Source organism: Patiria miniata, unplaced genomic scaffold (assembly GCF_015706575.1).
Source record: "Patiria miniata isolate m_02_andy unplaced genomic scaffold, ASM1570657v1 HiC_scaffold_7, whole genome shotgun sequence".
NCBI lineage: Eukaryota > Metazoa > Echinodermata > Asteroidea > Valvatida > Asterinidae > Patiria > Patiria miniata.
Genome location: NW_024037074.1, coordinates 30,488,993 through 30,548,700, shown reverse-complemented (window position 1 = coordinate 30,548,700; position 59,708 = coordinate 30,488,993). Strand labels below are relative to the sequence as shown.

The following is a 59,708-nucleotide window of genomic DNA, read 5'->3' as shown; positions in this document are numbered from 1 at the left end:
AGGACCGCTTTTAGTTTCCCTAGATTAATTTTTTTTAGTTTTGAGAGGGCGCTGTAACCAGTCAATTTTTTTTAGTATAGTGCCTGATCCACTGATCTCTATTATAAAGACGGGTACTGTGGAGTACCGAAGTGTGACGTCATTTAGAACCAGAAATGCAGTGCAAACAAATGAAGTACGCGCGCGTGTAGGTTCTCGGGCTGAATCACGCGCTAATGTCTTTTACACCAGCCTCGACTCCAGGGGCGCGTGCTCGTTCCTTACACTAACCCCTGGCTGTGATGATGACGTAAATGACGCTGAATGGCTATTCGAAGATTGCACGCCGGGCGCGCCCATAATGCGCTCGCGCTCGCGTGCTTAGCTTTGCACGTAACGTCACGTACGAAAAAAAAATATGATTCAAAAGTCGCGATGCCTGTACGATATGGATTATGTCAGCCGCGTTTTTCGCTAAAAAAACCCCCTGTATCTGTGGTTTTAAAGGCACGAAAGGGGTACGTACATTTAATACAAATCTTTGCTAATTAACACAACGTCCAAACGTTGTGTTTGAAAGGATTGATTCTTCAAAATCACAACTTTTAACATTTTAAAGATGGCGTCGGCACGTAAAACGGATAAACTGCAGCCCTAATTATAATATACCGTATTTTGGTATAGTTAAATTACACAATTCCAGGGGTTACGATCGCGCAAGGCATGATGGGAAACAACATGGCGCTGCAAGATCGTACCCACGGGGCACGAGCACTGATCTCTATATAAAGACTGGATAGCGGATATGCATACAACATTCACACAATACATTTTGCATATTGACCAATTCGCCCCCGGTCTCACGAAGATGGCCGCGTATAATACGAACGTTCTACGCGTAAATACGCGCGCGTTGTATCAACAGTTGACGCGCAGTTTGGTCACGTACACATAATTATGATGTTCTAAAAGAGACACATTTCCGTAGTGATTATTATTTCAAAAACGCCGAAAAAGTGATCTGCGGCATTATAAAAGTAACCACGACGTTAGAAAAATTGTAGTTAACCTTGGTCAGTGGTGGTGGTCACAATATAAGTCAAGTGAACCGCGACGTTACAAAAGAAATCATGCTGTCTATAAAGACGACAACTTGTCCTTTGTAGATCACCAGCCGGTCTCACCAATATGGCGTCAAATTCATTCATTTGTGCGGTTCTTTATGAGCTATCCAGTCTTTATATAGAGATCAGTGGGCACGAGGTTGGGATAGCGGATATTCATACACCAGTCACAAAGTCGACTTTGCGTATTGACCAATTCGCCCCCGGTCTCACGAAGATGGCCGCGTATATTACAAATGTTCTACGCGTATATATCGCGCGCGCTGTATGAAGAGTTGACGCGCATTTTTGTCACGTACACCATAGATATAGAATTCTATATCTATGACGTACACGTATAATGATGTTCTAAAGTGGACACATTTCCGCAGTGACTATTATTTCCAAAACGCCGAAAAAGGAACTGCGGCATTAAAAAAAAAGTAAACCACGACATAAGAAAAATTGTAAACCGTGGTCAGTGGTGGTGGTCAAAATGTAAATAAAGTGAACTGCGATGTTACAAAAGTATTCATGATGCCTATAAAGAAGGCAACTTGTTCTTCGTAGATCAACAGCCGCGGTCTCACATTCATTCATTGTGCCGCTCTCTATCCGCTATGCAGTATCAGTGCTCCATACTCCGGAAATTTCGCGCGCGCGATGTCTTGACGCGCGTCTCGTTCACGCTGACGCAAATTTCATGTACTAGCCTATAATAGTGAACCACACGTGACCGCGTTTAAGCCAACCAGAATAAAGAACCGCAAGAGGTGTGTTATAATGAGGTGTGTATAATACTATCGCTCGCCTAAGCGTCCCACTGCATTGGCCATTACCCATTGTTATACCTCTGTCTTAAACACTGTATTTTCATTGGCCTAGAACGATCACGTGTTAAGTTATAAACAGTCATGGCACACTCCCTGTGGCATATCACGTACGTGATATCCCACTGGGAGTGTGCAATGACTTTGTACGTACGGTACGCATGTTGTGAAAAGTTGGTACCCACGCTATTTTCATCCGCAGGTTTTCACACATGAGTGGGAGCAGTGAACTCTACTAGCAAATGTGAGTTGGCGTTCGATTGTCATGTTTGTTGTGTTTACTGCTACTTGTTGTGTTTTTTTTACATCAAAATCCAAAGAATCCAAGACAGAGGTATGACAAATACGGGTTGTTTTGGCAAACAACATTTGCCAGTAAAACTAGTTGTAATCTTCAAGCTGATATGCGCCACATGAAAAAAGGATGTGACATACCTGTAGGCGGGTCATTGGTGCAGTTATTAGCGGTACTGCGGGAAGAAAGAAATAATGTTAATTGAATGAAGATGTAACAACATGGGCGTCGAGTTTTAAATGGCTGGTGATTTTCCCCTTCGGTTCTGGTGAGTGCTTTGCCCCTTTTTAGGAAGTACTAGGTACAATGCATGCATATGATAATAAATTGAGTTTGAACCTCCAGATCGCCGTTCCGGTGCTCTACCAACAGAGCTATCCATCTATACCCACTGATTTATATTGTAACGGACAGCCTTATGCACACTTTTGTTGTCATTGCTTTCTAGCACTAGTGCTCCGGCGGAGGGGCTCCGGCGGCGCGCACCTGACCTGGTTTTGGGTCTTGCTGGCGCGCGCTCCGGAAATAGGCTCTACAAATAGGTTGGCTAAGTGGGGTTCTTTTGTTCAATTGCGCGGGAAGAACTTGGCTGGATTCCAGGGTTGGGTAAAGTTGTAACATTGTAATACATTTTGTGAAACTGTGCATGTATATGCTGGGAATTGATCAGTTGCAGTTCTGGTAGCGGTGCGGCAAGTTGCCCGCAGACTCCGCTTGGCGAAATAAATGAGATCTTCCTTCAGAGTTAGAAATCCCGTCTGTGTGTCCCCTTTTCTTGCGTTTGGCCGGATTTGGCGGACAAGAGCCCAGTAGGATCCCGCTACAAATGGTGGCAGCGGTGGGATATTGACGGGATTTTTGACTAATCACTGGAAATGACGGAAAGCCGAACCGTAGTTGAGATCGTGGACGCCATCAACGATGTCATCATTGACGTTCGGAAGGTGGGAGACTCCTTGGAGCGGCAGATTTGTGGATCAGCCCATTCCTCGGACAGACGTAATCCACAGGCAACTGGTTCAGCGGTAGGTGTGTTGCAGAGGATTAATAAAATGATCGCCGAATTGGAAGCGATGTACAGCTCCGATGATTCTACCAGTGCGGATCAGGATGAAGATGAACGACGAGCAAGCCTGTTCAGCGGTCCGGGGGCAGAAGTTGATGTTAGGCCGGGTTGTCGCGTGAATGGGGAGACCACGAGTAGGGAGGCCGCTGCGAGCGATGATAGCCCTGCTGTTGACGTGGAGCCCCGTCCCGTGATACTGGCGAGCATGACGGCTGTCCATCGGATCGAGGTTCGTGGATGCACTGACTTTTCCAGTCCTGATCCAACTGCTGCGGAGGACTTTAGCTGCACATCGATAGCTCCATCGTTGCGGACATCTCCATCGATGCACACAGATCCACCGTTGTGGACGGCTCCGCTGGTGCATGCCGATCAGCCGGAGCACGCTGAACTCATCGACCGCCGTGCTGCCGGGACAGCAACTCAGACCACGGACAATCGACCACAAGACACTGACCTTCATGTTCAGGTGACGGCAACCGAGCCGGAGCGGCACTATCCCCCGGCGAAAGCAGCCACGCTGGAGCAAGCAACGACATTGACTTTCAGACCGCAGGTGCAGGTGACAGGGACAAGAACGGTAAGCCAACAGACTGCGGATCCGGCGATGCAGGACGCATCAAAGAAGACGAGGCCGAAGGTACAGGGAGTACCACAGAAGACAGGATACCCGTTGATGCAGGGAGCATCAAAGGCTGGGAATCCGCCGGTGCAGGGTGCACCACAGAAGATGAGGCCGCCGAAGAAGACCGGGAATCCGCCGGTGCGGGGTGCACCACAGAAGACAAGGCTGCCGGAGAAGACAACAGTGCGTGGACAGACACCACGGAAGACAACGGGGCCAAAGCAAGGTTGGGGAGTCAACGACCAGGTGGCAGGAGTACAGCGATGTGACCTGTGTACTTGGCTGAAGACACTAAAGCTTGCGAAGTGCAACACAGACAGAGACTGGAGAGAAGTTCTGTCTTGGATGGACATTGTTTGGTGAAACAGTGAGGACATAAAGAACAGTTTCCATGTGAACTGGAAAAGACAAAAAGACTGTAAAAGAATGTGTTGAAATTGTTGTAATAAGGTAGTCATCACGGTTTGTTGTATCATTGTTTGATTCTGTGCACCAGTCTGGGGACTCGAATCAACGCTGATCAACTTCCATTGAGGACACCCATTGATAAACAAAGTAAAGTGTCTGATTTCTCATGTTGTTTCTAAAATGTTTCCCTGTTGAAGAGGTTGTCATCATGGATTGCTGGATTAATGTTTGATCTTGCAGTAACCATTTTGGGGACCAGATCAACGTTGCTCCACATCCTTTGAGGACACCCAATGTTGGGTTAAAGAACAAAAAAATCATGTAAAATGTGTTGTATATGTGCCCCTATTCAGGAGAATAGGCCCAATTTAAGGAGGGGGTAGTGTAACGGACAGTCTTATGCACACTTTTGTTGTCATTGCTTTCTAGCACTAGTGCTCCGGCGGAGGGGCTCCGGCGGCGCGCACCTGACCTGGTTTTGGGTCTTGCTGGCGCGCGCTCCGGAAATAGGCTCTACAAATAGGTTGGCTAAGTGGGGTTCTTTTGTTCAATTGCGCGGGAAGAACTTGGCTGGATTCCAGGGTTGGGTAAAGTTGTAACATTGTAATACATTTTGTGAAACTGTGCATGTATATGCTGGGAATTGATCAGTTGCAGTTCTGGTAGCGGTGCGGCAAGTTGCCCGCAGACTCCGCTTGGCGAAATAAATGAGATCTTCTTTCAGAGTTAGAAATCCCGTCTGTGTGTCCCCTTTCTTGCGTTTTGCTGGAATTGGCGGACAAGAGCCCAGTAGGATCCCGCTACAATATTATACTGACTGTATGGATAGCGCTTCGGGTCGGCCGTGGGGGATGAAGTCACTGGACGCCATTTTGAAGCTCCTTTCGGCCACGTAAAAGTATATGCAAATATATATTTATCGAAAAATAAAATTAAATATTTGAACAAATATTAACATGAATAAAATAAAACTGTGGGGGAATATGAATAAATAAAACGTGTTTGATGATCCAAAATCGCTTCCTAAACTATTGTAAATCTGTGTGTTTTATATACGGATCTGTGCGTTGTGGGGCTTTTTAGGGAGCTTCAAAATGGCTGCCGCGTGTGTGCAAGGGTAACACGGTTTTGTGTACACGCATAGGTCGAAGTGCTATCCAGTCAGTGTAATAGAGATTTCTACCTTATATTTTAGGGGTTCCCGAAAATCCTTGTTCTGGGGGCACTATAGTTGGAACCCATTAACTCATAAAGGCCATGTAGCTAGGGATCACGCACAGGTAGTCACGATGCTAACAACATTAGGAACATTACTTGGACACTGGCAATAATAGGCTTGGGTAGTTCAGTTTCTAGTGCGCCAGTATGGTGATTATGGAAGATGACTGTAAATAGCTGATGTGGAGCACTTACCATGAGCATCCGGCTTCAGTGAAGTTACAGTAAGGGTACCTGAGCGCACACTCCGATTCATCTCGTGCTGATTGGCATTTGGTGTTCAAGGGCCATTCAATGGAGGCTTGGACATCGGATGTACCCACCAGGAAAGTGGCAGCAGAATCCGCACTCCTCAACAATTCCAGCCCATTTATGGGACCGTTGGCATTCTTCAGGGAAAAAAAATCAATTTCTTATTTCCATCTTCTTCCACCCCCCTGTCTTATTCACATATTCTTCAACCCCCCCCCCCAAAAAAAAAAGAAACAAAGAAACAAAGTCCTCAAACTTGTAAGGGTAAAATGTATAGGTAATTATACTGGCTACATTTTTTAATAAAACTAGTAAAACAGAGTTCCCAGCACTTTATGAAAACACAGTTTTGAGACTTTTCCCATAATGTTTCCTTTGGAGAAGTATTCCAAAGTGCCATGAGGAATATTTTCACTTAAATGAAGTTGCTGTGAAATCAAGAGGAGGTGTAACATTCCATCCAATTGTTATTGTCTGGAGAGTTGACCAATATCCACACTTTATCAATTAAAAAAATGCCGCCACAGCCAGTCAATCAATGGATCGATGCAACTTGGATACATGGTACAAGACACACAGACGCCAAACTGGCCAAAAAAAGAGAAGAAAAAAACAACAAAAACGTTCCCCTCAGGGTTACCGTCAATTGCCTAAGCTATCCTAGATTTTCGGTGTTTTCAAAATTCCCCGTTGTATGTGATTTTCAGAAATTCCCGGAGTTTCTTTTGACTGGATAACGAAACCACCATCAAGGTTTCTCTGATTTGCATAGTGGCTGGGAACCCTGTTTCCCGGAAAAAAGTAAGTTCCCTTAGATATAGTAGGCCAGCTAAATGTGGAAAAGTTCTCTGGAAAATGATTTTACGCCATTTTTTGGTAATAGCTGGCATCCATAATAGATCGATTTTTTGAATCATAACAAACAAGATATGGGTGGATGCCATCGTTAATTTCGACCCTAAATATACCTAATGTGCATAAATCGGTAAATTAATACCTGCCGTGAGTATTTTTCCCCCTATATTGGGGTATATTTTTAATTGTTTTTCTTTTTTTTTGAAAATGTTATCTTGATGATTCTACTGATACATCCTCACTTTATAATAACTTTTTCTAAAACATATACAATGCTTATGAGACCATAGTAACAATCCAAAATGGCTACTATACCCAGAAATTGCGCGCATTTTTGCAAGACCTGAACAAGTTCAAGGAAATTCCCAAAATTATTGCAAAGAAAATTAAAAGAAAGAAAACATTTCACCATAAACACAATTATTGCAAGCATTTTTTGGGGGGGGGGGGGCCTTGAACCTTTTCAAGTATCCCACATTAGGCGTTAGTGCCTAATGTAAGCCCAGTTTACGGACAGCCAGCTCATTCCCCCATTTTTGTTTGCTGAGCTAAATATCACAATGTTATTACTGTTTACATGATCTGCCACAAGGTTTTAATAGGGTAACTGTGCCATTAAACAACTTGATATAATAGATATAATAATAGCCATTTAGGATCGTAACCATGTCCTCATAATTATTCAGTCACTTACATGTATACACGTTTAAGAAAATGTTATTTTAGTAAAGGCGTGCAAGTAGAATCACCAAAATAAACTTTTCAAAAAATAAAAAATTAAGAAAAAACCCTAATATGGGAATAAATATATTACACGGTAGGGATTAACAATTTATGCAAATTTGGTATTCTTGGTCCAAAATTAAAGGCGGCATCCACCTACATATTCTTCTCCATCCTTTGAGTGTTGATCTGACATAGTTGCCCGCTATTACCAAAACCATGCCGCCAAAAAAGTGTTATATTTTACTTTGACTGGTCCGTTAATAGAAATACTTACGAATCCTTCAAGTACAACACTTTTTATTGTGCTATCTCCGTTGCATATGCATACCTCTGTCGTAAATTTGATCACACTTCCAGCACCTGTTGAGTAAAGAGGGGACAAGGGCAAGAGAAGTATGATTTCTTGCATTTGTTGCTAAAAATTTAGGCAAAAAGAAAACCTATATAATACTCTTATTCGCTGATAGGTATTGGGAGCTATAGTAAGGTATAGATATTGTGGCGTGATGGGGTGGGCCGACACCAGTCTAATTCCCCTTATTTGGTAGTGTTTACTTGTAATTTCTTGGCAAGGAAGTCAGGTCGTGTCAGCGGACAATGTCTCGTGGTTTTGGCGGGAGTGGCCGCCAATCGGAGCGCGCTCGCTGTTGCTGGGCGGGGCGAGGCAGGCCGTGACCGCACTTGCGATCTGTGTTTCCCGTATCCGCGTATGCGTGATTAGTGTTACCGGGCAGAGGTGAAGGGTTGGCGGCCAATCACGGCGTGATTGGGCGTGGCCCCGCTACCCTTGCCGTGGTACTTGAGCGCATGGTCGGCCGGGCGTGAATCAGTTCAGTTGAGTTCAGTTGGTTCAGTTGGTTCAGTTGCGTGAGTTGCGTAAGTTGTTCCTCAGTTCTGTGAATGGAGCGGGTTCAGTAGTAGTGTACAAGTGAAATTGCCATTGTCCGTGACGAAGCTAGCGTTTGCTTTGGCGAGGCCGTGTGTGGTGCAGTGTACCGGTGTTGACGCTGTTTCGGCCTGACTTCTCGTACCGTGGTTGAGCGATTGTACGGAGCGCAGAGCCCCGTGGTGTGACCCAGTTAGCCTGGTAGGACCGAATTGCTTTATCGTGTAATTCAGTGCATGTTTGCGCAATTGTTGCAGTTGAGTGTTTGACTTACAGAGTAGGGTGACTAAGTACAGGCATAAGGATTGTTGTCGTGGGTTCACAGAGACGTGCGATAACATAGAGGGTCGACCCAGAGGTTGACATAGAGGCCTGGGAGGAATAGTCACAGGTAGTCAATAACTGTACTCGGTCAAGTTTATTGTCACACGGGTTTTGTCGTATACTGATCAGCTAAGGCGCTCAAACTTATACAATCATAACAATCCAACGATAATAACCTTATAAATCAAAGAGTTCCCAATCAAGTCAGAATTGTCCGTGATTAAATAAACCAATCATTTCCTTTCCACAAAGAGAATTGTGTATCCCAGTGTCCAATATTTCTGCAGTTTCTTCGTCTGTTTGTTCTGTTCTGTACTAGAGTAACAGGGCCTGGTAATCAGTATCCAACTGGGCGGTAGATTTCCACCAAAACGAGCTTGCATCCCTGGGCCTAGAGGCTGCTCGAAAACTTCCCTAGGTTCGAGGCAGAAAACATAGTTTGAGGTTAGGGGAACTTTCACCTCAGTCGGTGATTGCCTTCCCTGACCTCTGGTTTCAATTGACCTCGGGAGATTCCGCCACAAATGGTGTCAGAAGTGGGATAGTTGGTGCTGATTAAAGAGTTGGCCAGTAGAAACAAATTGCGTCTTGTTCTAGAAATCAAGCAGGATTTATAGTACAGTGATTTCTGTGGTTGAAGAGTAATCATAGAAAGAGACAAACATGAGTCAAGAGAATACTTCGAGTATTGAGAGTGAACTGCAGAAGCTGAGATTAGATGCTCAATTTTTGCAATGGGAGAAAGAGTTGATGGCTAAGAAATTAGAAGCCATGAGAGCCAATTATGAGGAACCTTCCCCGGTGGGAAGTATAGACAAAAAGAGCCAAGAACAGGGGCTAGTGCGGATCGATTCGGAAATCGAGTTCCAGATGCCAAGAGAGAGTTCTGGTTATTTTTCCCAGGGAGGGGCGAGTCCCTCGGTGACCGCACGGTCGCCTGAAGTTGAACTTGGACCGAGGATGGGAAAAAGAGTGAAGTTTGGGGAAAGTACACCCCTTAAGAGTAGTGGTGTAGGAAGTACCCGACCAGAGATTTTAACGGGGAGCAGTGCAATAGAGGAGCTCCAGTCCTTTCTGTTGAGCACGGATAGCACTGTAGAGAACCCGAGTAGGGGAGAAACAGTTTCTCCTGAGAAAGTAAATAGAGATTTGCTGAGTTTCGCCCCGAGTTCAGTGGGCACAGGTGCCAACAGTTTGGCAGGTAGTTTAAAGACCTCAGCAGGGCCCTTAACGCCGACAAGTGAGCCCAAAGTAGTGGCAGAGAAAGAGAGGAGTGTCGAGCGGCCAATTAGTAGACGGCCAAATATCACTCCTGATAGATACAATGGCAAGGTGCTATGGAAAGAGTATTTCAGGCACTTCGAGTCTTGCCGGTTGGTGAATCAGTGGAGCGAAGAGCAAGCGGCTAAATATTTGGTAGCTAGTTTGCAAGGCAATGCCCTAAGATTGTTGGGTGACGTTCCCACTGAAAAGACACAGTCCTACAGTGGTCTGTTGAAGTTGTTAGAACAGAGATTTGGCTCAGGCCGCCAGAGTGAAAATTACCTTGTCGAGTTGAGGCATCGCCGACAAGGCCCAAAAGAGTCATTGCAAGAGTTAGGCCAAGCCATACAAGAGTTGACGGTTAAAGCGTACCCTGACATACAGGAAGAGTCACGTGACCGGTTGGCTAAGAACCATTTTCTAGATGCGGTCGAAAGTAGGTCAACTCGGGAGGGCATAAACAGGGCTCGTCCTGAAAATTTAGATGAGGCCATTCGAGCTGCAATAGAAACAGAGAATTTCGAAAAAGTCGAGCAACAGAGAATGCTCGATGGAAAGCCTCCGAGGTTGGCTAGAGTGTTAGATACCGGGGTGGAACAGAGGATCCACGAATTGGAGAATGGAATGAAAAGTTTGGCTGGACTGTTAACAGAGTTAACGAAACAAATCCAGGAAAAGAGTGACCTAGTGGGGAAACCTGCTGATCAGAAGTCACAAAGGAGTGAGCAAAGTGTTAGGAAATGCTTCAATTGTGGGGAGCGAGGTCACTTTGCGCGAGAGTGCAAGAAACCAAAGAAGAGTAGTCCAAAGCGTGATGGCTGGAAGTGTTTCAATTGCGGAGAGCACGGCCACATTGCCAGAGACTGTAACAGACCCTCAGGGGGAGAGCCTGGGGCAGGAAAAGTCGAGCCAGCTGCTCGAGGGGCCCGTAGGCACCTCGGAAGTGCTAGAGGGGCAAAGAGACGATGGAGAGATTGCAAGGGGGCCATAGGAGAGAAGCGGCGAAAGTATGAGGAGGGAAAGGTAATTACGTTACCGAACCCAAAGAGTGATGCCCGCTTTGGTTTGTTTGTAGAGGGTGTAGTGAGAAAAACCAAGTGCCAATTTTTGGTTGACACTGGTGCCACAGATACATTAATTAGTAGCACAGTGTATTATGAGATACCCAAGGAACAGAGACCAGTCTTAGAGTCAGACAATGTGAAAGTGAAACAGGTGGATGGAAGTTCCCTGTCGGTGTTAGGAGTCGCCTGGGTCGAAGTTCAAGTTGGACGAACAACGCACCCAGTCAGGGCGATTTTTACAGAGATGAAGTATCCCGGAATTCTGGGGATGGATTTCTTGTTGCCCACAGGGGGTAACTTGGATTTCCACACCAAAGAGTGGAGAATAAATGGCGAGAGAATTAAATGCACTAGTAGTGCTGGAGAGCCATTTGTTGGGAGAGTGGTAATTGCTGAAGCAACCGTGATTCCATCTGGTTCTGAGGCAGTAGTGCCTGGCACTATTGCTCACAGAGGAAAAGAGTGGGCTGGCCCAGCCATAGTGGAACCGCTAGAGGGGGGCGGAGATTTAGCCCAGAAAGGCTTGGTGTTAGCCAGGTCACTAGTGGAGTCAGGGAACCAAATTGTTCCGTTGCGGCTGTTCAACCCAGGAAAAGAGAAAAGAGTGGCGCGAAAAGGGACCACTGTGGGATTAATTTCCACCGTGGACCCTGAGACAATAAGAGGTGAGGCACATGAGTCTGAAGAAGCAAAGGAGGGCTTGCCCCCATATTTGCAAGACTTGTATGCAAGGAGTAGAAACCATGTAGAGACCAACTATCATGGTCAAGTTAAGGAGTGCTTGATAGAGTTTCAGGATGTTTTCTCCAGCAGTGAGCAGGATATTGGTGCAACTGATGCCGTGAGGCATCACATTGATACTGGAGAAGCGAGACCAATAAAAGAGAGACCGAGACGACACCCCGACTGTGTCCAGAGAGAGATACAGAGACAGGTCATTGACCTGGAGGAAAGAGGTGTGATAGAACCCTCGGATAGTCCGTGGGCAGCAAATGTAGTGTTGGTAAACAAGAAAGATGGTACCAAGCGTTTCTGTATCGACTACAGAAAGTTAAACGCGGTAACCATCAAAGACGCGTATCCGGTACCTCGCATTGACGAGACTCTCGATGCGTTAGGAGGTGCCAAGTGGTTTTCAACACTTGATTTGGCCTCTGGATATTGGCAGGTCGCCTTGGATGACGACGCCAGCCAGAAGTCATCATTTGTTGTTAGAAATGGTTTGTACAGATGGAAATGTATGCCATTTGGGCTCTGTAATGCCCCGGCTACATTTGAAAGACTAATGGAGAAGGTGATGGCAGGACTCCAATGGGAAATCCTGTTGATCTACCTGGATGACATTATTGTCTATGGTAGAACAGTCGCAGAGATGATAGATAGGCTCAGGCTTGTGTTCAATAGATTGAGGAATGCAGGACTGAAGTTAAAGCCAAGCAAATGCCATTTGTTTGAAGAGTCAGTGGCCTATTTAGGGCACATAGTGTCATCCGAAGGCGTGGCCACGGATCCAAAGAAAGTTGAGGCGGTAGCCAAGTGGCCTGTTCCCAAGAGCGTGAAGGATGTAAGGAGCTTTCTTGGCCTTGCATCCTATTACAGAAAGTTCATTCAAGGTTTTGCAGAGATAGCCAGTCCTTTGCATGCCTTGACAGAGAAGTCAAGGGAGTTTGAGTGGAGCGAATCATGCCAAAGTGCGTTTGATGACCTCAAGAGTAGACTTCAAAGAGCCCCCATTTTGTCCTACCCCATTCCAGAGGGAGACTTCATCCTCGATACTGACGCAAGTGGCGACGGTATCGGAGCGGTGTTGTCCCAAATACAAGAGGGAGAAGAGAAAGTGTTGGCGTATGCCAGCCGTAAGTTAACCAGACCAGAGCGAAACTACTGCGTCACACGCAGGGAGTTATTGGCAGTAGTGGTGTACTTAAAGAACTTCAAACAGTTCTTGTACGGTAGGAAAGTCACTGTCAGAACCGACCATAGTGCGTTGAGATGGATCCTTAATTTTAAGAATCCGGAAGGACAGATGGCGAGATGGCTTGAGGTGATTTCAGAGTATGACATAGAAGTACAGCATAGAGCTGGAAAGAAGCACGGCAACGCGGACGGGTTGTCTAGGCAACCCTGTAGACAATGTGGTCGAGAGGAAGTGACGTCACAAGAGGACAAGACATTGGTTAGAGGCATAGAGGCCAAACCAAGTGTCCCACTAGAGGCTGTAAGGAAAGCCCAGTTAGAAGATGAGACGATACGTTGGGCCTTAGAGGCCAAGGAAGAGAGCAAAGATCGCCCGGAGTGGGTAGAGATTTCCCATTTGACGGCGGCCCATAAGACGTATTGGTCCTACTGGGACCAGTTGAGTGTGAGAGAGAAGTTGTTGCATAAAAGGTGGGAGTCTGATGACGGTAGAGTCGTGATATGGTTACTAGTGTTGCCACATAGTTTGAGGAAAGAAACCCTGAGGGAGGTGCACGGTGGACTGCTTAGTGGTCATTTGGGCATAAAGAAAACCCTTGCCAAAGTAAAGAGAAGATACTTTTGGCCAGGTATGTCCGCAGATGTTCGCTCCTTCATAAGGGGTTGTGACCTCTGTGCAAGAAGAAAGTCCCCTGCGAAGAAAGGGATTGCACCCTTGCAACAATATAGAGTGGGAGTGCCTGTAGAGAGAGTGGCCATAGATTTGCTCGGGCCACTACCCAAAACGGAGAGTGGGAACCAGTGGATTCTCGTAGTGGGTGATTACTGTACAAAATGGATGGAGGCCTATCCATTGCCTGACGCAACGGCGGGTACAGTAGCACTCAAACTGGTGCAAGAGTTCGTGTGTAGATTTGGAGTACCACAAGAACTCCATTCTGATCAGGGCACCAATTTTGAGTCAGAAGTCTTCACAGAAATGTGCAAGGTCTTAGGAATCACAAAGACAAGAACGACAGCATACAATCCTAAATCGGATGGTATGGTCGAACGGTTTAACAAGACACTAGTAAACATGGTGGCTGTGCTGATTGACCCACAGAAGAGGCATAGAGACTGGGATAGATTCCTCCCTTATGCAACCTTTGCGTATAGATGCACCCCACAAGATTCCACAGGGGAGTCCCCCAATATAATGATGTTGGGGCGAGAAGTCAGTATACCAGTTGACCTGGTCACCGGTAGTCCAGAGACAGGGTTTGACACTCGGACAGACTTTGCAGAAGAGTTGCGAAGAAATTTGCAGAGTGCACATCAGAGGGCTAGAGACTGTCTAGGGAAAAACTCCGAAAGACAGAAGAGAAACTATGACAGAAGAGCCACCCATAAAGGGTTGAAAGAAGGAGAGTTTGCCTGGCTACACAACCCGGCTAAGAAGAAACAGTTGTCCCCTAAATTGCAGTTGAGATGGGAGGGACCGTGACTGATAGTTAGGAGATTGTCAGATGTGACCTTCCGAATACAGATACGGAAAGGGGGAAAAATGAAAGTGGTGCATTCTGACAGACTGAAGCCATACCAGGGTGAGAAACTGGTACCCTGGAGTCACTCTCCAAAAGCATGTGAAGAAGCTCCTCAGATTGATAGAGCAGGAGAAAACCCTCGAGTCGAAGTGACAGAAGAGACTCCTCATGTTGAGGAAACAGAGAAAACAGAGATAACAGAGCAAATAGAGCAAGAAGAACCGGAAATAGAAGCTCCGGTAGAAAATGGAGATGTTCAGATAGAGGTTGACCCCATCAGAGTGCCAGAGAGGACCAGTATGTCTCGGAGGAACCCGAGGAGAGAGCACCGCCTGCCTGTAAGATACCGGTAGAGTGGCAGACTTTGACTCATCTATGCCACCCCTAGAAGAGATGACCCCCTCCCCCTCCCGAAGTGGTCGTGACTCACCTCCGTTGAAGATAAGGAGACTCATCACAATCCGAGTAAGGACGACCACCGAAGTGATGTACCGCAACAGGGTCGTTAAGAGAAACGACGAGGTCATCGAGCATCTGCAAGAGACAGAGCTGGACGCTGCACTGGATGATCCTCAGGAAGACGGGACCCAACTAGCAAGTCCTTAGGGCCAGTTAAAGTTTATCTAGTGTTAGTAGTTGTTTTTAGTTTTAACAGTTGAAAGAAGTTTTGTTAGTGTTATTTAGTGTGTAAAAGAGAAGTTATTTTATCTTTACAGTTTTAAAATCAGTGATTATTGCCTTCATCTTGTTTGAAAAGAAATCCGTCCATTGGTTAAAATGATTCCCAGTTAATTTTGGATACTATTCGAGTTTAAGTGTGATTTTCCATCTGTCTTATCCCTAAAATTATCTGCATAAATTGTAATCTGTTGATACAAAACATTTCCTTGTATAAAAAGAAAAACAATCAGGAAAAGTGCTTTTATCTTTGCCGAGGATTCATGATTTCTAAATAAATTGTGTGGTTCAAATTCATTGTAAGGAAAACTTTACCATGTATAAGCTAAGTTTTGTATAAAGAAAAACAAAGACTTAGTTTTGTGTAAAGAAAAACATAACATTAGTTTTGTGTAAAGGAAAACATAAGATTAATGCTGTATAAAGGAAAACATAAGCTTCATTCTGTGCCAAAGAAACACATAGTTTGGTTTTTGTGTAACTGAAAAACATTAAGTTTATTTTTGTATAAAGGAACACATAAGTTTGGTTTTGTATAAAGAGAAATCATAAGTTTAGTTTTCTATAACGAAAAACATAAGAGTGAATTTTACGTGAAGTTTAAAAAGCTTGTGCATATTTAATTAGCTAGACTGGTGCCGGTCACCCATCTCGTGACTGGGTTCGAGCTGGTTTGGACTGGGACAGTCCAAGCTCTGCTCGGGCCTGTGTGGCGTGATGGGGTGGGCCGACACCAGTCTAATTCCCCTTATTTGGTAGTGTTTACTTGTAATTTCTTGGCAAGGAAGTCAGGTCGTGTCAGCGGACAATGTCTCGTGGTTTTGGCGGGAGTGGCCGCCAATCGGAGCGCGCTCGCTGTTGCTGGGCGGGGCGAGGCAGGCCGTGACCGCACTTGCGATCTGTGTTTCCCGTATCCGCGTATGCGTGATTGGTGTTACCGGGCAGAGGTGAAGGGTTGGCGGCCAATCACGGCGTGATTGGGCGTGGCCCCGCTACCCTTGCCGTGGTACTTGAGCGCATGGTCGGCCGGGCGTGAATCAGTTCAGTTGAGTTCAGTTGGTTCAGTTGGTTCAGTTGCGTGAGTTGCGTAAGTTGTTCCTCAGTTCTGTGAATGGAGCGGGTTCAGTAGTAGTGTACAAGTGAAATTGCCATTGTCCGTGACGAAGCTAGCGTTTGCTTTGGCGAGGCCGTGTGTGGTGCAGTGTACCGGTGTTGACGCTGTTTCGGCCTGACTTCTCGTACCGTGGTTGAGCGATTGTACGGAGCGCAGAGCCCCGTGGTGTGACCCAGTTAGCCTGGTAGGACCGAATTGCTTTATCGTGTAATTCAGTGCATGTTTGCGCAATTGTTGCAGTTGAGTGTTTGACTTACAGAGTAGGGTGACTAAGTACAGGCATAAGGATTGTTGTCGTGGGTTCACAGAGACGTGCGATAACATAGAGGGTCGACCCAGAGGTTGACATAGAGGCCTGGGAGGAATAGTCACAGGTAGTCAATAACTGTACTCGGTCAAGTTTATTGTCACACGGGTTTTGTCGTATACTGATCAGCTAAGGCGCTCAAACTTATACAATCATAACAATCCAACGATAATAACCTTATAAATCAAAGAGTTCCCAATCAAGTCAGAATTGTCCGTGATTAAATAAACCAATCATTTCCTTTCCACAAAGAGAATTGTGTATCCCAGTGTCCAATATTTCTGCAGTTTCTTCGTCTGTTTGTTCTGTTCTGTACTAGAGTAACAGGGCCTGGTAATCAGTATCCAACTGGGCGGTAGATTTCCACCAAAACGAGCTTGCATCCCTGGGCCTAGAGGCTGCTCGAAAACTTCCCTAGGTTCGAGGCAGAAAACATAGTTTGAGGTTAGGGGAACTTTCACCTCAGTCGGTGATTGCCTTCCCTGACCTCTGGTTTCAATTGACCTCGGGAGATTCCGCCACAATATGTCATGAGAAATTTGCCTATTTAGATTTGAGTATTTTTCTGAACTTGGATAATCTCAGAACTCTGCTCCCATTTTTGAAAGGTTTTCATGGGAAGGTCCTTAGGTTGTAGGGCTTTAGGTCTTTGGTGCTAGCATTGGAATCTACTTCAGTCTAATAACGATGCGAGTGCTACATGCCCCCGCTGAAGAGACTTTTTCTTCTGTTTTCAAGTTCGTGTACTATGAAAAAGCATCAGTTTGAAGACTTCCCAATTTCGGACAAAAATTTGAACCAAATCAAGAACCCAATCTGTAACCCAATTTGAAATGCATTCGACGCTATATCTTGACGCTTATTACAGGTACGTACTTGTTCCAACGAAGTACACCGCAGAAGAGTCGACAGCCAAGTCGACAGCCAGGCTGGTGAAACGAACATCGTCCACATAAAGTATGGGCGGATCTGATTTGTGAAAATTGGATGGTGGTGCAACTTGAGTTCCTCCAGTTTGTTCCTTGGCATTATAGCTGGGCACCGACTTATCTAGCAGCGGAGGATAGTCAGTGGTGTGGACTTCATAACACTGACAGGTAAACAACAAAATAAACAATATGCATTATAAATATAGGCTTACATCTGCATAAGAAACTACAAATAGTTTAGCAATGAGATGTGCTCAAAGTAAAATGTACAAGACAACGCAAGGCTGTAGTTGTCACCAGAATAAACATAATTCCATTACATCGACTCAGCATACAAATATCGAGCGACTCAGAGTGGAATGGGAGGAACATTATCGTAAGGTAATATCTAAACTTTTGGGGGGAAAGTCAATAAAAATAAAAATAGAATATTACCGTGCGATGATATTCCTCCACTATTTTTTTTTTTTATACATTACTGATTTATAGATCCTTGTCATTTGATTTACACTGAACATTCTATTTCAATACAAACTTGGTGGGAAAAGTTCCCCTTGTATGACTTTACCCACGAAGAAAGGTTCTGACGAAGGTAATAATAAGATCTATGTAAGTAGTACCAGTGGCTTAGTACGGTCACTTTTATTGAGGGGGGGGGGGGTAAAATTGAAAAAAAAGTTCTCCGGACACTTGGCCTCCGTAAAACAAATAGGGGAGGGGGGGGGGGGGTGGGGGGGGGGGGGGGGGGTGGGGGGGTAGGGGTGGGGGGGGGGGGGGCTGGTACCCTCTGTGGATCGGGGCGTTGTTCAAAACCGACGATATTGCATTATATATGGTGCTTTTAATGCGCGGCATTCAAGATAGGCACCCGTAACGGCCGATGAAACAAAAAGGGGAACGATTACATTATTTTACAAGGCACTTCTTCGGGAAAAAAAGGGCACTTTTTTCGGAAAAAAGGGCATTTATTTAGTAAAAAAGTGCACTCTTTAAAAATATTGGGGGGGGGGTAAGCGCTGGTAAAAAAAAGGCATTTGAATGGAAAAGGCCAGTGTTTTCAAATTGTCGGGGGGGGGGGGGGGGAGACCTCCTTACCTTCCCCCGCCCCGCTGGCTACGCCTATGAGTACCCTACAATTTAATACGACTGATGTGTGTTCTCATTAAACGTGACAGTGCAATCTGCAGCTTCTGCACACAGCGTCTTTTAAATTAGCATGCACAGTGATGGACATACCGTCCCAGGTCTTTGTGGCAGTTGCGTAGTCACTTCATTCCACACAACGTTGACATCGCCACCAGTCTGTTGCCGGAAATTACCGTAATCGAACAGATTCATGATATCCTCCATCCTGTACTGGCAAAGGGCTGACGACACGGGGCCATTTCTGAAATGGTGATCATGTCCATGAACTATAAGTCCTTGCACAAAAAACCCACCAAATTTTTAATTTTAAAGAAAAGTAGACGTTCTAAACAGTAGCCCTACTGAACAAGTGGGACCAATACCTGCGACTGCCTTCAAGAACAATTTAAAAGAGGCCCCACATTCTCCATTTGTACTCTGGATATGGACAGGTCAAAAATTAAAAACAATAAACAGATAATTATACAACACAGTGTTGGCTTTAACAAAAAAAAGTGAAAGAAACTGGGACAAGTAGTTTTTTCAAAACCCCCCAGAAGTATCCCTGTATTTCATTATAGACTCCCTCCTAGTGAAATCATGAACAAAGGTACATTTCTGGCCCATTGCATTGCGCATTGCATTGCGCATTGCATTGCGCATTGCATTGCGCATTGCATTGCGCATTGCATTGCGCATTGCATTGCGCATTGCATTGCGCATTGCGCATTGCATTGCGCATTGCATTGCGCATTGCATTGCGCATTGCATTGCGCATTGCATTGCGCAATGCATTGCGCATTGCATTGCGCATTGCATTGCGCATTGCATTGCGCAGTGCAGTGCAGTGCAGTGCGCAGTGCAGTGCAGTGCAGTGCAGTGCAGTGCAGTGCAGTGCGCAGTGCAGTGCAGTGCAGTGCAGTGCACAATACAATGCAATGCGCAATGCAATGCGCAATGCAATGCGCATTGCATTGCGCATTGCATTGCGCATTGCATTGCGCATTGCATTGCGCATTGCATTGCGCATTGCAATGCAATGCAATTCAATTCAATTCAATTCAATTCAATTCAATTCAATTCAATTCAATGCAATTCAATACAATACAATACAATACAGTAATATATAAAGCTCTCTCACACCAAGATGGTTTTACAGTGCTGAACAATAGCAAGAAAGTAACGGAAACCCCAATCCATTATAAAATGAATAATCAATCGCCAAAAAAAAAATTTGCTGAACATTAACAAGAAATTTATGAAAACATGAATCTCTAATCACTATTTTGTTCTATTACACTCCTTTCTTTGAAAAAAATTAGATTGTCTCTCTTCATTTGTATTTAGGTTTCTCTTCCTTGTCTTTTCTTGTTGATTTATGGATAAAAGGAGTAATATATACACGAGATAGTTTGAACTTACTCTTGATTTGTAAATACTGCATACACGTTCTGATTAGTGGCATCCCAGACAGCATCCTCTATCAATTTAAATTGAACAAGCACATATTTAATATTTCCTAGATTTGAACTTAATAACACGAGACATACTATGTCAGAAACTTATCGCTTAGCATAGCCATTCATGATTCGATGAAGATCTTCAGCAAACCAGAAAGAATGGCTTTTTAAATATAATGTTCAACCACGAATCATATTTATAAAACCATTCCAGCCATTTAAGTTCACGATGAGAAACTGATCTGCAATATGTGCTTTGCATTTAACTCAAGGGCCCCTTCTATCTTGTAAAATGAGAACCATCACTGAGTTTATGTGCTGGAACTGATATTACTGGGAAATTACAGAACCAATTCCGTCGGTCAGTTTGAAATAACATTATCTGAGATTTTAGTATTCGTAAGGAACCTCATTGATCAAGCTATGGTATTAAACTTTGGAATATCTGTGTTCAACGAAAGACATGTTCTCAACTAAGCAGTGAAATGTTTCCAGTCATTTACTGTTGTTGTTGCCTTTGACAAAGAGACGGTCTCCAGAGGCATTATACAGATCTCTTATGTGCAATAAAATTAAGTTCTTTCCGACTCACATCACCCATTACATGCCAATTACTTCCAAACCAACTACAAAAGTATAACTCCTTTTTTACAATGAAGGATCAGGACACAGCGATACGGCATTTCAATCGTTCCAGCAGCTATCAAATGGTACAATGAGCAACTGGAACGAAGACAATAAAGTAAGTTTGATATTGGACATTGGACATTCACATTCGTTTGTACAGGGAATGTCCATGTTGCTGTTTGGATATTGCACATTGGATATGCACATTGGTTTGTATATTGAATGTCCATATTTTATTTGGATATTGGACATTGGACATTCACATTCGTTTGTACAGGGAATGTCCATCTTGCTGTTTGGACATTGGACATTGGCTATGCACATTGGTTTGTATATTGAATGTCAATATTTTATTTGGATATTGGACATTGGACATTCACATAGGTTTGTACAGCGAATGTCCAAATTTTTATACTCCGAGAGAAGGCGTTATTGAGATTCCCCTCCCCCTGCTGTGAATCGCACTGTCGGATCCCACCAGACACCCTGCTCACATTGGGACATTGGAAATGCCCTTGTCTTTGTATGGCGAATGTCCATGTTTTACTTGGATACTGGACATTGGACAGTCCAATAGGTTTGTATAGCGAATGTCCACATTTTAAAGTCCATAAAAAGGCGTCATTGTTATGACCACCCTGCTGTAAATCGCGCCGGCCAAGGATTTCCACAATACGCGCTGCTAAGTTTGTCTTGTAATACATGGACATTTGAAATGCCCATATGTTTGTACAGCAAATGTCCATAATTTTTTAACTCCGGGAGGAGGCGTAATTGAGATGCCCCCTGCCGTGAATCGCACCGTCGGATCCCACCAGACACCCTGCTCCGTTTGTCTGGTAATAAAGGGACATTGGAAATGCCCATGTTTTTGTATGGCGAATGTCCATGTTTTACTTGGATACTGGACATTGGACAGTGCAATAGGTTTGTATAGCGAATGTCCACATTTTCAAAGTCCATAAAAAGGCGTCATTGTGATGCCCCCTGGCTGCCTTAAATCGCGTCGACGACTCCAACAAGAGGCGCTGCTAAGTTTGTCTGGTAATACACGGACATTTGAAATGCCCATATGTTTGTACAGCAAATGTCCATATTTTTGTTTAACTCCTAGAGGAGGCGTAATTGAGATGCCCCCTGCCGTGAATCGCACCATCGGATCTCACCAGCCGCCCTGCTCCGTTTGTCTGGTGATACACAGACATTGGAAATACCTATGGTTTTGTATGACGAATGTCCATGTTTTACATGGATATTGGACATTGGATAGCCCAATAGGTTTGTATACCGAATGTCCACATTTTTAAAGTCCGGGAGGAGCAGCGGCGACGGAAGGGTTTTCAAAAAGGGGGGGAGGGGGCATCACCAAAAGGGGCACTTGCTCAGTAAAATGCATCTTTTGTCGGTGAGGCATTGTATATATCCAGCATTATATTTTTGGCACATCCGTGCTGAAATGTCAACTTTTTTTTAAAACTGGACACTTGGCCTCCGTAAAATCAAATAGTGCGGGGGGGGGGGGGGAACTGGTACCCATAAAACATTCGCTGTATACACCCTTGTGATGTTCCAATCTCCAAATAACATATGGACATTCGCTGAAGAAACCTACGTGCATATTCAATGGCCAATATCCAAATAAAATATGGACTTTCGCTGTAGAAACGTATGGGCATTTTCAATGTCCGTGTATATATCACCAGACAAACAGAGAAGAGCGTCTGGTGGGATCCAACAGTGCGATTCACGGCGGGGGGGGGGGGGGGCATCTCAATTTCGCCTCCTCCTGGAGTTTAAAAAATATGGACATTCCCTGCGTACAAACGAATGTGAATGTCCAATATCCAAATAAAATATGGACATTCACTATACAAATCAATGTGCATATCCAATATCCAAACAGCAACATGGACATTCCCTGTACAAACGAATGTGAATGTCCAATGCCCAATATCCAAATAAAATATGGACATTCACTACACTAACCAATGTGCATATCCAATGTGCAATACCCAAACAGCAACATGAACATTCCCTGTAGAAACGAATGTGAATGTCCAATGTCCAATATCCAAATAAAATATGGACATTCAATAAGCAAAGCAATATGCATATCCAATGTCCAATATCCAAACAGCAACATGGACACTCCCTGTATAAACGAATGTGAATGTCCAATGCCCAATATCCAAATAAAATATGGACATTCAATATGCAAACCAATGTGCATATCCAATGTGCAATATCCAAACAGCAACATGGACATGCCCTGTATAAACGAATGTGAATGTCCAATGTCCAATATCCAAATAAAATATGGACATTCACTACACTAACCAATGTGCATATCCAATGTGCAATACCCAAACAGCAACATGAACATTCCCTGTAGAAACGAATGTGAATGTCCAATGTCCAATATCCAAATAAAATATGGACATTCAATAAGCAAAGCAATATGCATATCCAATGTCCAATATCCAAACAGCAACATGGACACTCCCTGTATAAACGAATGTGAATGTCCAATGCCCAATATCCAAATAAAATATGGACATTCAATATGCAAACCAATGTGCATATCCAATGTGCAATATCCAAACAGCAACATGGACATGCCCTGTATAAACGAATGTGAATGTCCAATGTCCAATATCCAAATAAAATATGGACATTCAATATGCAAAGCAATGTGCATATCCAATGTCCAATATCCAAACAGCAACATGGATACTCATCAACGTCATGAAATATGTGTATATATGTAGTAGTGTAGTAGTTTATAACCCGTTTCTCTGTCAAGGCCATTTTAATTTCCCTCGTGAGGGATAATAACGTTTAATCTAATCTACTCTCATAAAATCTGATAGTTTTGTTTGCGTTTCTTTTTAAGTTATAGCTAATAGAAAGCAAGGTATCGTTCTCTGGAACTAATAAGAAATGAGATTATTAATGTGAATACAACTACAAAATATTATAAATGGGCGACAGGTTTTGCTAATCGCGTCTGCTTTAGGGCGACAGGCCTTATTGGGGTGACAAATTGGTGTCGCCCTATTTTTAAAACGACCCTAAGGACAAGGAATTTCACTTTTGCAAACCGTCTAGATCGATTCCTCGTGTTCCAAAACATTTCGTGGAGGCAGGATAAGGTAAATGTGGGTTAGGTGACATTTTAAGTTTGTGCACAAGTCTATGGGAAAGTCGCCCTATTATAGCATTGGTAATAAGTATGACTTACGAATATAATCATATTCAAATGCCGGCTCATCACCATGGGGCACGGAGCATTCCAAACGAGCCTTGATGAAGGTGACAAACTTCTTTGTGTTGACGGTGCCTCCTGTATCATTCTATACGTGGTGAAACATGCAAGTGGACAAGGTGGGAATTGGGGAATAATTCCCAACTGAAGCTTTTGGCTGACCTTTTTCCCCGTTTTTTCCCCCGATGTCACAGTTAGCATATGAAAAGATTTAGGAATAAAAAGATGTTTAAATACCACGGACCATGATTCAATAACAATTAACGACTATTGAAATATTACGAATGTTTCACTTGGAATACGTCCAGCTTCTATTCGCAACGCCTGCTGTTCTCCATAACAAACGCCATAGAAAACTTGATGTTCAAATTTAGTGACTATTTTATCAAAGCTTCATCAAGAAAACCAAGACACCAACTATATCAACTGAAAGAGTAACATCACACATATTGCTTGTTATTCTAGGAAATGTGCTTGCCATTCCATATGAAGATTTAATCAGAAACTGGAACCCATTTTTTTTGGGGGGGGGGGCACGCCTAAGACGCGGTAAATACAACTTTAGTTTAAGTGCAGGCAGGCTGAAAATAAACTTGAAGGAAATAATATAGTCTTACATGTAGCTGACAATTGACAGGCAATTTGTGAACCATGGCATATTCCAAGCTTATTTTTGTCGCCCATATATTTCTGGGATTATTTGGGACAGCAGATAGGAAATATGGGGTTTACTCACCCCCCCCCCGCAAGTAGGGGGACTTGTTGCCCGATTTCGGTTTGGGACTAATGATCTGAGGATAAGGACTTTGAACCCCAGTGCTGGTCATAATCGTGTCCTTGGGCAGGCCACTTCAAACCCACTTCCCTCTAAATTCGTATCAGCATTAACTGAGGACTTACGGGAGATGGACTAGCATCCCATCGAGGGGAAATATATGTTATCCGTCAGTTCATGCTAAGATACCATAGATGGGCACGACATTGGCTCCAGCTGTTTGTCTCTCATTATAAAAGTACGTACCTTGCACACTCTGGCTATACGTGGGTACACTTTGGGTCCAGCGGTATACTCAAGTGCAGTTTCACGGTAGATCAGGAACACGTACTCGTTACCATCAACGTGTGTGTAATCAAAGGGTCTCCCTATAAAGGTTGGTTCTGTCAGCGTACGAGGAAAAAACACAGATATAAAATTAATGTAGAGCAAAAAAAGAAGAGAAACTGAATGCTTTGGTGACTCTTGTATTGGGCAAAGACATGATCGTAAGTGGGTACCACATAAATGCGACAAAAATGGCCATGTTTCAGGACATAGTTTCTGGAACACATACAGAAGTCATTATCATATGGTGCTCTTATCCTGAAAATTTCCCCTTGTTTAAATATCGTTAGGGATCCATGAAATCATGTCATTAGTGAGGTTGTTGAAGCGGGTGATGTAAAACACAGCAGAGGGCATACCAGTTTAAACCTAGGAAACATGCAAGCACTGCATATAAATGAAAACCGCATAATGAGCAGGCAACTTTATTAAAACAAATTATGTAAAATAGAACTTGGTGTTGTCAATGAGTAATTGTACACTTTGCATCAATACCTTGTACTGGGCAATTGGTTTTTGTACATGCATCTATTTTACTGATGTCGTTTGTGCATGGGTACAAAACTTCATCTGTGTCTGTCCAACTTACCCTTGATAAACCCTTCTCCGACAGTGACTGTATCTAGCTCAAAATTGATGGGATTAGTGGCGCTTAAATCTGCGTTTACAGAAAATCTGCTGAAGGTGTTTTCTGCTGCACCCCCACCATAGAGCATATCCCCACTGCCACTCTCTGAAATAAAACAAAACAAAACTATGGTGGAAAACCATGCCAACAAGTAGTTGGTGCAGTTAATTGTACGTATTGCTGCTTTTGATAGTAATTCCGATAAACGTCAGCTACAGCAAGTCAGTCTTCTTGTTTCTCGTGGAAATCACTCATATTAGGTTCAGTACAATACATATCTTTAAACTAGAAGATTTCACTGTTAGTAATTTTGCTTTTTGCTTAGTGTTTTTTTCAGCGATACCTGTACCATCAGTTAAAATGAGGGATACTTACTGAATATAGCTGCCGCTGCATTAATATTGTATTGTTGAGGAACCACAGCCAGTGTTGTATAATTTGTAGTTAATTGAGTGCACTCAGCTAGAGCGGCGTTTGGGCACTGTGAAAAAAAACCCAAAACAAAGTAAAACAAAACATAAAAATCTAATCTAACTAATCAGTACCACATAAGTTTGGTGTGCAAATCCTCAGCCTGTCCGGGTATGTTCAAAGCAACCTGTAAACAGTGTGCAGAAATGTCACTCTGATCATAACTGATAGCATCAAAAACACATTAGTCCAAACAAAAGTCTCCGGTTTCTGATATGGAGCTTGCCCAAAAAGTGGTGCGGCGACACGGCTTTTTTTTGACCTGTTTTGTTTTGCTTCAAATGTCGGCTGATGTCTGCAAATGGTGCCCAACTAAACTTAGTGCAAATATATGGGAGTCCAGAGAAGCCACATAAAGCTTATTCTCGATCATAACCCCATCTAAAACACGTTAAAATTGTGCAGCAGCAGGATTCCAGTCAAACCAGTGAGTTTGGCGGTTTTGAGACATCATCTTTTAGTGAAAAAAAACCCAACTTTCTCTTTTTGCCGACGCGCATGGCTGATTTTAAAAGTGCTACATGCAGAGCTTCAATAAAACAATAGTCCCGACATTTGGGTTGTTTTTTTTTTTTTACTCACCCTGTATAGCATACTGCTTGAAGGATAAGACGTAGTAATCTGAGACTTCTACTGACGGACTTGCCTGGTCCCATTATCCCTAACATGTAATTGTGCGCTTTCTGAAATTAATACATTCTGCCCCAAACTGGAACTGACAAATTAGCCCCAAACGTTTAAAAAGATGTGGTGTCATTGAAACAAAGTTTGTAGTTCCCATTCCCGACGGGGCGGGAGGCCCTACTTAAACAGTGTATTCCAAAGGGATGATATAAATCACGATACCTACCCGGTAACACAGCCTACTTTCTGCATTAGTGCCACACACCAGGAGATCACCGGAACTAGTTTGTTCTGCAATACGTATGAAGTTCCTACAGACAATCTGTATAGGTTTGCGAATAAATGAATGTAAGAATTGGAGCAAAGCCTTGAAATTTCTTCCTTGCTTTTCCTTGTAATTATTGGTCTGATTAGACCGACAATGCCTTGTATTTGTTTGTGTCATATGGAAGAAATGAATACAAAGCTTGTAAAATAAAATACTTATACTAGGGATGTTCATTTCAAATATTTCAGTATTTTATTTTCCAACTTGAACTTGATCGAACTGGATCTGATAATTACACTCTTAAAAAGTCCCGGGTCGGATTTGACCCGAAAAAGGGTCATGTGGGGCCTGATCCTTTTCCGGGTCAAAAATGACCCATTTCCCGGTCAAAATAACCCGAAAACGAGTCACCAAGAAAGATGTCATTTTTGACCCGAAAAAGGGCCAGGCCTCACATGACCCTTTTCCGGGTCAATTCTGACCCGGGACTTTTTAGAGTGTAAAATGGACTGATATGGCACTCTCTAAAACTTGCTGCATGGGATTTTACATGCACCTCTATGCGCTTATCGCAAATTAATAAAGATATTCAAAACAAGAGGTAGTTGGTGGTTGACATTTGTCCTACTCAGTGGCTTGCCTTTAAAGTGTGGCATTCCACAAACGATAAACCTACGCAACTTATGCATTTTTACATTATCTCCACGAGACCATTACTTTTTTTCATATTATATTCGAAATCAGAAAACCCCCCAACTATTTAGACATTTTGTTGCTTATCGAATATTTGAATATATTTTGCTCACTGAGCCCTAACTTAGTTTCAGCTCACCTCTTGAGTAGTTGGATTTTTCGTTGCGCAGGTTATGATAAGGTCTGGGGGTTCCATTGTTGCCAGCGTATCAATCTAAGTGGGAAAAGAAATGAGAGTATTTAGACAAGAAACAAACCAATCCATTGTTTCGTCTTATTCCATTGTCCAAACCTGACCCATTAGCAGCAACCCATAGTTAGTACTCGCCTTGAGTCTATTTTAAAGGAACCAATTAATGATTTGTCTTCATTACTACACTCCTTTGTTTCACTTCCTGTACCCTTACTAATGTTGATCACATTCTGAAACTTTTTTCATGAAAAAAACACATTTCTTGCTATCAGGGCAGACAATATAAACCTAATGAAAATATCCTACCTTCTCCATTGCCACTTTGTTGTTTGCAAGGAAAACCCTTCTGAGTGTTTCATTGCCCCCGATGTAGACGTTCTCATCAATCTTATTGAGGATACGGTAGGCTGGCTGGCCAGATGGGGTACTGGCCTCACTTGTGGCATCCAAAACTGATTGGGAAATTGACAAAAAAAATATGACATTATTTCAAACCAGACTTGCACAAGTTGATGCATTCAGGCCAATGAACTCAATGCCCCTACAGAAAGAGATGTAAACAGATTGAATTTCGTTTAGGCAAAAAGCACATAATCATTATTTGTTTTTCTATTCATTAATAATTCCCTATTTTGTAATAGATCAACAGGCTGATCACCACATGCATGATGTTGTCAATCACACTGAAAGGAAGTCCTCACTTTCTCATAGTGTTTTCTATATAGCACTCCACATTTTGAATACTTTTACATAATAAAACAATAGCAAGTAGTAACGATATATTTTCAATAAAACTTTTGCCACCATTTAACTGGATGTTCAGGGCATTGGTATGGTGCGTGCAATAGTGAGTGGTGTGCCCAGCATTTCTCAATATACAGCGTGTGTCAATAAAAACGCAGGATTAGAAACAAAAATATTAAGAATATAAACCACCCCTATTCATCATAATGTTAACCCTCTTTTCAAAGTACCTTTCCTTTCTCTTCACTATGCTTTTTATCCCATCTCATTTGGACAATCCTGTCTAGAGATAGAGTACATTGAAGAAGGGTTATAAATTCCAAGCTGGTCTGATTTGTGAAATCACACATACCTAATGAAAGGTTTGAATTCAGTACAGGTGAAAGTATTTGTGGATCACAAAGAAGGACATGTGTGGCAGGATTAGGCTTACATAATCCTTTAGTCCACAATCAATGTTATTAGTCAATAATTCATGATGCTTTGAAACAATGATAGTCCAGTTATTAAATTTAAGTGATACTTATCATCAGTTGTTTCAAAGAAAGTTTTGTTCTGCTTTAATTGTCTTCAATGCATACCTGCATTGAACTGGTCGTGTTAAGGTCATTGAATCAGACCAACCCGCTTCAGAAGGGCTTCACAAAACTTGTCATAACTTTTGAACCAAAAGTCCAAATTCCACCAAACAAAAATCTTGTCAAAGATGAAATTATGGACAATCAAATCCTTAACAAATTAGGCACACCAGTAGCATAATTTTCTCAGAAAAAAAATCGCTTTGAATCCTGCGTTTTTATTGACACACGCTGTACATATCAGTGATTCTCAAGCAAGTAATAGTCGGCGTGAGAAGCACGGTATTGTTACTGCGCGCATGTTTATGTGTTCTATAAACTTCAGGCAGATTATAACCAGCCACGTGATTGGTTATTGACCAAAATGAATAATTAAACTTTTCTTACAACGAATATTGCTAGTCTCCCAGCAGCTGCTCGTTCTGTCAAGCTTGACTGCTGCTGCATGTTGGAAGTCGCTGAAGAAGACAGCCAGGTACAAAAGTGCCAACAACACAGCTGAACGGGAACACAAAAGTAGCCTGGAATTGGGAAAATTAAAAAAACCATCAGAATAACCCTATTTACTTAGTAATGAGTTGTAATTACTTGATTCTAGGTAATTGAATTTCTCAAAGATTTACTGGACTGTGTTTTGACTAATCTGGCATATTAACCTAAATTAACCGCCCGAAACCTTCTAAATCCTCTTTGCCAAAGTGGAGGAATTTGAAGGATTGCTCCATGGCAAAAGTGCGTCTCTGATTTCATAGGATGCACTTCGTCAAGGTCTTGGGCTTTGGACTAGTCGGTTACAATATTTTCCAAATGTGGACTTAAGCCACGTGACTACAACCTATAACGCTAACGTAAAACATGCTTCGACAGATCATGTACTTTTTCCTGTTGGGTGTGTTTTGCAACATATTTTTATCATACATGCAGGCCCGCACAGAGAAAAACCGATCACGAAACGTCATGCAAGTCATGCTATTTTCGTTGCGCACTGCCACTGATGCATGCCCGACCATCTATACTACAATTCAAGGAATCTCTGTCTGTCTGTCTGTCTGTCCGTCTGTCTGTCTGTCTGTCCGTCGATTATCTCCAGAACCGGGCACCGTATGGAGTTGAAAATCGGCGGGTGCATTGCTCGGGACAGCAGAATGTGCAGTGCCGAGTTTGAAGTGGTTTGGACGAGCGGTTGTTGAAAAAGCTGCAAAAAAGCAGTATTTTCTGAGGTCTAGCGCGCCAGAATATAGCCTAGAACACTGCGCGCACTGCTGTTCTTTTCAATTGATTACGTCATGTTAGAGCAAGAGCGCGCGTGCTCAATATGAAGCAAACAATGGAAAAAGGACGGGCACGCGCACGTGCATTGTAGGGCGATACCATTGTCCAGTATGGGTGAATAGCACTGCGTACCATATGTTTCCGTACGTGATGACTGCACGGGCACATGCATTTTGCAGTCGATTGAACCACTATTGTAGGCGGTGGATTGAGCAACCTTACTCACGTAGGTGAGTAGCTGCACGGGCGTATGGGTGAATATCAGTGCCGGGGATGGCCTGGCGACATGTACAAAGTGCGCTCAACCTATGAGTGTGAGTTTAACCTGTGAAAACAACACAATTGAATCGTGTGCGTTGTTTGCATGATATGAGCATTTTGAAATTGCCCCTAACGAACAGGTGCATTTTTGGACGGGCCCTGCAAAAAGGACGGGCACATTGTAGGGCGATAGCACTGCACACCATGTCTTCGTACGTACATATACGTGAGTGGCATGCACGGGCACATGCATTTTGTACTCAACTGAGCAACCATCACTGCACAGTATGTGCCGGGGGGGGGGGGTGACGACATTTTGTGAGTTTAACTTGCGAGTGTGCGTTCACACCATTGAATAATGTGCGTTGTTTGTACGAGCTGCAGTTCTCAACTGCCCCTTCCGAACACGCACATTTTCGACGGGTGCATTGCTCCGGATAGCAGAATGTGCAGTGTCGAGTTTGAAGTGGTTTGGACGAGCGGTTCTCGAAAAAAGCTGCAAAAAAGTAGTATTTTCTGAGGCAAACGCGCCAGAATATAGCCTAGAACTCCGCGCACTGATGTTCGTTTCAATTGTTTACGTCATATGACGCAAACAGTGCAAAAAGGACAGGCACGCGCACGTGCATTGTAGGGCGATACCATTGTCCAGTATGGGTGAATAGCACCGCATACAATGTTTCCGTATGTACACGTACGTGGTGGCTGCACGGGCACATTATTTTTGCAGTCGACTGAGCGACCATTGTAGGCGGTCGAACTTCAAACTTGGCACAAACTTTGACGTGAGTGTGCGTTCAACCTGTGAAAAAAACACCATTGAATCGCGTGCGTTGTTTGCACGAGCAGTTTTCAAAAACTCAAGAATGCAACCTACCATCGGTCAAGCAATTTGCCCCTCCCGCTCAGGCACATTTTCAACTTGCCCCCCCAGAACAGGCACATTTTCAACTGGCCCTGCACTAGTCTTACTATAATTCCAGGAATCTCTGTCTGTCTGTCTGTCCGTCGATTATCTCCAGAACCGGGCACCGTATGAAGTTGAAAATCGGCGGGTATATTTTTCGGGACAACAGAATGTGCAGTGCAAAGTTTGAAGTTGTTTGGACCAGCGGTTCTCGAAAAAGCTGCAAAAAGCAGTATTTTCTGAGGCAAACGTGGCAGTATATAGCTTAGAACATAACACCCGCACGCACTGCCGTTCTTTTCAATTGTTTACGTCATGTTTAAGCTAAAGCGCGCGTGCTCAATATGACGCAAACAATGCAAAAAGGACGGGCACGCGCACGTGCATTGCAGGGCGATACATTGTCCAGTATGGGTGAATACTAATGGATCAATGGGTGAATAGCACTGCATACCATGTTTCCGAATCTACACGGGCACATTATTTTTGAAGTCGACTGAGCGACCATTGTAGGTGGTTGAACTTCAAACTTGGCACAAACTTTGACGTAAGTGTGCCTTCAACCTGTGAAAACAACACCATTGAATAGCGTGCGTTGTTTGCACGAGCAGTTCTCCAAAACTCTGCAAGAGAATGCAACCTATACCAGCGGCAAAGCAATTTGCGTTTCCCGAACATGCACATTTTAGACGGGCACTGCACTAGTTATCTGCAAAGGCCGATAACAACAAATTGGGACTGTCCCTAATTTACATATTGGACAATGGAAACGTACTTTTGTTAAAAATGGCTGCTCTCGCTTCGTCTCGTATAAAGAGCGTGAACCCGCTATTATGATCTGAACTGCACTGTAATAACGATCAATAGATTTTGGGCTTGAAAAATCCAGAAACGAAACTGAGACTAATATTCTAGCAAATCGGAGAAGTCAATTTTTCTGTACCCATCAAAATAAATGTACATGTTTTGACATATTTCTGTCAAGTACCGGTATCTATTAGTTATGTTGGAACCCAACAGGAATGTCCTGTATAGAGTGCAGTGTATGGAGTGCAGTGTTTTTTTTTTTTAGGGAAATGTTCTAGTAAAATGACGACGAAGACGGAAAACGCGGCAAGAATCAAGAAAACATTGCATCAACCCGACTGGGAATTTGAGTGCTGAAAAACGGGCAAAATTACTACCGACATTTTTGTCACTCGCCATTAGGCTAATCAACGCCAAAACAACACATACATCGAAATGCTATGGTGGCAAGCATGTCGCCTGCGAAATTCGCTACCTTAAATCAATTAAAAATAGAATTTTCGGTGATGCAATACTCACAACAGCAACTTAGCAAGGCAGAAGTATCGGGGAAAGTTGAGGAAACTGTAGTAAGACGATTGCATATTTAAAGCACACTGTTTTTTTTACGCAACACAAACTTTTGCACGCTACAGATACCTTAAGTGCTGGGACTCTTATACGCAGTATTGAGTCCCAAATTTTCGGAATAGGCATCAACTAGAAAAATCGTAGGAAATCACATTTTGTACAAAACTATTGTACAGATTTACAAATATGGGTGTTTAGAACTGAGAGTGACTGTTAGGTTGCAGAAGTTATTTTGGAATGATATAACACATAGGCTTACACTAAGAAAGATGGGCCCAGAAACTTTGCAGGCGCTTTTTGTTTTTTAAAAAGAAACCTTCGTCTATAACTAAACATAAGGAATAGGCCTAATGTATTGCATTCCCAACAGCTAGGCCTACTTCATAATCCAGCATCAATTTCCTTATAACCATGTTCAACTCTTGACCATATCATAATGCAGGCCCAAAGAGATTGAAACTGCAATGAAGTAATACCTATAATTATACAGTGTCGGTTTGTTAACGGCATTAAAACGGTAAGAGAGGTAAAAAACATTTACCAACCTTGCGTGGGTCATCGTGGCTGAAGGTGTGACAACTATTTAAGGTGTGATTCCGCAAAATGGTTCGACTGTAGTCAGAAGTGAAGTGTTTTTACATTTCGTTTCCGCCTTTACTTATGCGCTAGTTATATTTGTACAGTGTGTATGGAGGCTGGTGCGTAGTGTCTGCACCGTTCAGGTTGAGGATGCAGTTCACAAAACAGGTGGATTTTTTTTTTTATCAGCGTGTACTTCACGGAGCATTGTAAGCTACAAAAGCCGCATTGTAAGCCAATAGTTCATATGTACTGGGTGAAGCTATAGGGCTACATGCAGTCACTTTTTGTGAAAAGTACGATCTTGATCTTCGACCCTCACGGGGCTAACACATTTTAAAGGAAGCCCAATCAGAGGTAACTATGTAATATATTGCATGCCATGGAATGCAGTTTCAGTGAAATGTGGACTTCTTCATCATGGTGCATAAGCTCAGTAGATTTTGAGGGGTTTAAGTACATGTACATGTTGGCAATTAGACCCAACAAGGCACAGACTATTGCTTACCATCCAATATCGAGGCTTGTAATTTGTTTATGAGCCCTCTATTGTCAGCGTCTATACTTATCCATTTCTAATGCACCACAAATAAGCCTGCAACTGTCTTCGCTTATGCTATGTACAAAACACCTCAGCAACGTTTCTCTGTACATTGGCTTAACCCTAAAGGGGCCGGGTTATTTTGACCAACTCTCAGCCGGGGGGGGGGGGGGGGCGGATTCCGCCCCCCCTAAGATCTCGGCCATCGAGTGACGAAAAATTTTGAAACTCGGCACATGCATAGAATAATTCTTCCTAAACATACCCAAGAAATTTCATGACTATAGGTCAAAGGGTTTTGGAATTATGGCTAATTAATTATTCATATGTACAAATGGCAGTTCTGCCAAATGTACAAAACACCTCAGCAACGTTTCTCCGTACATTGGCTTAACATTTCCCTCCTGAGAGGGAATATTGCTTGGCAAGGAACAACTTGCGATGATATTCGCATTAAACGATGTTTAATAGTGTAGGCCTATATATGTTACTCAGTAAATGAAAATACCATGTATTTATTTGCTGTCATATTTATACAGGATGGCCTTATTAAATAAAAAAAGCTTTCCATGGTTCATATTACTTAACTATCACTAGCATAAACAAAATAAGAAATTGAAATCAAACAAAACAAAACAAAACAAATAAACATAGATATCAGTAATAAACAAAGATTAACAATCAAATTTATTTAGAAGAAAAAAGACTTACAAACCCAAAAGTCTAAAATATAAAAATCTCACTTAAAAGCAGTTGATATATTAGGTTTAAAATAATGGGAAAGATGAATACAAGTTAAAACTCTAAACAACAATATAGGGGGAAAAAGGGAATTAACAAAAACAATTGTACAATAATGGCCTAATACCATCAAGTAAAGCACGAATTTTAATGTAAATTCATATAATAATATACATTACTCTGGATTAGACATTTGGGAGACATCCCCATAGACGTGTGCACAAAAATTTTCAAACTTAAATGTGCCCTAACCAAAATATTCCCTTGTCCTTTTCCCCACGAATTTGGGTATGTTTACTAATAAGACTACGAGCAACAAATATAATCTAATTGCGACGGTAAAATTTTGCCTCTAAAGGGAGACCGAGGCATTAGGGGAAAAGGAAATGTCTCCCTAATGACTGATGTCTCCCATCGTGCGAAGAAATTACGATAACGTATCTCCACAGCCCTAACAGTTTTGAATCCCCCAATTTCAATACGATTTTACACACCCCCTAGGGAGTTAGGGCTGTTAAAGTTACGCGTATAACAATAACAACTCTTATAATAAGCGCTTAAAGCTAGAGTCTCAGAGCGGTTCACGAAGTTCAAAAAGAGCGTAATAGCATAAAAAGTAATTCTTAAAAGAACCTTACTAAAACTTACAAATATAAATTCAGACTGTTAAAAATACACAACATTTTAATCTCACTACTCGGTGATTAAAGGAACACTAGGTCCTGGAACAGCCCAATTGGGCTACAAAACGCGCTTTGAACGAGATTATGTTAATCGGAAGGAACATTTAAAACTAGGATAGAAACATGCACGCAACTATCCTTTAAAAACTGGGCGTTTTGTATTATTCCTGAGAACGAATTTCGGGGTCCACTTTTGCGACCCCATAAATTCAAGCCGTTGGATGCTAGTTGTGATTTATTCGTACGCGTAAAATGTTCGCCTTTTGCGGACGTTGATGCGTTGGTGATTGGTCACCGCTGTTCCCGAGACACAAAACGTGTACATGCATATCGTACACTGTACGAGAACGACACGAAAAACGTATTCGTACTCCGTCGTTGTGTCCGATGTACACAACCAGTTTTTTTCCCCGTCTTTTCTCGGGAACGGTAAGACATTAGGTTGTTTTCCTTTCAACCACATGTTTGAAATAGGATAAGTAAACAATGCAAAACATCAAATTTTCGGGGATTTCAGGACTTAGTGCCCCTTTAATTTTTACTAACAAAGCGGTGCAATAATAGGCAGGCTCTTCCCCGCACTTATGAATTTTGTCCACCTGATGCTAAATGATTATTTGAAACAGTGAATAGGACGTGTTGCCAGAGAGGCTAGTTTTCTCGGCCCCTTACTATTATTTGACGAGAGCTGGAATAAAGTGATCATGGCGACAGGATCTATTGTCTGCCACCTTTATGATATTTGGCGTCATAAAAAAACTCACTTTCCTTCTGCGCGACCACCAGTTTTTATTCCGCATCAGTCTACCTCAATACTTAGATTCTTGACTGGTAAATAAGAAATGAAAACTTATCAAACCATCTTCGTAACTTATCACTATGTTCTTATTCAACGTTTCTAGCACTGTAGCAATCACTTCAACTGTCAATGCATTGCAATGGTCAGATGCCACCGCCACAGTGGCAATTGCTCCAGAACGTCTGCAATTGCTTCACTCTTTCAAAGCAAACGTGTCAAGTCAGCTTGCCAAGACATGGGAGGCAAAATGGCCGCTCCTTGCTCGCTCGAAGAAATGAGCATCTCGTCAGATTTGGCTCGAAAGAAGAACACTGATTACTGCGCCTTGATTGCTTGCAATGACAAAGAAGTTGAAGGCACTTGGGAGTGTGTCGGTCAGGACGGCAGCGAGCCCTTCCCGGGATGGGCGCAAGGGCAACCAGATTATTCCTATAATGATTAAGATTGTGCTGCAATAGCTTCACACCATTACGACAGATTTGATAACGGGTACTGTGGGACTCTTCACTTGGGTTTCTGCTTGCATATAGATGCATGCAATCACAACCTAACCTAATTCCTCTCTAGACCGACACACACGGCTGCCTTTTCAAGTCAACTTGGCTTCTCCACCACAGCATACGGGCGTTTATCACAATTAAACACTTTAATTAAACAGAATATTGTTGAAAGTATTCTTAAGTAAACGTTCCTTTTACTTGTCTGTAACCCTTTGGTCATTAAGTGACACGCAGTAATTACTTCAAAGAAAATTAAAAGTTACATGGCAGAGGTTTTTGGATAAACAAAACACGTTGCAATGAAGTATAAAAAGTGTTAAAAGGGCTGTACAAAGGAATGCTGAAGCTATTAAAATCAAATTAACAAAATCAAAATACAAACTCCAACAAAGTAGATAATGGAATTCGGCGCATCAAAGCAGGTGATTGTTTATGAATAAATGTAGTCATCTTTTTGTACATGAACAATTTACTAGCTGCGTTCTCTGCGTATTCAATTTATGCAAATAAATGATATATCCGACTATACATGTAGTAATAATATGTACTTAAGCCTTTCAAATAGACCAAAGATCCAATCAAAACTGAAAAGTAAAAACCCACTGTTCATGGGGCCCAGTCAAGCAAAACTTACCCGACCACAAGTTGCAAACTTATTGTGACATTTGTGTATGGTTTTTTATAAATCAACACAAATAATCATTTTCTGCGCTTGGCCAATTTTTGTACACAGCAGGTCCAAAATGATCCTTTTTTTGGCAGTTCTGGATTATTCCCACCGATTGTGTCTGCTAATAAACTAAAAAAAAAAAAAATAACATGCAGACCTTCATCAATTTATAAATGCACAATGTTGAAGAAAAAGATATTATGGCGATGCTGGACATGTTGCGCAATCCTGCTGTTTCACAGAACACGTTCCCTGGGGAAAAAACACACATGAATCAAGATGTGAAAACAGTTGCCCGGCCGGAGAGTTTCAAACTTACCAAAAGTAAACACTAAAACTGTGATATTCCAGGGACCGGCAGCAGTTGTGTACCATCAAAGGAGGAAGGAACTGCGCGCTGTACAACCCCCACAGCAGGAGGCCCAACGTTACACTTTTTTCCACACCAACTTAGGTTGCAGGTCTGCTCACAAAAACAACTGCTGAAAATAATACGTCTATAAGATCTACGAGATATACAAGATCTACAAGATTTATGTACTATATCTCAAACGTTATACTGGGTGGATAAAAAACCCCGAGATATTATTGCAAATTGGAACAGAAGTCGGGCACACGTGAATCAAAGGGAAATATCCTCTGTTAGGGTTGAATCTCCTCCTTAAAATGCCACCCTGGTCATGTCGTTACATTCACGGTTGACTGAGCAGTGACCAATTTTATGAAAGGGTCCATTGAGAGAATTGCACCACTTTTCAATTCTGGTTTTTGTTGTGTCAATTGTTACAGAGTGAAAGGCTATGGTTGCCAATCAAGGCAGGTGGGAAAAAAGAAGAGATTTCACCACGAAAAGTGGCGCAAGTCTCCAAACAGGCCCTTACATAAAATTGGTCACTGCTCAGTCAACTGTGAATGTAAGTATCTGAACAGGGTGTCAAAGAGGAGATTCAACCCTAACAGAGGATATCTCCCTTTGATTCACATGTGTCCTACTTTTGTTCCAATTAGCAATAATATCCCGGTTTCGGTTTTTTTGTTTATCTACCCTGTATAAGCACTACAATTTATTCATTAAATTCAATTTATTTAGGCATGTATTCAAATTACTAAATTCCAGGGGTTGAGATCGGGCAAGGAATGAGGGGAACCAACATTCCGTAGCAGGATCGTACCCATGGATGCACACTTAATAATGAACGCTGTCCCTACATGGAAAAAGAGGTCAGTTTACCACACTCTCCATAATGTGTTTCTAACTTTTGTCTTTTTCATAATTAATTTTTTAAATAATTAACTGCTTTTGCTAAGTGAAGTGGTCTTTTTTTTTTATCTGGGCTGAAGCCAAAGCTTTCTTCTTAATACTTAGCAAACTGATCATGCAGTTCTTCCACACAATTTCAGTTATTTTTCCTACCGACAATCAGTACACCGACAACAACATTATATATTATTTCTCTGATTATTTCCCCCGACAATTATTTTGACATTTTGACAAACAGAAGAGAATAAGAATAATGGTCTCTCTTTTAAAGAATATTGTTTAATATTGTCACAGAGTTTAAATGAGAATTAGCTCCTCTCCCCCTTGTTTTTGGGAAATAAAACAAATATACATATAAAAACACATCTACGTTGAAACCAACTTACCGTTCCGTCCACATATTTCATGTGCAAAGCCTCACTTTGCACTTTAAGAGTGTTGTGCTCTTCCAAGCGTGCACGAAAGTTGTCACATGTTAAACAGTCCGCTGGAACAAAAACGACAGTTGTGAAAAAGATAGGTGGACATTAGGTTAGGACAGTAGTAGAGAGAGAGGTGGGGTTCAGTTGGAGAAACTGAGGCCCGATTGCCTTGAAACATGTTCAAGAGGGGAGTGGATCTTAACTATCCAAACGAAGAGGTATTTTTCATATTGTAAATATTCAGTGTTGTCGTGTCCAATTACAAGTTTAATCACAAGTCATCCACACAAGTGGCCTCGAGGTCTGGGTCTTTGAATTCGTGATCTGTGGGTTATTCCACAGGTTGTGGGTTATTCCACAGGTTGTGGGTTCGAGTCCAAGCTGCGGCTATGGTGCGTGTGCCCTACGGGGCAAGGAACTTTGTCACTCATTGCTTCTCTCCACCCAGGAGTAAATGGGTATACCTGTGAGGGTAGAGATAGTTATTGTGATTGAATTAAGCTGCTTTGCGCCGAAATGGCAGCTTCGAGCTGTATATACTCCACAGGGAGCTGAGATGGTATTTGGAATGTTTCATTTGCCCAATGAGCAGGGTAATAATGATGTAGCGCCTTGATCACCGATAATGGTGGATAAGTACACTTTATAATACCACTATTATCATTGTTAATATCCAGTCCTGAGTCAAGTCAAACTGAAAAGAACGGTGGCAAGTCCCCCTGCTACTTGTGGCCGAGCTAGTGAATTATCTCCTTCTCAATTGTCTTCGGATTAGGATTGGGCATTATTGAGCCCTCCTTCCCTATCGTGATGCCATTTTTTTTGTAATCATATGGCATCAATGACATATTGGTTGACTACAATTGCTGTGATGTAGAATATGGCGTTTTTAACACCCGAGGGGTGCATAGCAGCCAAGGCGAACTATACACCCCACGGGGTTAAAACGCCATATCCACGATGGGTCCTATATCTTTGATATAACAATGTCTCTTAACGCTTTGTCAGCGTGTCACATGTACATTATGATACAGTTGTCGTCGCAATGCCTGTGAACAGGCATTTTGTCACCATGAAACCAAGTGATATAATTCCACTGTGAAACCATTTGTGTGATGCATGTCCTCATTTTTTTTTGTTATAGGAAATGGTGCAGTTTTGTTTCTGAATGTGTGTATCGTTGGAAATGCCCTGCTAAGACTTTATAGCCTGTATGGCATATGCATTCAGCATTGGAATCTAAATAAATGAACAGAACTTGAAAACGCGAACAAGTTTTTGACACAAATAGAAATCCCACTTTGATGAAACAATCCTTGAAGTCTAAGCGATATTTTAAAAACATTTTGCACAAAGAGATAACAGAAGTTAGTAACATAGTTATTTTACCTAATTTTGGGGTTTCGAATCCGAAAACGATGGATATCAAGCTGTTTTTTTTGTGTGTGGAAATATGCCTAATTTGCATAAATATTTAATATCTGTCGTGTAATATATTTGTCACCATATTTGGGTATATTTATGTTGTTTTGGAAAAAAATATTTTGGTGATTCTACTTACACTTCTTTACTTCAATAATATTTTCTTAAACATATGAGGGCATAATACTCCAAAACGGCTACTATTATACCCTAAAGTTTCTTTTTTCCCTGAAATATCATCAAGTAGTCTCGCCAAATGTCAGTATTGATGAGCTTCAAATTCACATACTAGCACAGTTACCCTGATAAAAACAAATGGAAAATTATGTGAAAAATGATAACGTCTTGATATTTAGGCCAAAAAATAAACGGGGGAAAATGAGGTGTCCGTAAATTGGGCTAAAAATTAGGCGAAGGGTTGCCTTACGTTGAGGACTTTAACAACTTCAGCACCCCAAATTACCAATTTCTACTCAAAAATTTCTCTTCTTGCCCTTATTGAGCCTTTTTTTTAAATTAAATATCGCCTAGACTGTTGTCTGAGTTTATTACTATGATCACACACATATATATCCGATATTTATGTTTGAGTAAATACATTTTGGAGAATGCAATGAGAAGATGATTATTGACTTACTTCTCATAGAGATTTCAACTTGTTTAGTCAACACTCTGCCTCCAACATTCGCCGTGCAGCTGTAGCTTCCTACGGTGCCGCTCTGCACAATGACGTCCAATTGTACCAGTTCATTAGTTGATATGCTCGTTGTCTTGATCAGGTCACTTGCCACTGTAGATATAAATACATATAAATAAAAATACATATTGAGCAAGATTTCCAATACATGACCAAAAAAAATCGAATGTTGCGGGGTTTGAATCTGCGAACTCCAAATTACCATTCCGGTGCTCTACCAACTGACCTATGCAACCGAATGATGTTGGGGGCTCTGTCGACATGTCTTTGTTCAACAAGTTTTCAGTTGCTATTCTTTTTACAATTTGCGTATTGAAATATAAAGTTGACTTCATACTTTACGCAAAAGCAACAGTGAAGCCATTTTTCAAGACGTCAACAATAGCAGTTTCATTACCACGTTTGCATGACCCTTACGAATTTACTTTGCACTGAGATTTGTGTGAAATAAGACCCAGCCTTAGTACGTACTTATATCCCATTGAAGAGTGAATGGAGTAGAACCGATGGCTGGGTTGTCAATGTCTAGATGGCAAAACCAGTACACGTGGTCGTTCAGGCAGGCCGATACATTTGTGTTTGGCAACACTGTCAATACATCATCAGGAAATTCTGTAAGAGATGGAACACATGACAATCACTGTGAAACGAACACCTTTGGTGACGTTGGTCATTATCGCATGGGAAATTCGTGTTTTGTATTTATTTTCAAGGAGGTCAATGCACCTTTTTTGGTTTACCTGCTGGTCCCAGAGGACCAGACTAGTGTCCTCTTTGTACCTTTCTGACTGTCCGGAACACAGACTGACTTTTTGGCAAGTGTCTTCTTGATGGGAGAAAGGCTATATAATGACGTATACATTGACGATGTGCTTTATACATAACATCTTCCATGATGTTATACTATTTTAATTGCAACATTTGCCAAAACTTTGCAAAACTGCACACTAAAAAGGATTCGACATACCTGTAGGCGGGTCTTGAGGGACAGAGTCTTTTGTACTGGGAAAGACAATAATTACAAACTGATTGACTAGGAAAATGACAATCGAATTACACTTTGTTAACTGGTGACTTGTACCGTAAACAGAACTACTTGAAATTACCAGCAAGACTAATAGTGAAGTTGTTATATAGTATACAAAAAAAGAAATGTTTATGACATTCGGTGACAGTCATCTCATGAAATTTTTTTTCCATGTGAAACATGCATACAGCAACTGAATACACACTCGTCAACTGATTGGCAAATGTAAGAGCGTGACCGTACAATGAAACTTCTTATTAAGTTTGCAGTGTGACCGGATAGTGTGTTGATCCAAATAACTTAATGGCATGTGATCACTGACCCACCAATCAGATGACAGGGATTTATTCAGGGGTTGTTCTAATCTGAAATAGTTAAAAGGATGTTGCTCGATTCCTAGGGCGTAGACTTGTGAAGTTTATTTCCTACACCCCTTTCTTGTAAAGCCCTAAACTGCTTATTACATAAAATGTAGTGGATAACGGATGATACTCAGACCACTATACCCCCAAACCTATTGTTTTTTTTTTTTATAAAAAGCGTACCTTTTTTTCTTGGCGTTAGCAACTGTTTGCAGCATTCGGATAACGCATGATCGATAACGCTGATGAATAACTAGGTTTACCGCATGACCGATAATGCTTATGAATAACTAAGTCGTTAGAGTGCAGTTAAGCAAGATTGGGTCTAATTTGGATTAAGTACTTCAGGAGGACCTACCTTGTACATTCGGATTCGTTGGTGAAGTAACAGTAAGGGTACCTGAACCCACACTTCTCCGCATTTTGTGCTGATCTTGATTGGCATTTGGTGTTCAAGGGAAAAACGATGGAGGCTTGGACATCGGATGTGCCCACCAGGAAAGTGGCAGCAGAATCCGCACTCTTCAACAATTCCAGCCCATTTATGGGACCGTTGGCATTCTTCAAAAAAATAGTCACTTATTTATTTACATCTGCTTCTCACATGCGAATTTCTTGGAATCTGCCCGGTGTGATGTTAGTTTTTTGGGGGAGCAGAATTTTTTTGTACTGCTTGTTGGAGGGGGAATCAGTGGCGTATATCGGGCGGGGTTGAGCAACTTGTTTCCGCCAGCATTTGGTGTTTTTTTTAACTTTAAATTGGTTATCATACATGAAAAGCTGGCTGCACCAAGAGGGGGGGGGGGGGATCAGAACCACTCTTTATGAAACAAACTTCGATTATATCTCATGTGGATAAGCCCATTTCAGGCCCCACTCAGTTTTTAACCTCTCTAAAAATTCAAATTAAATGATTGACATTAGTGTTCCCCTCATTTAAACAATAAAATTATCGCATTCATGCTTAAATAAATGTTATCTTAACTTTGTCTTTATGCTGAGAGGAATATTCTTTAATAATACTGTGTACATTCTAACAAGATGGAACTACTTACTAATCCTGAAACTTCGACGACATTTGTTGTTGTGTTGATACCGTCGCACACTTCTGAGGTAAATTTTATCACACTTCCAGCACCTATTAATGGGAAAGGGAAACAAAAGGCTGAACATTTTAGGTTATTGCTCTTTGTAAAATCTGAGGCAAAACTAGAGCCTATCTTTTAACTCTCAGGCCTGCTGATATAATTATTAATCTTAAAGAAGTGGGCGAGTCATGAGAAATACATTTATTTCAGAGTTTGCAATTTTTTAAAAACTTCCTTTAATGGCCTGGGAACTCCCATTTTTAAAATCTGTTCATTGGAAGCTCCATGACTTGTAGGGCTTTGGGTCTTTGGTCTTCGCAGTGGAATCTACTGAGGTAAAGAACAATGTGAGCGCTTCACGTCCCCCCACCAAAATAAAATCCTGGTAATGCCATGTCTGCTATCTATCTTAAGACACTTTTGCTTCTGTTTTCAAGTTCGTGTAGCAGAAATCGTCAATCGGACTGAAACTGGGCGAAATCAATGATCCAATTAGGAACCCCATTTGCAGTACAGTTGCAGATAACATCAGTCATTTCTTGACGTTGATTACATGTACATACTTGTTCCAACAAAGTAGACTGGAGAAGAATATTGCAAATCGACAGCTAGGCTGGTGAAGCGAACATCATCCACGTTAAGTATGGGTGGATCTGATTGGGAAAAATTGGCTGGTGGTGCAACTTGAGTTTCTCCAGTTCGTTCCATGGCATTATAGCTGGGCACCGACTTGTGTAACAGGGGAGGATAGTCAGTGGTGTGTATTGCACTACACTGGGAATAAAAATTAAAAAAACACGGACCACAGATATCAAAAAATAATCCGAAGAGTGTGGCGACGAGATGTGCTCACATTAATGGTACAAGACAAGGCAAGACTAGTTGTCCATAACATGATTTAATTCAATCGATTCAGAATGGGCAGAAGTTTGTTTTTATTGTTGCATCTTGTGCAAAGGAGATAAAAAAAAACCCCGGCGTCTGACTGTCCAAGACAAGGAAAGTTCAGATGAAGAGGGATAATAAGAACAATGCAAGTGTCCGAGTTGTGACTAGTCACTGATTTTTTTGTTTTGTGACACGAGTCGAGTCATTTTAAAGAAGTGACTCGAGTCGAGTAGTCGAGTCATTAGGTCAAGAAGGTCGAGCCGAGTCGAGTCAAGTCAAGTCACAGTGTGAAGTCGAGTCGAGTCGAGTCGAGTCGAGCCGAGTCCGATGGCGGACTTAAGCCCCTACCGGAATTTGCGTTAATATTTGTGTATATAATTGAAAGCATTCATTTAGTGCAGGAGCAGTAACGATAAAAAAAGAGAAATTGTACGTGGTTATAGAGTGGGCTTGTCAGCCTTGTCTTTGTCATTTTTTTTATAGCTGTTTCGGGATTTCAATTATTTTCATATTAATTCAATTAATTGTCCCTTCTTTCCATTCGGCGTTTTGATAGGGCGGTTGGTATCTTGAATTTTCGCCCAGCTGCACTCCACACGCACTCGGGCGTTCGAAATCAGCAATCCGAGAAACACTGTTCGTGGGTTACTCGATAACAGGTCTTCGAATACACCCATGCCTCAGGCTATCTGGTTTGGCTAGAATTTCTTTTTCGCTGAACAACATCAAAACCAAATTGCATTGTACAAAACTGTTTCATCTTTAAAAGGAGGGCATAAATTTAGCTGGAGTCCGAATCCAAGAGCTTAATAAGAAATCGCGCAAAGGCAATGATGAAACCACGAATTGGAAAAGATGTTCGCTGTCGGTTCCAGGATAGTATTTTGTGCATTCCATAACCACAAGGTGTGAGTCTGTGTGTGCACATCTGTAAATAGGCCTCAATCCATCCGCCAAGCTCATGAATAATCAAAATATTCTATATTAGAGAGTTCTGAGAGCTCTAAAATTGGGGAATTGAAGAGATATGACAATTTACCTCTGGCTTGGACTTGGGGCTTCCAATTCTGAGCATTTTGGATGCAATTGGGCTCGAAAGTGGCGCTATTTTGCCATGTTGTGGAGGGATCGTTTTTTAAGATGGCTAGCTTTCTGCTTTGGGGAAAATAGGGGTCGTCTTCTTTGGGTGAGAATTTCTCGAAAAGTAAATGGTTAACCCACCAAAAATGAAAAGAAAATGAAAGATGACATGTTGATCGTCATTTTTCTGTGCAGCTTAGATACCTGTGAGTTCCGAGTATTTTAAAAAAGAATTTTGAAGTATGGGCATTTAGCACTAGTGTCTGTTGGAATTTTAATGCAGGGTTGCACCCCTGTGACACATTGTATGTTTGTACTCGACAAGAGTCCACAGTGTACCATCCTGTATTTGCAAAGTGCCGTGAGCATAAATATTGCACCGTAAATTATTGCAAATAATTTCCGCGAAATTTTGCTTTTATTTTTGGGACTCCAGTCTTATTAGCCTCGAGTCGCGTCGATTCATTCGTTGGCAGTGACTCGATTCGAGCTATTGCAAATATTTTATTGAAAAAAATTGCCTTTATTAGCCTTGAGTCAAGTCGAGTCGTGTGTTCTGATGAGGGACTCTAGTCGAGTCGAGTCATTTGCTCGCAGTGACTCGAGTCGAGTCAAGTCATTTACCCAAAGGGACTGGAGTTGAGTCGGGTCACCAATAATTGTGACTCGAGTAGGACTCGAGTCATTACAATTCTTGCAAGTGTCCCACAACTTTATAATACTGTGTGTTCTCATGGGGTGACAGTGTACAATCTGCAGCTCCTGCACACAGAGTCTTTGAAATTAGCCGGCATAATGATGGACATACCGTTCCAGGCCTTGGGTTCCGTTGCATAAGCACTTCATTCCACAGAGCTTGGACGTCGCCATCTACCTGTGCCTGGAAATTACCGTTATCGAACAGATTCATGATATCCTCCATCCTGTACTGGCAAAGGGCTGACGTCGCAGGTCCATTTCTGAAATAGTGATCACGTGCGTGAATTACATAGGCCTTGGAAAAGACACTCAACGTGAAATAAAAAATACCAAATGTATCATCTTAAAGATAAGTAGTTGTTCTAAACAGTAGCTATTCTGAACAACTGGGACCTATACTTTCGACTGCCTCCAAAAGAACGATTTAAAAGAGGCCTCGAAATCTGCTTGAATGCGTACTGTGGAAACGGACAAGTCAAAAGAAACCTCCCCCACACACCCAAACCAGCACGTAGGTTGGCTTTAACTTAGAAAATTGAAAGAAACTGAGACAACTGTTCTTCTCAAATGCTTTCTCGACTCAGAAAGAAGCATCCTTGTATTACATATATATATGTTCCCTTTAATTGAAATCACGAACAAGTGTATATTTCTTGCTTTACGTAGTTCTAATTTTAATGTAGCTGAGGAATCCAGATTCTCAGTTGTTCATGCAAACTATTCAATATATTCGCACCACACACGATAACACTTGTGGCATAGCATTCAGTTTTTTTGGGTGAAAGAAAATGTCTATGCATTATTAGTCGATTATCTTGTTCACGAATCTGTGTAAGTGGTTTGAAAAGATTCGTCATGTACGTTTGTTTGACTTTTTAGACTTCACCCTTCCAGAATTTTCTTTGTATAACAATAACTAACTTATTTCATAACTAAAATAGTTGTGCTAATCCTCTCCTTACTTCATAAACATTTAGACTGATCTCTTAATTCATCTTTAACTTTTTTCTCCTTGTCTTTTCTTGATAATTTATGAATAAAAGATGCGAAATAGTAAAATAAGCACGAGATACTTTGAACTTACTCTTGATTCGTGAAAACCGCATATACTCTCGTATTATTGGCATCCCAGACAACATCCTCTGTATATTGATATTGAACAAGTATATTGATTAACGCTTAATTATATGTATATATATTGATTAATTAATATTTCCTTGATTTAAAATTAAGAACAAAAGACATACTACGTTAGAAACTTAAAGTTTAATAAGCCTAATTCGGCAACGAAACGCGTTTTGAACAAAATGCTCTTATGCGGAAAGAACATTTAAAAGTAGGATATAAACATCCACACAATTATCCTTTAAAAACTGGGCGGCGTTGTATTATTCTTGTGTTCGTGTGAGAACTAATTTCGGGGTCCAATTTTGCGACCCTAAAATATCGGGCTCTTCAGCGATGGTTGTGATTCCAGCCGTAAAGTTTTTCGCCTTCTGAGGGCGTGTTAGAACCACATTATATTGGTGCTGTGTGTAATTTATGTGACACACACAACGTGTATCGTACGTTGAATGAAAACGACAGGAAAAACGTTTGCGTATCCGTCGTACCCGATGTAGGCAACCTGGTTTTTCCCCGTCTTTTCTCGGGAACGAAAGACATTGCGTTAGTTTCATTTCAACTAGACCTGTTAATCCAAAACATGTCATCCAGGAAGAATGGCTTGTATTGTAGGTGTGTTCAACCACAACGTGTATTTATCAAACCACTCCGGCCATTTAGGCTCACGAAGAGAAACTGATCTGCAATACATGCACTGCACTAAGCTCAGGGGGTCTCTTCCATTTAAAAAAAAAAATGAGAACCATCACTGAGCCTGTACAGGAACTGGTATTACTGGGAAACTATAGAACCATTTCTGTCGGTCAGTTTGAACTAACATTATCTGATTTATGTGGAAGTTAAAATCAGTGCAATTCAAATAACACTTTTCATCTCTTTACTGAAACGTTTTTATTATTCTTAAAAACCCTCATAGATTAAGCTATGTGTAACAAGCTTTGGAATCTCTGTGTTCAACGAAAGGCATGTTCTAAAAAAGGAGTGAAATATTTCGATCCGTTTATCTGTTGATGTTGCCTTTCAAAAAGTGACAGTGTGCACTGATTGCTTTTGGTAATTTTTTTTTTTAGTTATTGCTATAAATTGAAAGCGAGGTATCGTTATGTTGAACTGATAAGACATAAGACTAACGTGAATACTTACGAATATAATCATATTCAAATGCTGGCTCATCGCCATTGGGTACGGAGCATTCCAAACGAGCCTTGATGAAGGTGACGAACTTCTTATCGTTGACGGTGCCTCCTGTATCATTCTATACGTGGTGTAACAGTGAGTGGATAAGATGGGAATTGGGGAACAATTTCACAATGAACTTTTTGGCCGACACTTGTTATTCTGTTTGACACTGCCCTGGTAAAAAAAAAATGCAATTATTTAAGAATGACAAGATGTTTAAATGCCCTGGACCGTGCTACAGTTACAATTACACTCAGCCAACCGGTTCTTTTCGAGAACCACACTTCTTTTAAGAAGACGTTTCTTTCCACATGGTGTTACGCGCATATTTTCTATTTTATCTCATCCGCCATGCAAAGCTTCAAGTCATATATAACGAATGCTTGATGTTCCAAATTTAGTAAACTTTTTATAAAATCTTCGTCAAGAAAACCCAGACACCAACTATTTCAATTGAAAAGTGTTTCTGCACACATATATTGTTTGCTCTCCTTGGGAATGCGTGCGCCATTCAATATGAAACCTTACATGAGAAACTGGTACTCCAACTCGTTTATTTAGGTTGGGAGATACCTATAAGATGTGGTGAAAACAGCAACTTTAGGCTGGTTGACTATGGGTCTAGGCAGGCTGAAGATAAACTTAAATTAATAAGTAAAGTCTTATACGTAGCTGCCAACTGACAGGCAAATTGTGAACTTGGCATATTCAAACTTATTATTCCACCCATCTTGTTGGGTTTATTGGGGAAAGTAGGCGTGTGGCCTAGTTCTTGGTTTGTGACTCTAATAGTGAGAGGGTCATTGCATCCTGGTGCTGGCCATATGTTGTGTCCTTGGTCAAGCCACTTCTCCCCCGCTTGCCTTTCTCCACACAGCAGCTAAGTGTACCATCATTAGCCGGGCAGTAACCTGCAATGGACTGGCATCACTTCCAAGGGGGAATAGGAATAATCTCAGTCATTTCATGGTATTAAAGAAACCAGAGATAAACACCAGACCGATGGGCCACATTTGGCTCACGACAAACTTGTGTCTCCTGGTAAAGTACGTACCTTGCACACTCTGGCTATGCGTGAGTACACTTTGGTTCCAAGGGTGAATTCCAGTGCAGTTTCACGGTAGATCAGGAACACGTACTCGTTACCGTCATCGTGAGTGTATTCAAAGGGTCTCCCTATAAAGGTTGGATCTGCCAGCGTACGAGAGAAAAAAAGAATTTTTTGAGATGCCAAATTTGCATTTTGTCTGGCACCAACATTTTCAATGTTATCTCCTAGAATGTACACACTTTATTTAATATTGATTGCAAATTCAAAATATAATGTCATTAGTGAGGTTGCTGAAGTGAGGGCAAACAACATTAAACCCAATCTGGAAAACGCATAATGAGCGACCAATTTATTAAAACCAGGTAAAGGTCTTTAATGATTGCCACACTGTTATAAAAGGTTTAAGTTTGTGGTGTCAGTGAAGTATTACAATAGAACGCCATTATAACGAACACGATGGGATCTGTACAATTTTTTTTTTATAATGGTCGTTCATGATAGTGATATCGAAATATAATATATTTTAATATTTGGGGAGCCATAGGGGATGTTCGTTATAGCCAAATGTTCGTTATAGCGGCGTTTTACTGTATATTCAACTGTATACACGTGTGTACACTGAGCTACTTCACTGATTTCCTTGTTGTGGCACACTGAAAAATATCATATCCAGCTTACCCTTTATAAACCCTTCTCCAACAGTGACTGTATCTAGCTCAAACTCTATGGGGTCAGCAGTGCTTAAATCTGCATCTACAGAATATCTGTTGAAGGTTTGTTTCCTGTCACTACCACCAAAAAGGGTATCCACACCTGCAGCATTACTGCCTGAAATGAAATAAACGTTATAAGATCAGAACTATGCAAAAAGTATTTGTTTGTACTGTTTTGGGTTACCAACTCAAATAAACATCCGGTAACCGTATTCTAGTTGAAAATAATGTGCATTAAGATCAGTACAATAAACCTATGTAAACTTCAAGAATCCTTTTTTTGTTGGATACCCGTACAATGAGTTAAAATGAGGGATACTTACTGAAAATAGCGGTCTCGGCGTTAATATTGTTTTGTTGAGGAACCACAGTCAGTTGGGTATAATTTGTGGACAATTCAGTGCACATGTTCAGATTCGATTGTGGGCACTGTGAAATAAATATATATACATGTGTATCAAACGGAAAACATTTACAAGTCGGTCTGCAAATCCTCAGCCTGTATAGGTATATTCACAGGGCATTTAAAAAAAAAGAATTGTCACTCTGATCACAACTGACAGCATCATAAACACGTTATTATACTTAATATCACCGTACCACACAGCAACCAACTGAATGGACTTCGTAGTTCCTGAAGTTTTTATTAACAATTAATTCAAAATGATTTTTTCCCCCTATACCAATAGTGTTTATGTATGGAGTTAAAGCTCGCCGCACACGAGAGCTGAGCAACAGTCATTCGAGGCCGTATGCTTAGCACGTAGCTCACAAAAAATATCCCCGTGTTCGGTACATTTTTGCTCAGTTTTCTGGACGTGAGGCAAAATAGCCCGGAGCACACCTTTCCGATTTTCCCGGTTCACCGGATCATCGGGCTATCGTACAGTGGTGTGTGCTGAAAATTCGGACCTATCTGATCGTATACCAGGCGACCGGATGAAATCAAACACATTTGATTTTTCGCATCCGATTTCACCGGACCCGCCCCGCCCCGCCTCAATATTTCTGTTAACCAATCAGATTTACCAAGGAAGGACGTGATTGTCATCATGTGCCTGGTCATCGTGTGACCGATTACATGTATAGAATGGAGTAGGGCACGTGTGCAGGTAACATTGCGGTCTAACCGCAACGGTGAAAAAAAAAACGTTCGGGTGATCCAGTGATCCGGTGATCCGGTGATCCGGTGAACCAGTAAAATCAGAAAGTTGTGCGCTGGGCTTATCCCGTTAGTTTTTTTTTTCGCTTCACAAGGCGAAAAAATTACTGTGCGGGCAATCTGAGGTACGTGCTGAGCTACATAGATTAAAAACCCAATGAAATCACATACTCGATCCGTTCGCGTGATTTTAAAATATTGTTGCGCAAGCCTTCTAAATCCTGTTGACGTTTGTCCCCATTTTGGAAAGCACACGACCGATAAACAAGAATAAATAATGTTCTTTCATTGTCAAGTTAATCTTTCTAGCTTAGCACTAAGCTCAGATTGCCCGCACACGGTGAGTTTGTCCTCTCGAAAAAAAAATCGAACAGGATAGATATTTGCCTCACGGCCTCACGAGGCAGGACACTCAGCAAAAAATGACCACACACGGGAATATTTTGTTATAGCTTCGTGCTGAGCTAGCAGCCTCAAATAACTTTTTGCTGAGCACGTACCTCTCGAGTGTGGCGGGTTTGTAGATACTTCACTATACTTTTGTTCTCCTTTCTGTTCTCAAAATCTCAAGCTCACTAGCATATACCGTTTAAAGGGTAGTACAGAGTGGTTCTGAGATTTCTAATGACTGACTCGCCGGGTCCCATTATCCCTTACATGTAATTGCACGCTTTTTGAAAGTAATAAATAGTGCCCCAAACTGGAACTGACTATTTAGCCCCAAACTTTTTAAAACGTTGTGGTGTCACTGACACAAAGTTTATAGTGTCCATTTCCGACGGCCCATTATGACACTTACCTGATAACACTGCCTGCTAAACGCGTTAGTGCCACACACCAGGAGATCACCAGAACTAGTTTTGTCTGCAATACGTATGAAGTTCCAACAGACAGTCTGTATAGAAAAGGAAGGGTTTGCAAATAAATGTAACAAACTAGAGTAAAACCTAGAATTTTCTTTCTTGTTTTCACCTACAAAATGGTCGGTTTAGACCCATAATGCCTTGATTTTTTTTATCTTGTGGAAGTAATGAATAAAACGCTAGTCATACACAAAACTTAAATTAGGGATGTTCATTTCAAATATTTCAGTATATTTTCATTTTTCCAACTTGGACTTGAATTAATCGAATATTCAGATATTAAATTTAAAATAGACTGATCATGCGCTCGCTAAAACTTGCCGCTTATTGGGATTGTACATGCACCTCCATGCGCTTAATATCGCAAATTTACAAAGAGATGATTAAAATAGTATAAAAGAAGGGGTAGTGGTGGCTGATATTTGTCCAATTGTAAAGAAGAAATTTGAGCTTATATTCCCTGTGGAAGCTCCAAAGATATGTGCAATAGTTGTTAAATGGTGTTCGCAGGGTGAATCTTATAAAAAATAATAACACTTTGTTTAAGACCGTTGGGAGTCTAGATGCTGATAATTACCCGAGACGAATTGGAGTCTGGACGCTGATAATTATACCCGAGCCGAAGGCGAGGGTAATTTACCTATTGCCGTTTGTGAGTTAGCCACGCCACCTAAACAACCCTATGTAATTAATTTGTGTATGGTAAATTTTGCTTGTCTCAGATTTTGCGCGTTCCACGTCCATTTGTATGTCATGTAATTGGACAATATTTCACAAGCTGCGTTGACGCAATTCTAATGCGATCCTACACCGCAATAGGTCAATTATCAGCATCCAGATCAATTATCAGCATCCAGACTCCAACCGGTCTTACACAGAGTGCTTAATACCGACCAAGCACACATTTATTCCCTTTCATCAATACCTTTTCGGTCAAATAAAATCCCAAAGTCAAAACAAGTCGAAAATTATAAATTTTCATCGATTTCGATCATCAAAATTGCCCTCTAGCTATGTGGCGCCTAACGCAGATGTACTGGTATCCGGTTCGTTAGTACAAACGTCATACACGCGCGCGCACTACTGATTACCTGCGCCCATAGACCGCTTGCAGACGCGATCGATAATTGACGCGCGAAGGTGCGCGACGCCATGTTATGGGACAAAATGTGCATAGATAGATATACGCTTGTCCCACAACATGGCGTCGCGCGCCTTCGCGCGTCGATTATCGAACGCATCTGCAAGCGGTCTATTAAACACTCAAGTTGCGTTAACTTCCAGTTCCAATGGTTCCAATTCTACTTAATGGCAAGTGGGCGTGGTTTAGAATGAACTGACGTCACACTAACAAACCGGATAGTTTGAATTTAGGACTTATGAAATACCGTATTGACTCACTACAGTAGTACTGCACATGCCTACGTGAGGATTGTGAACGTTCAACCAATAAAACGGTGCTGGCACCAAATTTAATATAAATTAAAAATCTTATGTGACACTGAAAAAGCCAGCCATGTCTATCCACCAGTATATATGAATGAAGAATAAAAACATTAATGAAAACATATGAATAACCATAGAAAACAATTCAAAAACTTAATTCCAACAAACACTTGTTTTTGGACCACACAAAATCGAATAAATAAAACACACAAATCGAATAAAACTGGAAAATGGCGGCTTTTATATCAATTAAGACAACATGCAACATGAAATTAAATAAAAAAGAACTTAACGAAAAAGGTGTCACATTTTGACCTTTTTTGGGCAAATACTCCATCTATGACGACAAAAACTGTTCAATGTCATCTTTTATATCCTGGAGCATTTGTTTTGTAACAATTTTGCAACAAGTCTCTTTCCCAAGAAGTGGTTTTGCTTAAAGTTTATTAATATTTCCGTTTCAGGAAAACAAGCAAAATGGTACAAGTGGAACGTTCACGATGTCAAAGTGACGAAATAAATGTTTTTCCAAAACGATGAAATATATGTTTGCCGTCTTACAGCCTTTGAGAAAATACGTGCAATACGGGTTTTAAGGCCCGTTATCACGCATCCACCCCCCCCCCAAAAAAAAATGAGCTCAGAACAGTCGTTCATCCTTGTGAGTAATAGATCCGTAGTTTTACATCATCTCCTTGTGACCACTTCCTTTTTTTCACGTAATATTCGAAATCGAAACAAATATTGCTTGGATATTTTGTTGATTATCAAATATTTGAATATCTTCTGCACAATCCTAACCTATCTTTAGCTCACCTCTTTAGTGGTTGGAGATACTGCTTCACAGGTTAAGACAAGGCCTTCGGGTTCCATTGTTCCCAGTTGAATCTGAGTGTAAAAAGAAATGAGAGTATTAAGACAAGAAACAATATTTTATTTCGTCTTATACCATTGTACCTCTTTAACGGCATCCTATAGTAAGGCAGATTGGTGATGGGATTGTTCATTTGATGATAAAAGCATGGAATTTGGAACACTGTCAAGTACATGTTTGTCATGAGAAAGATATTTGGCTATAAAGCCATCACAGATTTGTCCTTAAAAAATATAGGTAGAATAATAAGCAGTTTCAACCATTTTGAACCTATATCTATATTTTTCTTGAGACTTACTCTGACTGTGTGCTCAATGCCATGCTTTTATTATCAAAGTGAACAATCCCCCAAATATTTCCCTTCCTGCCTAGGAGCCAATTAATGATTTCTCTCCTTTGTTTTACTTTCTGTACTACTGTTGATCACATTCTGAAATGGTCAAGACAGGCCTCAAGTCTAGAGATGAGTCTAGAGATGAGTCTTCTGGCCTTTTTTAAAATTAAAAACCATACGACACATTCCTTGCTATCAGGCCATACAATATAAACTTAATGAAAATGTCCTACCTCCTCCATTTCCAGTTTGTTGTTTACAAGGAACCGTCTCCTGAGGGTTTCATTGGCTCCAATGTAGACGTTCTCATCGATCTTATTGAGGATACGGTAGGCTGGCTGGCCAGACGGGGCACTGGTGTCACTTGTGGCATCCAAAACTGATTTTTTTTTGTGTTGTATGAAAATGAAAAGTGGGAATTTGAAGGGAAGAAATGGATGACATTATTTTAATACAGACTTTCACCAATGGATGTTTTTACGCAAATGGCTGCACTCAAGACATCTGCAGAAACAGGTGAAATAAGATTGAATTTCGTTTAGCCCAGTATAAAGTAGGCCAATACAATTATTTCTTGATTTTATAGATCCACAGGCTGATTTCTTTCTTTGCATCGCTAAGCGCCCAAAATGGAATTTGTTTGATCGCCGCATGCAGGGTGCTTCCACTTACTCTGAAAGGAAGTCTTCTTTTTCTCAAAGTGTTTTTCAAGCAATTCACATTTCAAATCCTTCTTCATATAAACGACAACAAGTAGTAACAAAATATATTTTCCAATAAAATTGTCCCCACCATTTAACTCCATGTTTGCCATTGGCGCGTGCAGAGTGAGTGGTGTGCCCAGCAACTGCTTATATGGATGTCTTTGTCAGTGGTTTTTTTTGCAGCGTACATCGTATTTTATCCAAAACAAAACGAAACCCAAATGTTGGGACCATTGTTTTAGTGAAGTGCTGCATGTGGCACTTTCAAAATCAAGGATATGAAAGCCCAATTCATGAGCTTTCTTTTAGTACAAGAATCATTCAAATCAATTATGTACTTTTTAAGTTAAGGAATTTTAAACACAACAACCATTTTAAAGTTCTGTCCACCAGAGTGTTAGTGTTCTTTCAGCAAAACAAATACAAATACGAATGCTGAAAGAACGCACACCTTTAAAGGGAATATACATCATTTGCTTTTGCTGTAATTTTCAGAAATGGATGGAATTGGGGGGTTGGAAATATAAAGCAAATATAGTTACACTGACTTTTTGGAGGTTTTGGGTTCGAAAATGCTATAAAAACCAAGAAAAACGATCATTTTCCTGTAGTCTGGTTCCCTGACTCCATATAAGAAGAAATTGAGCAGTTTACATACATTGGGGAATTGTAAGGTCAGGGAACCAGTCTAGCTGGCTCGTACCCGTTCATAGGTTTGTAATCGATTGCAAACAAGCGCAATGGTCAATTGGGGCCAGTATTTGAAAAAAAAGCCAGTTGTTTCCAACGCTGATCGGCCGATCAGCGTTGGAAATTGATACAAAAATACCACTTTTCTTGAAAATGAAAGTATACCAGGTGCCATAATTTTACAGGATGCTTTAGACTGTCATTTACCAACATCCTATTAAGGTATTTCGCAAAAACTTGGTAGTTTTATTTTTCGATGTTTGCAAATGTTGTATATTCCCTTTAATGTGATCCGTGGACAGAACTTTAAAACGGTGGTTGTGTTTAAAATTCCGTAACTTGAAAAGCACATGAGTGATTTGTATGACTCTTGTACTCGGAATTTGGCTTACTTTCATATGCTAGATTTAGAAAGTGCTACATGCAGAACTTCACTCCCGACATTTGGGTTTCGCTTTTTGGACTTACCCTGTATAATCACGCACCCTTGCATGAATATGTATCACGCTGTGTGGATGGAAGACACTTACGTTACTGTAGTGTATCCCTTCATTTAAACTTATCCCTACCAACAAAAATATTTGATGAAAATGGACATGGGTTCGAAATACAGATCTTGCGACCCATGGTTTATTTCACTGTCCACTAGGATTGCGGAAAGCTGGACGGAAAACCGTTCTCAGAAATGCTTTAATGTACATATGCATGACTGAGCGAGAGCAATGGTAGGACGTCATTGTTATTTTCTTATGAATACGCATTGAGCTATTGACGATGTGTGCTGCAGATAAAAACACCGCGCGCAGCACGGTGCTTATACTGCGCGCATGTGGCATGGAGTGCGAGATCTTGCATTTTTAAACTTCGCGCTCAAACGGTGGTTTTTAACCACCCAAGTGATGGGTTCTTGACCAACAGGAATACATTAACTGTCCTAGGTATTTATGAATACAGTATTTGCAACTCAGGATGAGCAAATTAATACAGAATACAATTTTCTTACCACTACTATCGAGAATCTCCCAGCAGTTGCTCGTTCTGTATAGCTTGACTGCTGCTGCATGTTGGTATTCGCCGAGGAAGACAATCATGTGCAGAGCTGTCAACAACACAGCTGAACGGGAACTCAAAACTAGTCTGGAAATGGGAAAATACAAACACAAGAGCATTAACTTAATTACTTAGTATTGAGTTGTTATTACTTGAGTGTATGTAGGTGACTGAATTTCTCAAAGGTGGGTCGCTGCACTGTGTTTTGACGAATCTGGCAAATTAAAAATATGGCAATTTTATTTCATTTCATATTAAAGGTAAAGTATATAATTTGAGATTTGAAGGTTTGCATGGTGGAAAGACACTAAGACAAGATAAGTTTGCGGAAGCACCATGAAAATAAATCTCTTTTCGTGAGTATGTGTGGTTCTGAAAAGAATCGGAGGGACTCAACGCTTTGAACAGTATGCTCTGCCCGTCGTCAGGAGAATGAGGGATTCCAACGATGATGCGATGTTATAAGGATGGATGAGTCCCTCCGGTTCTTTTCAGAACCACACGTACTCACAAAAGAGATTTATTCACATGGTGCTTCCGCAAACTTATCTTGTCTAAGTATATAATTTGTCATTCGTGCTTTTTTGTTTTGATTTGAGGCAACAAAAGTGCTCGAAATCTGAAGAACGGAGCTTTACAACTAACCTGAGGAACTTTTAGCTCTGTGAATGATGTAAATTCCGAGAAAACAATTTTTCTAGGATCTGAGTCCATGTTTTTAATTGCGGCCGAAATTTGCGTCCGGGACACGTTCTTGTTCAGCTGATGTGCACGCTGATGGCAGCAGTTACGCGATGTCACGCACTGAAACAACGAATTAAAGCAACCGCGTGCACCCATGTACGGCTTCGCCGAATTGTAAACGAAGCAAAGGAAATTTCCAAAAAGACGCATCTTTGGAAATCACCTAATTGCACGGTCAGGTGGGGGATGGATTATTGAAGGTAGTGCAGTTTTGTACTTCCGTCTGTTCAGTAGCTCGGCTGGGGAAGCGAGGTTTGATTTGAGTGGGGTCGTGCGAAGACACAGGAGGGCTAGGTTAGGGTCGTCTCCTAATTCGCGACACTTGGATAGGATTCTCTTCACAGTCTGGATGTGTCGTTCAATGAAACCATGGCCTCTTGGGTAGTGGGGTGACGATGTCTGGATCCGAAAACCATTCTGCTGTGCGAAGGCTCGGAATTGCGAAGAGGTGAATTGGGTTCCATTGTCGCAAATGATTACATTTAGGACACCTTGTTCAGCAAATAGAACTCGCAACACTCTGGTGATTGTGCTGACTGTTAGGTTATCTAGTTTGCAAATGAAGGGGAATTTGGAATAGTAATCCGCAATGATTAAGTACCAGGTCTTGTCATGGAAGAAGAGGTCTGTTCCAAGGGTGTGCCAAGGACGCGGTGGTACTTCTGTTACCATCATGAGCTCTCGCTGTTGTGATCGCTGGTACTTCTGGCATGGCTGGCAAGCTGTTACAATGTTCCTAATATCTTTGTAAACTCCTGGCCAGTAGACGGTAGATTTCATGCGTAATTTGCACTTCTCCATGCCCTGGTGGTCACTGTGGATCTGTTGCAGGATCGCAATTACCATTCTACTCCCGACAAGAACTATTTTCTACTGCCACGTCGTCCTTGACTGACCAGTATGCTCGGATAGAGCAATGAATTTTCTTGATGCTGTCAGGCCAGCCATCTGCAATCTGCTGCTTGAGTAGTTGAAGGGTCAGGTCTGTCGCTGTTTCCTTCCGTACTTGCTCCAACTTTGTTGCTGTTACACTCACGATGTTGTGTATGCGAAACTCGCATCTCTGGAATTTCGTGCTTCTCCAAGGGGGAAAGACGTGAGAGAACATCAGCAACAACCTTCTTCTTGCCTGGCTTGTAGCTTATCTCAAGTTTATATGCTTGTAGACGACCAAGGAATGTGCGAAGCTGCTTTCTGTTCCCAGGGGCTGCATTTCCTCTACTCTTACTGTCAGGGCAGTAAACCGAAGAAGCTGCACGCTGTGGTTTTGACGATGCACTTGTCAGCATTCAGTTTGATGCCTGCTCGTCTTGTGCATTCCATTGCTTCATGAAGGTGTATGTCATGGTCACGTTCA

The 59,708-nt window shown here is 41.6% G+C and overlaps 3 protein-coding genes across 4 annotated transcripts; all 3 read right to left on the bottom strand.

The window, feature by feature from the left end:
- Nucleotides 1–2,306: 2,306 nt before the first annotated feature.
- On the bottom strand, nucleotides 2,307–33,732 carry LOC119745124 (semaphorin-2A-like). Its single transcript, XM_038221348.1, has 15 exons — nucleotides 33,503–33,732; nucleotides 29,528–29,661; nucleotides 28,125–28,270; nucleotides 27,765–27,839; nucleotides 26,891–26,986; nucleotides 25,945–26,050; nucleotides 25,531–25,674; nucleotides 24,861–24,997; nucleotides 23,816–23,927; nucleotides 19,910–19,967; nucleotides 18,599–18,749; nucleotides 17,310–17,523; nucleotides 7,632–7,717; nucleotides 5,720–5,913; nucleotides 2,307–2,382 (listed from the first exon to the last, which is right to left on the bottom strand). The coding sequence occupies exons 1-15, from the start codon at nucleotides 33,514–33,516 to the stop codon at nucleotides 2,307–2,309; spliced, it is 1,743 nt and encodes a 580-aa protein (XP_038077276.1). The 5' UTR covers nucleotides 33,517–33,732.
- Nucleotides 33,733–37,482: 3,750 nt separating this feature from the next.
- LOC119745392 (semaphorin-1A-like) lies at nucleotides 37,483–57,690 on the bottom strand. Of its 2 annotated transcripts, none has more exons than XM_038221711.1 (18): nucleotides 57,561–57,690; nucleotides 55,397–55,542; nucleotides 54,772–54,843; nucleotides 52,446–52,541; nucleotides 50,808–50,913; nucleotides 50,450–50,599; nucleotides 49,775–49,911; nucleotides 48,685–48,796; nucleotides 47,501–47,558; nucleotides 46,526–46,676; nucleotides 44,313–44,523; nucleotides 43,717–43,799; nucleotides 43,020–43,222; nucleotides 42,240–42,274; nucleotides 41,744–41,884; nucleotides 41,213–41,365; nucleotides 39,118–39,218; nucleotides 37,483–37,722 (listed from the first exon to the last, which is right to left on the bottom strand). In XM_038221711.1, the coding sequence occupies exons 1-18, from the start codon at nucleotides 57,646–57,648 to the stop codon at nucleotides 37,669–37,671; spliced, it is 2,097 nt and encodes a 698-aa protein (XP_038077639.1). In that variant the 5' UTR covers nucleotides 57,649–57,690; the 3' UTR covers nucleotides 37,483–37,668. The 2 variants fall into 2 exon arrangements, with proteins under 2 accessions (XP_038077639.1, XP_038077640.1); XM_038221712.1 differs by lacking the exon at nucleotides 37,483–37,722 and adding an exon at nucleotides 37,749–37,949.
- Nucleotides 57,691–58,510: 820 nt separating this feature from the next.
- LOC119745123 (uncharacterized protein K02A2.6-like) lies at nucleotides 58,511–59,197 on the bottom strand. Its single transcript, XM_038221347.1, has one exon. It carries the CDS (start codon nucleotides 59,195–59,197, stop codon nucleotides 58,511–58,513), a length of 687 nt encoding a protein of 228 aa, XP_038077275.1.
- Nucleotides 59,198–59,708: the final 511 nt, after the last annotated feature.

Coding starts and splice junctions, on each gene's coding strand:
- LOC119745124 (XM_038221348.1), bottom strand. Junction 28,271..29,527: donor GGAGACTAGCAATATTCGTT/GTAAGAAAAGTT, acceptor TTTCCCAATCAG/TTTTGGATGCCACAAGTGAG. Junction 2,383..5,719: donor ACTGAAGCCGGATGCTCATG/GTAAGTGCTCCA, acceptor TTCTTCCCGCAG/TACCGCTAATAACTGCACCA.
- LOC119745392 (XM_038221711.1), bottom strand. CDS start 57,648: ATGATTGTCTTCCTCGGCGAATACCAACATGCAGCAGCAGTCAAGCTA. Junction 55,543..57,560: donor GGAGATTCTCGATAGTAGTG/GTAAGAAAATTG, acceptor AAAAAAAATCAG/TTTTGGATGCCACAAGTGAC. Junction 44,524..46,525: donor GGAACCCAAGGCCTGGAACG/GTATGTCCATCA, acceptor TTTTATTCCCAG/TGTAGTGCAATACACACCAC.
- LOC119745123 (XM_038221347.1), bottom strand. CDS start 59,197: ATGGTAATTGCGATCCTGCAACAGATCCACAGTGACCACCAGGGCATG.